The sequence below is a fragment of the Oncorhynchus kisutch genome, linkage group LG6, assembly GCF_002021735.2.
Source record: "Oncorhynchus kisutch isolate 150728-3 linkage group LG6, Okis_V2, whole genome shotgun sequence".
NCBI lineage: Eukaryota > Metazoa > Chordata > Actinopteri > Salmoniformes > Salmonidae > Oncorhynchus > Oncorhynchus kisutch.
The window spans coordinates 25,163,525-25,235,613 of NC_034179.2; the positions used below are offsets into that span (position 1 = coordinate 25,163,525).

Below are 72,089 nucleotides of genomic sequence, written 5' to 3' on the forward strand. Positions count from 1 at the left end.
GCAGGCTGGGTTCGGAGTCAGGACAGGCAATGGTTGAAACCAGGAGGACTAGAAACAAACAGAGACGGGGAAAAATAGGCGCAAGGAAAACCGCTGGTTGACTTGGCAAACAAGACGAACTGGCACAGAGAGACAGGAAACACAGTGATATATACACCGGGGATAATAAGCGACACCTGGAGGGAGTGGAGACAATCACAAGTACAGGTGAACCAGATCAGGGTGTAACACCATTCAGCCACAAGAGCGTTTGTGAGGTCAGGCACTGATGTTGGGCGATTAGACCTGGCTCGCAGTCGGCGTTCCAATTCATCCCAAAGGTGTTTGATGGGGTCAGGGCTATGTGCAGGCCAGTCAAGTTCTTCCACGCCGACCTCGACAAACCACTTCTATATGGACCTTGGTTTGTGCACGGGAGCATTGTCATGCTGAAACAGGAAAGGTCCTTCCCCAAACTGGGGGGAAACTGGGGTCCTTCCCCAACTTTGCCACAAAGTTGGAAGCACAGAATCATTTAGAATGCCATTGTATGCTGTAACGTTAAGATTTCCCTTCACTGGAACTAAGGGGCCTAGCCCGAACCATGACAAACAGCCCCAGACCATTAATTATCCTCCACCAAACTTTACAGTGAGCACTAGGCATTTGGGCAGGTAGCGTTCTCCTGGCACCTGCCAAACCCATATTAGTCCTTCAGACTGCCAGATGGTGAAGCGTGATTCATCACTCCAGAGAACGCGTTTCCCTTGCTCCAGTGTCCAATGGTGGTGAGCTTTAGACCACTCCAGCCGACATTGCAGCATCCGGGTGTCCACTACAGAGGACATTTCTTGATAATCTCTTATTTAGCTCTTATTTAATGTGAAAAACATATTACACTGTCCCGGCAACTCACTTAACTATTCCTGAGATATTCACTTACTGGAAACAATTTGAATACCAAACACAAAAATTATAAATAATAATTGCACACTTATTTTCAACTTTCCATAACATTTTCTAAAGTTGTCAGGGTCACACCCCCACACTTATTATCACAGAAAAGACAAAAATGTCATCTCAAAGGGACAAAAGTGGCTTGTATGGCCTCAGAGATATGACCAAGAACTGATGGACAAAAATGTATTGCTGGGTCTCAGGAGGAGCTCTTAATTGCCAAGAAACATTCAAATCAAATCAAATCAAATCAAATTTCATTTGTCACATACACATGGTTAGCAGATGTTAATGCAAGTGTAGCGAAATGCTTGTGCTTCTAGTTCTGACAATGCAGTAATAACCAACAAGTAATCTAGCTAACAATTCCAAAACTACTACCTTATAGACACAAGTGTAAGGGGATAAAGAATATGTACATAAAGATATATGAATGAGTGATGGTACAGAGCGGCATAGGCAAGATACAGTAGATGGTATTGAGTACAGTATATACATATGAGATGAGTATGTAAACAAAGTGGCATAGTTAAAGTGGCTAGTGATACATGTATTACATAAAGATGCAGTAGATGATATAGAGTACAGTATATACGTATACATATGAGATGAATAATGTAGGGTATGTAAACATTATATTAGGTAGCATTGTTTAAAGTGGCTAGTGATATATTTTACATAATTTCCCATCAATTCCCATTATTAAAGTGGCTGATGATGCAGTCTCAATTACCATTGGGTCTTCAATGCCACTTGCTCCTTCCACTCTTCTCACTGCCTCCAAATAGGAGACCCACTGGACAACCCTTTTTCTCACCACCTCTGTCTCCTTCACCCTAACAAGGCAATTTGGGGATTTGGGCGCATGTTCGTCAACACAGTTGCAGCATATAACCTCAGCTGGCATACACTCAAAACATTTGGAAGAATCTTAGTGTTCTTGGCACTGAAAATGGCCCCCAAAAGGTTGTTTAAAGAACCCCATAGGAGGTGGGGTTCATTGAGGAACCTCCTCAGTTGGTGGGGGTTCTTGCAGGAGCCTAACTGCCCAACTGAACCATTTTGATTTGAATTTGAAAGGATTGCAGGTTAAGGCACTTAACTGAAACATGTAAAGATCTCCTTAATAATTTAAGTTATGGTTGTCCCTTGTATGGTCTAAATGTATATTGTTTTATGATGATACCATCTTTTCATATTTGTGCAAATCTTTCTAAAACAGACAATGGACACAATTCAATGGATATGAATCAACAAAGAGGTAAGAATATGTAGGCTATATGTAGGCTATATACAGGCTGTATCACAACCGGCCGTGATTGGGCAGCACACGATTGAAGAAGAGTCCCATAGGGCGGCACACAATTGGCACGCCAGCATAGTCCAGGTTTGGCCGGTCGGTGTAGGCCGTCATTGTAAATAAGAATATGTTGAAGGCTAGCTGTACTGGGTGCAGATGACTGAACTGCTCACTTTTCTGTCTGTGTCTGCAGGTATACAGACAAGGAGGCATACAAAGGTATGTCAATTGGTATTGGTATGTTATGCATATCACATTTACCATCCTTCTCCTTTACCTCTTCAATGAATATCCCATAGGCCTCTACATTATGGACAATGTGTGTATATGAAAACTATTATCAAAACAGTTTTTTTCATTCACATTCACCATGAATACTGTTGTGTGTTGTGTTAAGCATCTGTATAATTATATTTATGGGATTCCCAGACTTCACCCTCTCTACACCTCTGATTAATATAACAGGAAACCTGTTACTGCAAAATCATTGTGGCTATGGATACGGAGAACATCAAGACATTAACATCAACATGCAAGAGGATATATCCATTGGACTTGGGGCTCTGTTGGGAGTTTACCTCATATTTGGATTTTTAAATGCTGCTTTGCCACTAAAATCATAATAAACACTGAGAACTAAAATATTGTGTTATTGTTGTTATTGTTATACATATTATTATAATTAATAATAATAATAATTAATTAATTAATTATTATAATTAATAATAACAGAGGAGGGGTAGTTTAAAAATTTACCCCAAAAGGTTCTTCAAAAGGTTCTTCGAGGATCCATTAAAAGGGGTTCTTTGAAGAACTTATAGGGGTTCCACCACAGTTTCAATTTGAAGAACCCCTGAAGGATACTCCAGGAGCCTTTTCTTTTTAGGGTGTACATTATTCTTCCCTATCTACCTCCCCAAAACCTTAAACACGGGCACCCTCATAGATATCATCCTAACCAACTTCCCCTCTAAATACACCTCTGCTGTCTTCAACCAAGATCTCAGCGATCACTGCCTCATTGCCTGCATCCGTAATGGGTCAGCGGTCAAACGACCTCCACTCATCACTGTAAAACGCTCCCTGAAACACTTCTGCGAGCAGGCCTTTCTAATCGACCTGGCCAGGGTATCCTGGAAGGATATTGATCTCATCCCGTCAGTAGAGGATGCCTGGATATTTTTTTTAAAAATGCCTTCCTAACCATCTTAAATAAACATGCCCCATTCAAGAAATTTAGAACCAGGAACAGATATAGCCCTTGGTTCTCCCCAGACCTGACTGCCCTTAACCAACACAAAAACATCCTATGGCGTTCTGCATTAGCATCGAACAGCCCCCGTGATATGCAGCTGTTCAGGGAAGCTAGAAATCATTATACACAGGCAGTTAGAAAAGCCAAGGCTAGCTTTTTCAAGCAGAAATTTGCTTCCTGCAAAACTAACTCAAAAAAGTTCTGGGACACTGTAAAGTCCATGGAGAATAAGAACACCTCCTCCCAGCTGCCCACTGCACTGAAGATAGGAAACACTGTCACCACTGATAAATCCACCATAATTGAGAATTTCAATAAGCATTTTTCTACGGCTGGCCATGCTTTCCACCTGGCTACTCCTACCCCGGACAACAGCACTGCACCCCCAACAGCAACTCGCCCAAGCCTTCCCCATTTCTCCTTCTCCCAAATCCATTCAGCTGATGTTCTGAAAGAGCTGCAAAATCTGGACCCCTACAAATCAGCCGGGCTAGACAATCTGGACCCTTTCTTTCTAAAATTATCTGCCGAAATTGTTGCCACCCCTATTACTAGCCTGTTCAACCTCTCTTTCGTGTCGTCTGAGATTCCCAAAGATTGGAAAGCAGCTGCGGTCATCCCCCTCTTCAAAGGGGGGGACACTCTTGACCCAAACTGCTACAGACCTATATCTATCCTACCGTGCCTTTCTAAGGTCTTCGAAAGCCAAGTCAACAAACAGATTACCGACCATTTCGAATCTCACCATACCTTCTCTGCTATGCAATCTGGTTTCAGAGCTGGTCATGGGTGCACCTCAGCCACGCTCAAGGTCCTAAACGATATCTTAACCGCCATCGATAAGAAACATTACTGTGCAGCCGTATTCATTGATCTGGCCAAGGCTTTCGACTCTGTCAATCACCATATCCTCATCGGCAGACTCGACAGCCTTGGTTTCTCAAATGATTGCCTCGCCTGGTTCACCAACTACTTCTCTGATAGAGTTCAGTGTGTCAAATCGGAGGGTCTGCTGTCCGGACCTCTGGCAGTCTCTATGGGGGTGCCACAGGGTTCAATTCTTGGACCGACTCTCTTCTCTGTATACATCAATGAGGTTGCTCTTGCTGCTGGTGAGTCCCTGATCCACCTCTACGCAGACGACACCATTCTGTATACTTCCGGCCCTTCTTTGGACACTGTGTTAACAACCCTCCAGGCAAGCTTCAATGCCATACAACTCTCCTTCCGTGGCCTCCAATTGCTCTTAAATACAAGTAAAACTAAATGCATGCTCTTCAACCGATCGCTACCTGCACCTACCCGCCTGTCCAACATCACTACTCTGGACGGCTCTGACTTAGAATACGTGGACAACTACAAATACTTAGGTGTCTGGTTAGACTGTAAACTCTCCTTCCAGACCCATATCAAACATCTCCAATCCAAAGTTAAATCTAGAATTGGCTTCCTATTTCGCAACAAAGCATCCTTCACTCATGCTGCCAAACATACCCTTGTAAAACTGACCATCCTACCAATCCTCGACTTTGGCGATGTCATTTACAAAATAGCCTCCAATACCCTACTCAACAAATTGGATGCAGTCTATCACAGTGCAATCCGTTTTATCACCAAAGCCCCATATACTACCCACCATTGCGACCTGTACGCTCTCGTTGGCTGGCCCTCGCTTCATACTCGTCGCCAAACCCACTGGCTCCATGTCATCTACAAGACCCTGCTAGGTAAAGTCCCCCCTTATCTCAGCTCGCTGGTCACCATAGCATCTCCCACCTGTAGCACACGCTCCAGCAGGTATATCTCTCTAGTCACCCCCAAAACCAATTCTTTCTTTGGCCGCCTCTCCTTCCAGTTGTCTGCTGCCAATGACTGGAACGAACTACAAAAATCTCTGAAACTGGAAACACTTATCTCCCTCACTAGCTTTAAGCACCAACTGTCAGAGCAGCTCACAGATTACTGCACCTGTACATAGCCCACCTATAATTTAGCCCAAACAACTACCTCTTTCCCAACTGTATTTAATTTTAATTTATTTATTTATTTTGCTCCTTTGCACCCCATTATTTTTTATTTCTACTTTGCACATTCTTCCATTGCAAAACTACCATTCCAGTATTTTACTTGCTATATTGTATTTACTTTGCCATCATGGCCTTTTTTGCCTTTACCTCCCTTCTCACCTCATTTGCTCACATTGTATATAGACTTGTTTATACTGCATTGTTGACTGTATGTTTGTTTTTACTCCATGTGTAACTCTGTGTCGTTTTATCTGTCGAACTGCTTTGCTTTATCTTGGCCAGGTCGCAATTGTAAATGAGAACTTGTTCTCAACTTGCCTACCTGGTTAAATAAAGGTAAAATAAATAAATAAAATAAATCTGCATACACTGGATACATGCCCAAATGTTTTGCATTTATAACACTGGAGCGGCTTGTGCACAAAAGCTCTTGCAAGGTATCTCATAAAGCCTAGCTTTACATGAGAAAACAGTAATATGGACAAAATGGGTTTCCTTACTCCATCCACCATACAGTCGATGTGCACCAATCACTTCATCTACTTCTTCTGCATAAACTTCATTCAAAATAGCCCCCTTGAGAGGGGCTTTGCTTCGGAAATCCATATACAAAATATTCCAATCACAAAGCATGGTACTTCTGTTCTGCGGACACGCAAAAAATCTGAACAAGATCACCTCTTGTGACTCTCACCCAAGCCACCTTACCCAACGCCTCCATGATACTCTTTGAGACTTCAAACATTTACCAATATCTGAACAAGAGAGCCTCATCGAAATTGCAACGTGGTTCTGTGAAAATGTAATTTAATCAGAAGCCACTGCCAGATTTCTGGATAGGGCTGCACTCAGAGTTTCTTGCCTTGGCAAATCACGCTGTTAAGACACTGATGCCCTTTGCAACCTCGTACCTATGTGAACTCGGCCCTCACTAGCATGCAAACTAAATGCAGGCACAGACTGTGTGTGGAACATGATTTAAGACTGAGACTCTCTCCAATACAATCCAACATTGCAGAGTTATGTGCATCCTTTCAAGCACACCCTTCTCATTAACCTGTGGTGAGTAATTCACCATTTTTGATGAACAATACGGTTTTATATGTAAGATGGCTAAATAAAGAGAAAAATTATTGATTATTATTATATTATTTGTGCCCTGGTCCTATAAGAGCTCTTTGTCACTTCCCACCAGCCGGGATGTGACAAAAACTCACACTCATTCTTATTTGTAATAAATGTATCATATAGTGTGTGTGTCTTGCAGGCTTACAATGATGGCTAAAACAACATTTGAGAGTGCACTGACCCTGGTGCAGCTGGAGGTTGAATGATTACGGGGGTACGGGACTATAAAACGTTTAGGAACCACTGTATTAAGGTATCTATACTTTTACTGATGTATGACAATTGGGTACTTTTGACACATTGATTCGACTACGTAGTATACCACCCCAGGCCATACTGGACCAAACACGTGGGACAGGACAAAGGTTTTCTCATTGGGCACACCTCCTCCCAGTCAGTTCCAGTTATGGCTCTTTCTGCCCTCCTCCTGAAATCGTCGCGCAATCCGATTGGTCCTCCGCTGCAGCGTGAGGCCAAAAGTAACCCATCTTCGCATCACACCATTCGCTGCTGTCAAAAACGTCTCTTGTAGTTGCGTTAGGTCATCATAGTGTGATTTTTGTTTGGAAATGCATGTCTGAACCAGAGTGAATAAGTAATCACCCATCCTTTGGGATAAAAATATCCAGGATTGCTTGTCGGTTTATTTCACACGGTGAGTACACTGACTGTCTGTGTACAGTATAACGCTAAGTAGCTAGCTGCCTGTATATAACTACACCTTGCATGCCATTGTGCTAGCTAGTAAGATGCCGGTCTGACTAGCTAGCTAGCTGCAAATGTCAGTAACCCACACTTTCTTATATGATACGCATTCACATCCACCAGATTTGTATTGCGACGAAGGCGTTTTGATTGATTTGATTATCGTAGTTAAACCATAACGCGACACAAAATTAGTAGTTACTAGCATGATTTGATGTAGCTACTGTAGCTAGCTAGCTAACGTGTGTTACTTTGCTCGACAGGATTCCCATCCATAAGATTCACCAGTTTTGGGCCGGTGCGGGGTAGACATTTATTTCCCCATCATTAGTCAACATGGACTCGAGGGTAGACGTAACATAGTAAACGTAAATCCGGAGTACTCTTATTTAGTTTGCTATGTTTCGTTTAGTTCATATGGTATGTATTATGTGGGTAATCATCCAATTCGTATGCTATGCTGCAAATGTCAATTCTTTGTGGCTAATGTTTATTAGGCTATGATTTAGGGTTGGGCAGTGGTTCCTACTAGTTATGGGTACTTTTCAGCCGTGTACTTTGTCTACTTAAATTAACTATGCTACTTTATTACAATTCGCTAGGCCGAAAAAAGTCAGCAAAGCCCTCTCCCGCTTGAATGAATGATGGGAATTAACTCGGCTACTTTTCAATTCGCAAGTCAGAAAGTCGTCAGCTGAGCCATCTCTCTTTAGGATGAACGATATGCATCTTCTAGCGATCTATTGATGCATATCACGAAGTACACTACTGGTTTGACAGTCTGCTGTCTGTCACGCTTCACTATACCTCGGTGTGTTGTGGATGCAGTCAAATTTCTTTACATGGATGGAGAGGGCATGATGTTCTTTCAATGTCTATGTGAGTCCTGTATAATGTAGTAACAATTAGTCCAAATCCACTTAGCCTGTTTTTTTGGCACATTGATTTTATTTTGCGTGTTTCATATGCAGCCAAGAAATGCTGGTGCGTAGGCTTACTGTGATTTGATTTATGAACTGCAAACTTGACTAGTTTATAAATGGGCTCAACTGACTAAATACAATATCATATCCTTGCCATTCATACATTATATAATGTAGTTATGTCTATGGTATCGTAACAGGACAAGTAAATAAAATATCTTGTTAGTGTTTTTGATATGAAGTCCATCTTGACTTTCCTGACAGACGTTAAAGTGAGTGTCAGTAGCCTACCAAATCGCATTGGTAAGAGCCATTAATTTGACACTATAATTTGTAGCCTTTTTGGTGGTTATCTCCAGATAAATTATGAAAACATTAAATGAAGATGATGAGTCCTCCTCACTGCAGGAACAAAAGGTAGGTTAGTGGAGCAATAGCCTCACTCTGGTCCAAAATATGGTAAAATGGATTGAATTGTTTTTAAAGCTAATGACACTTATGGTATTTTCAGAGATTGATATAGGTATACTGATTTAATCAAAGTGTTGACAATGGACTGCTGTTTTCAGTGTAGGAAGGCCCATGATTAACACCTGCTTCATTCTTCAGTCATACCTGTATTGCAGATAGCTGAGAATTCCTCTTAAAAGGACGTTTAAAGCCTGTGGAAGTCAGCAGACTCTTAATTATTTAATAAGAAATCTGTGGGTCAGTTGTTAAACAAGTACTTTTTTTTAAATAAATGACATACAGCAGTTCACTTTCTGAAATTCTTTCAATAATTTAACTGATGTTCAATCTTTTCTCAACATTTATGGATCCAGAACTTAATTGAGGATCTCTTGTTTATTTTAGAGACCAATTTTTCTGTTGGTGAAAAATCAGGTCCTATTAAAAACATACTTTATGTAAAGTTGTTGGTGCTATAGCTTGCAAAATAAACAAATGTGACTTTTGGTGACAAAATACTGTTTGTTTCTAACGTTATAACTGTTTTCCTCAAGAAATTCAAATCTGCTTCATGTTTTATTTCCTTGCCACGATACTTCAGAGTATCGTGACACTGGTATCGTGACAACACTGCAAGAGTGTTCAATAATTTCACTGTGTATTTAGGATGGAATCAAGCTAAAACACTGAAGTTGTCCGGGATGAGATTTGAACATGCAACTTCCTATCCACCCAGAACAATCGCCCTACTTTAGGTTTTGTCTTAAGTAAACTTCTTTCTTATGCAACCATATCAAACGTTAGATATCATACTAATTTGAGTGTCCCGGATTTACATGTACTATGTTATGTCTTGTATATGATACCAGGCTGTTAGAGCCCTGTTAAACATAATGTATTATCATGCTGGGTAGCTATGTCTTTGATCAGTGCTATTCACTCACCTTCACTTAAATTATGTCTCCGGTGCTGGGCTTGTTTTTCAGGTCCAGCAGCTTAAACTGCTGCTGATAAGGTGTGTCTGTCTTCTGGTTGCTCTGGTCATGCGCAGTTGCAGTTTCGAGAAATTATACCCCCTCAAAGACTAATATCAAGGCAGACCATGCCTCTCAAAACAGTCAACTAGCACTAGTTGACTGCGTGGTTTTGGATTGGAGTTTGTTGTAGCTATGAGATATATTACAGTAAGCACTTTATTTAAGAAGGATTGGGAGGTATTGCAATCTACCATTCTTTTTGCAATATGAATGCAGCGTCAGCATAATTGTTGTGCAACTCTACTCACTGATGAAGTCTGACTAGCAACAGCCCATGACAGGATGACCCTGTCATCACGCTGTGGCCTGACTTGAGTACTCCATCTATCTCCTGCTTTATAAATACATGTGGTTTTGATTCCCCTCCTCTCTCCAGTGCTCACAGCCTGCCAGGGTGGTGACAGTCCAGCCATGACACAGCAGGATGCGCCTGCCAATAAGCCTGCTGCCCCGAACCTGGCCGTGCTGCACTCCAATTTTATCATCGGCTCTGTGTCAGAGGAGAACTCTGAGGATGAGTTTTTGGGGAAGCCAGACATGACGCTGGGCCTGGAGGAGAAGGAGCGCTCCATATCCCCCACCTCTAGCCTCAGTTCAGAGAACAGCAGCTACGAGATGGGCTTTGACAACATTGACGGACCCCACATGAGGTCAGAACCCGGGCTTTTCTTTCTTGTTTGTTTTACCTGAGTCTCTCTGTTTGGTTTGTATTGTGTATCCAGGCATGGCATCCACACAAGTGTTTAATCATAGCATGGTCCTTACGGAGGTTACTGTTCTCAATAGATTATACAAGCTGATACTGCACTAGCTTTAATTGCAGCAACAATCTTCCCCCAGTCATATGGGAGGAAGAAACCTCCAATACAGACCTGTCTCCATCAGATGAGTCTGGAGGGGAGTATTCTGAAATGGCAGCAGGAGGAGAACACTGGCTTCAGTTCAGTGCTAACCCCCTGGCTGGCTCCCTCTTCTCTGCTGTGTGTGTTTAAAAACATGGCCAGGCCAGCTTCACACCCTGCCTGCTATAGAGGAGCTGTGTGTTCTGGGAGGACTGGCCTCCCTGCTGCTGCTGTCCTTCTGCCAGCAGCCTCAGCCCAGAGCTCTCCCTGGAGCCTGGTTTCACCAGCTCTCCTTTGTATTCAGCGGCTCTTTTTACAGCTACTGGGACTAGGCTGTAGAGAATGGAAGTTGTGAATGAGTGTGGTATACATCAGACTTGATTTGTATGGTTAAGTGGCAAATATGGTGCTGGCAGGAAGAATATGGCTACATTTGTACATATAGTAAGCTTTGGCTGTTTTGTTTCTCACTGTTTTTCTTGTTGCAAACTCTTTGTGTAGGTTATTTGGTCTAGTGAGGTTAAGCTAGAGTATATGCCTGCCTTGGCCCTGGCTTGTTGTTGGAATTGAAGCATTGTAATAGAGACTCAGGCTGTGACAGTCATGGAATTTTGGATGTTATTGGTCAGCCAAATGATCGCTGTCACCGTTATAACCCTTTGAATAAAAACAATGATATATATACATTTCTATATTACACATTTTCTTATATCATCTGCGCCTGACTGCATGTGCTCCTGCTGCAGGGAGGGGTGTGTTGCCTAGGCAACCGAAAACGTGTCAACCACAACACCTTGCTTGTTTCAATAAGGAGCAACACAGTTTCATCACATTGTAGAGCAGAGATCATCAACTAGATTCAGCTGTGGGTGGACTTATTTCTTCTTTTGAGTGGATTGTCAGGGGGCAGGAACATCGTTGCAAGTCATTTGTATACTGCAAATTGACCGCAAGAAGCCCAAATATATTAATGTATTTATTTAGGCTTCTTGCAGCCAATTTGCAGTATATAAGTTATTTGCAACGACGTTCCTGCCCCCTGACAATCCACTAAAGAAAACAAATCGGCCTGTGGCTAAATCTAGTTGATCCCTGCTCTACAATGTGATGAAATATTCTATTTGACTAGAACATATTCATTTCAAACCTTGCAAATGTTTGTGTACGGTCACATACACTGAGTGTACAAAACATTAGAACATGCTCTTTCTGTGACAGCTTTCACCTGGTCAGTCTATGATCCCTTATTGATGCCACTTGTTCAATTCACTTCAATCAGTGTTGAAGGGGAGGAGACAAGTTAAAGAAGGCTTTTTAAGCTTTGAGACAATCAAGGCGTGGATTGTGTATGTGTGCCATTCAGAGGGTGAATGGGCAAGACAAAGATTTAAGTGCCTTTGAACAGGGTATGGTAGTAGGTGCCTTTGAACAGGGTATGGTAGTAGGTGCCAGACGCACTGGTTTGTGTCAAGAACTGTAACGCTGCTGGTTTCTTTTTACGCTCAAGTTTCCTGTGTAAAATCACTGAATTTGGCCACCAGTTGGGGGGCCCTTTTTAGAGTCCATGTTAAAGCAGAAACGGACTCAACCACACAAATGCCCGGCTGTCCAGTCTTCAGTCAGCTTTTTTAGAATATGTAGATGGTGTCATGGTTATTTTATTTTAATGCTGGTTTTCATCCATAATCGGTTACAGTTATACGGTGATTGTGCCAGCCCTAATAGAGACTGGTTAGAGTCAGGCCTACAGTCACTCTAGCAGTAAGGTTTTAGTGGTCCAATACCCTGAGGAAATAAATATTCACACTGCTGTTCACCTGTCAGCTAGGCCTAACTCTTTCATTCACCTCGGGCTACATGCCATGGTTGGACAATAGCAGTGTACACACTCCTATATTAACCTATTGGCAATAATTTGGTGGTAGGATAGAAAGAAAACAATTCAAATGTACAGTGGGGGAAAAAAGTATTTAGTCAGCCACCAATTGTGCAAGTTCTCCCACTTAAAAATGAGAGGCCTGTAATTTTCATCATAGGTACACTTCAACTATGACAGACAAAATGGGAACAAAAAAATCCAGAAAATCACATTGTAGGATTTTTTATGAATTTATTTGCAAATGATGGTGGAAAATAAGTATTTGGTCAATAACAAAAGTTTATCTCAATACTTTGTTATATACCCTTTGTTGGCAATGACAGCGGTCAAACGTTTTCTGTAAGTCTTCAAGGTTTTCACACTGTTGCTGGTGTTTTGGCCCATTCCTCCATGCAGATCTCCTCTAGAGCAGTGATGTTTTGGGGCTGTTGCTGGGCAACACAGACTTTCAACTCCCTCCAAAGATTTTCTATGGGGTTGAGATCTGGAGACTGGCTAGGCCACTCCAGTACCTTGAAATGCTTCTTACGAAGCCCCTCCTTCGTTGCCCAGGCGGTGTGTTTGGGATCATTGTCATGCTGAAAGACCCAGCCACGTTTCATCTTCAATGCCCTTGCTGATGGAAAGAGATTTTCACTCAACTCACGATACATGGCCCCATTCATTCTTTCCTTTACACGGATCAGTCGTCCTGGTCCCTTTGCAGAAAAACAGCCCCAAAGCATGATGTTTCCACCCCCATGCGTCACAGTAGGTATGGTGTTCTTTGGATGCAACTCGTCGTGTTTTGAGGACAAAGAATGCTGAGTTGAGTTTTTACCAAAAAGTTATATTTTTGGTTTCATCTGACCATATGACATTCTCACAATCTTCTTCTGGATCATCCAAATGCTTTCTAGCAAACTTCAGACGGGCCTGGACATGTACTGGCTTAAGCAGGGGGACACGTCTGGCACTGCAAGATTTGAGTCCCTGGCGGCGTAGTGTGTTACTGATGGTAGGCTTTGTTACTTTGGTCCCAGCTCTCTGCAGGTCATTCACTAGGTCCCCCCCGTGTGGTTCTGGGATTTTTGCTCACCGTTCTTGTGATCATTCTGACCCCACAGGGTGAGATCTTGCGTGGAGCCCCAGATCGAGGGAGATTATCAGTGGTCTTGTATGTCTTCCATTTCCTAATAATTGCTCCCACAGTTGATTTCTGCAAACCAAGCTGCTTACCTATTGCAGAGTCAGTCTTCCCAGCCTGGTGCAGGTCTACAATTTTGTTTCTGGTGTCCTTTGACAGCTCTTTGGCCTTGGCCATAGTGGAGTTTGGAGTGTGACTTTTGTGGACAGGTGTCTTTTATACTGATAACAAGTTCAAACAGGTGCCATTAAAACAGGTAACGAGTGGAGGACAGAGGCGCCTCTTAAAGAGGAAGTTACAGGTCTGAGAGCCAGAAATCTTGCTTGTTTGTAGGTGACCAAATACTTATTTTCCACCATAATTTGCAAATAAATTCATAAAAAAATCCTACAATGTGATTTTCAGGATTTTTTTTTTTTCTTCTCATTTTGTCTGTCATAGTTAAAGTGTACCTAATGATGAAAATTACAGGCTTACTTTAATTTATTACTTTTTATGTGGGAGAACTTGCACAATTGGTGGCTGACTAAATACTTTTTTGCCCCACTGTACATCAGATATCAAGTTAGGTTTAACTAAACATCATGCCAAAGTATTTACCTACAGTGTCTTTGGTGTTGACTGAGCTTTCAGACTTATGATGTGCCAGTTTGACAAAGGAAGCATGTTTTTGTTCCTTTTTTAGTGATCAGTTGTAGTCTCACAGCTCTCCACAGCTGCCCTCATCTCTGGTTGGGCTTCAGGGGAGTATGTGATGAGGGAATGTGAGTGTTGATGGTGAAACTCGACAGTGGGAGGGGAGACTCTCCTCCCCCACCCCTCTCTCCTATAGGGCAAGGGGGAGCTCAGCTTAGCTCTGTAACGGGAAGTGCCATTCTCTGGGGGGTTTCATTCAGAAGCCTCTGTCTGAATGTAGCATGCCTGCTGAGGAGAGCACAGATCTCCCCAATATCCTCATGATGCAACAGTGCAGTGTCTGGCCACAGCAGCCAGCCAAACGCAGACTGGGGGCTCTGCCTCTGCCACACCCTCCTGGGTGAATAGATGCCTGCTCCTCCTCCCCATCCTCCCACTGGCTCTCTCTGTGGGTGGAGCCTAGTTTATTTTTCCCTCAGTGGAAATGCAAGAGTGTGCAAAGCTGTCATCAAGGCAAAGGGTGGCTGTTCTGAAGAATCTCAAATATATAAAATAGATATTTTTGATGTGTTTAACACTTTGGTTACTACATGATTCCATGTGTAATTTCATAATTTTGATGTCTTCACTGTTATTCTACAATGTAGAAAAACTTTAGACTGAGTAGGTGTGTCAACTTTTGATTGGTACTGTACATTTTTATGATTGTGTTTTATGTTTATGCTGGGAAATGGTGAACCTCATCAACTGTACACTCTTAATGCGGAAATAATGTTAGTTGTTCACACAGACCAAGCATGTCTGGGCTGCACCTGGTCAAGCAGGGACGAGACCGGCGTCGCATCGACCTGCAGAGAGATTTCACTGTGGCCTCCCCCGCCGAGTTCGTCACCCGCTTCGGAGGCAATAAGGTCATCGAGAAGGTAAGAACAGGGCTTCTTTAGCTTCTGTTGCCTAGTTTTACCACATTGACAGAGTATTTCAGAGACTAGTCCCCCACTCACATCTCTTCCTGTCTCAGGTCCTCATTGCCAACAATGGCATCGCGGCGGTTAAGTGCATGCGCTCCATCCGCCGCTGGGCTTACGAGATGTTCCGCAACGAGCGTGCCATCCGTTTTGTCGTCATGGTAACCCCCGAGGACCTGAAGGCCAATGCAGGTGTGCTTTACATTACGGAAGCATCACCACTAGTAACAGCAGAGTGACTAGTCTCTACCCATTCTCTCCTAACTCTGCTTAATAAACAAGCAGACCCACGAGGCTCCCAGGGATGGACCAGAGCAGGCTGTCTGTTGGTTTTGTCCTGCCATGCACTGAACAGCCAAGCATGACCTAGTTCAGAAGACTATGCTCTGTCTGATGGTGTAGAAAGGCAGTGCATTCTGAAAGTGCTGTCATGTGTAAATAGTTTGACACTGATGGTTTAGATGAGATGATATTGAGAGACAAAAGGTCAGATTAAATGTTGGACTGTTATACATGCTATCTTATGTGCAGAGCGAAATGGTTTTCACTCCACTATCTTCTACAGAGTACATAAAGATGGCCGACCACTATGTGCCTGTGCCAGGAGGGACCAATAACAACAACTATGCCAACGTGGAGCTCATTCTGGACATTGCCAAGCGAATACCTGTGCAGGTACTGCTAGACATTCATTTATTTAGGCCTTGAGTAGACCTTCTAAATAATGATTGAACTTTCTTGAAATCTGTATTTGAACTTGTTGTGTTTAATTCTTGTCTTGTGTCTCCAGGCTGTATGGGCTGGGTGGGGCCACGCCTCAGAGAATCCCAAACTCCCAGAGCTGCTCATGAAGAATGGCATTGCCTTCATGGGTAAGACTGTTTTCTACTGAGTCTAGATCTTTCTTCACACACAGAGCCATGGATACTGCTTTTAGCCCCCCTGTCCTGTGCATGAGTTGGCCTGTAAGATGTGTTCTGCTCCCACTTCCAGGTCCTCCTAGCCAGGCCATGTGGGCACTAGGGGACAAGATTGCCTCATCCATCGTGGCTCAGACAGCTGGCATCCCTACCCTGCCATGGAGTGGAGCAGGTATGTTCGTGCACTGTTTAAAAAAATATATATTTTTCATTAACCTTTTATTTAACCAGGCAAGTCAGTTAAGAATTAAGAACAAATTTGTATTTACAATGACTGCCTACCAAAAGGCCTCCTGTGGGGACGGGGGTCCGGGATTAAAAATCAATAATAAATATAGGACAAAACACACATCACAACAAGAGACAACCCAACACTACATAAAGAGAGACCTAAGACAACATAGCAAGGCAGCAACACATGACAACACAGCATGGTATCAACATAACAACAACATGGTAGCAGCATAAAACATGTTACAAACATTATTGGGCACAGACAACGGCACAAAGGGCAAGAAGGTAGAGACAACATTACACAAAGCTGCCACAACTGTCAGATTGTCCATGACTGAGTCTTTGAATGAAGAGATTGAGATAAAACTGTCTAGTTTGTTATAGCTTCTCCCAGTCGCTAGCTGCAGCGAACTGAAAAGAGGAGCGACCCAGGGATGTGTGTGCTTTGGGGACCTTTAACACAATGTGACTGGCAGAACGGGTGTTGGGTTGGAGGATGAGGGCTGCAGTAGATATCTCAGATAGGGGGGAGTGAGGCCTAAGAGGGTTTTATAAATAAGCATGAATATTTCTGATGTCTTAAGTAAGTGTGTTGTCAGACGGCTCCCATAGAGTGTGTGTGTGTTAGACTTGGGCGGTATACCGGGGTATTTTGAAATGCACACAGTGCATATATTTTTGTTTAATAATTATTTTCACAAATCTAATTGAGCCAGTCACATGGTGTTTGTCTCAAAGAGCACACAGAGCAAACAGAAGTTTTGTGATGAACCAGTGTGAGAAAGGTGATCAAGTTATATTTGAAATTCACTAGCTACTAATGTTTGGCAGCTGAATGTCTTATAACTATAAGTTAACTATCTAAGATGTGCCAAATAAATGTTTTCCAGCTCAGGGCTTCAGCTATGCATTTGGTTTGCTAACTTTGCTAGCTATATGTGGCTAACTTGCAAGATCAACCTTCTTGGTTACAGCAGAGACGGTCAATCCCCTCCTGGATGAAGTGCGAGTAGCCCTTTGAGTTAGTTGTATAACTTCATGAGCTGGGTTTTCTGTGCTTGCAATTAGTTTATGTTCGCTTGCATTTGTTAGCATTTAGCTAGCGTCCGCTATGGGAATTCGCTAGTACTTTGTTTGCATTTCTTTGCATTTGTGAGGGGTGAAAGAAATGGAGCTCCTTGTGTGCGCGGTCGGTAATACCAAACACACTGGTATGGTACAGGAATGGTATGGAAATCTGGATACCGCCCAACCCATGTGTGTGTGTGTGTGTGTGTCTCAGGACTCACAGTGGATTGGACAGAGAGTGACCAGAAGAAGAGGATCATCAATGTTCCGCCTGATCTGTATGAGCTGGGCTGCATCCATGATGTGGAGGCAGGACTGAAGGCTGCGGAGGTGGTGGGCTACCCTGTGATGGTGAAGGCCTCCGAGGGAGGTGGAGGAAAGGGCATCCGCAAAGTCAACTGTGCTGATGACTTCCCCAACCTCTTCAGACAGGTGAGAAGTCCAGTCTAATTCCAGTATCACTAGAAGGTTAAGAGCTGAAATACATGATCAGTATGTGTATAATAATCTAAACTACGTGATCAGTATGATTATGATGCCTTCTCTCCTTGGCTCCTCAGGTCCAGACCGAGGTTCCAGGCTCACCCATCTTCGTGATGCAGCTGGCCAAACACGCTCGTCACCTGGAGGTCCAGCTCCTGGCTGACCAGTACGGCAACGCCATCTCCCTGTTCGGCAGGGACTGCTCCGTACAGCGGCGACACCAGAAGATCATAGAGGAGGCTCCCGCCACCATCTCCACCTCAGCCGTTTTTGAGGACATGGAGAGGGTATGGCACAATTTGTGCTATTGGATGGGAAGAGCTATGCCAATATGTTTCATTTGAGAGAGACTATGACCAGAGGGACTTGTTGACCTGTGGTTAAGTTGCCAGGTTGTGACTGAGTGTCTATTCCTCACTCCTCAGTGTGCAGTGAAGCTGGCTAAGATGGTGGGCTACGTCAGTGCTGGCACAGTGGAGTATCTCTACAGCCAAGATGGCAGCTTCTACTTCCTAGAACTCAACCCTCGTCTGCAGGTGGAACACCCCTGTACTGAGATGGTGGCCGACGTCAACCTGCCTGCTGCACAGCTACAGGTCTGTGTCTTTTTGGTTTTACTATCCTTATCGGTACCAGAAGTCTTCACAAAGATATTAAAACAAGGACAGTTCGGGTATTTTAGGCTTAGGTGTTAGGTTTAGGTTTAGGGAAGCTAGGATTGTGAATGGGAATCAATTGTTTGGTCCCTACAAGGATAGTAAAAGAAACGCGTGTGTGGTGCCCTGCTCATGTTCAGTCTGACACACTTCACTGTTCTCAAAGGTGTTTTATCCCAGGCCTCTGTCTCCATGGTAACTGGCTAGATTAGAGCGAGCTAAACTAAGCTACTCCGCAGCATCTAGACAGAGCTGTTGCTGAAGAAGGCATTCGTCTGTCTGTGCTGTGGTGGAGGGATCTGCTGTCTGTCAACCTCTCTGCAGCATAGACACGATCTAATCTCACTAGGCAGGAAGGTACAGACCACAATGGGATACAACAGTGCTTTGACTCCTGAGTTACACAAAAGTCCAGGCAGGAAGAGTCCATAGGAGAAAGTTCATAACCGTGTTCTAAGTGAGAGAAAAATATCTGTTTCATTCAAGATACAATGTTCCTCTTGTCAGCCAAATAAAACCCTAGCTACCATTTAGGAAATAAAAGGGACATTTTCCTTTGATAAAATTGTTAATAATGATCATGTCATTTCTAAACATTGGACTTTTCAATTAATTTGGCAGAATATTCTTAGTTCTACAGACTAATGGTCTTCCTCCTCAGATTGCCATGGGGATCCCCCTGCACCGTATTAAGGACATCAGAATGATGTATGGGGTCCAGCCCTGGGGAGACTCTATGATTGACTTTGAGGGTCTGTCCACGGCCCCCTCCCCACGTGGACATGTCATCGCTGCCCGCATCACCAGTGAGAACCCGGATGAGGGTTTCAAGCCGAGCTCGGGCACGGTGCAGGAGCTGAACTTCCGCAGTAACAAGAATGTGTGGGGATACTTCAGTGTGGCCGCGGCCGGAGGCCTGCATGAGTTTGCAGACTCCCAGTTTGGCCACTGCTTCTCCTGGGGAGAGAACCGAGAGGAGGCCATCTCGTGAGTACACACACATTAGAAATACTCATGTAAAGTTTGTTGTGTTGTCAGTAACACCCAATGATGTATGGTAACACCTCCTGTGTGTGTAGTAACATGGTGGTGGCCCTGAAGGAGCTGTCTATCAGAGGAGACTTTAGGACCACAGTGGAGTACCTCATCAAGCTGCTGGAGACTGAGAGCTTCCAGCACAACACCATCGACACAGGCTGGCTGGACAGGCTCATCTCAGAGAAGATGCAGGCGGAGCGTCCTGACACCATGCTGGGCATAGTGAGCGGGGCTCTCCACGTGGCTGACGTCAACCTGAGGAACAGTGTCTCCAACTTCCTGCACTCTCTAGAAAGGTCAACACTATTTTAAGCATTGAAGAATGTTATTACTTTAGTCCAGAGAGAAGCTGCAGTGCTCCGGTCACTTTGGGATTGCTATTGATTATGACCCTACACATCTCTATATACACACACACACACACACCATCTCTCCCTCCTCTCTCCCCCTCTGCAGAGGCCAGGTGCTGCCCGCACACACCCTTCTCAACACCGTGGATGTGGAGTTGATCTATGAGGGTACTAAGTATTGTCTGAAGGTGACGCGTCAGTCCCCCAACTCCTATGTGGTCATCATGAACAGCACCGCTGCCGAGGTGGACGTCCATCGCCTCAGCGACGGGGGCCTGTTGCTCTCCTACGACGGCAGCAGCTACACCACCTACATGAAGGAGGAGGTGGACCGGTAGGCTGGATGGAAAGAAAGAATAAATGCGTTCTTTTATTAAAAGGAATATTGAGGCGTTTGCTTGGGGTTGATTTTAGAATTGGGCAATAGACTGAAAGAGAATTTCTCCCAGGTACCGTATCACCATTGGGAACAAGACGTGTGTGTTTGAGAAGGAGAACGACCCGTCCCTGCTTCGCTCGCCCTCAGCAGGGAAACTCATCCAGTACACCGTGGAGGACGGGGGGCACGTGTTCTCTGGCCAGTGTTACGCTGAGATAGAGGTGTGTGTGTGTGACATATGGTTGAGGTTTGGTTATATAGGCGAGATGTGGTTTGGCCATGGTCACACACTCCATTAATGGAGTGAACAGGCATGTAAACCATGTGTCTGTTTCAGGTGATGAAGATGGTGATGACTCTGACGGCGCTGGTGTCCGGCTGTATCCACTATGTGAAGAGACCCGGTGCCGTGCTGGAGCCTGGCTGCGTCATCGCCAAGCTACAGTTGGATGATCCTGGCAGGGTACAACAGGTCAGTGTGGTAGGGTGTGTCTGACACTGGGGGGATTTAGAAATATTTGACTAAATATGCTCCTTTTGTATTTTGTACCTGAAATATGGAGAAGGTGTACAGAACGTTCCATGTGAGACTTTAGAAGTATTTTGTAACGTGCCTCTCAGGCGGAGCTGCACCACGGGGCCCTGCCCGTCATCCAGGCGGCGGCGTTGAGAGGAGAGAAGCTCCACAGGGTCTTCCACAGCACCCTGGACCACCTGGTGCACATCATGAGTGGCTTCTGCCTGCCTGAACCATTTTTCAGTGGAAAGGTATGTTGTGCACTACTACTGTACACACACACACACTAGTAAGACGCCAATATTCTGTTTTCATACATGAATCTGTTTAAATGTGTAATATTGTGTGTTTCCCCAGCTAAAGGAATGGGTGGAAAGGCTGATGAAGACTTTCCGGGACCCCTCCCTGCCACTGTTGGAGCTGCAGGACATTATGACCAGTGTGTCAGGACGGATACCCCTCGCTGTAGAGAAATGCATCAAGAAGGAGATGGCCCAGTACGCCAGCAACATTACATCTGTGCTCTGCCAGTTCCCCAGTCAGCAGGTACACACACACACACACACACACACACACACACACACACACACACACACACACGTTGTATTATTCAGGCTGGTTATTACATTATTTCTGATTTATATGGAGAGTGCATTGGGAACACACCAGACTGATTGTACATGTTCTTTGGTCCAGATTGCCAACATCCTGGACAGTCATGCTGCCACTCTGAACAGGAAGTCGGAGAGAGAGGTGTTCTTCATGAACACTCAGAGCATTGTACAGCTGGTGCAGAAGTGAGTCCTGCTCTTAGCTTCAGGGATTTAAATTGTTGATGATAAATACACATACTGTGTTCACACTGATTCTCTCTGTGCCAGACCATGTCCATGTCGTCTCTGTGTCCAGGTACCGCAGTGGCATCCGTGGTCACATGAAGGCTGTGGTGATGGACCTGCTCAGACAGTACCTCAAAGTAGAGGTCCAGTTCCAGCATGGTGAGGAACATTACACTCTATTGCAAACATCTGCAGCCTGTTAAGTAATGGGTATCCTGGGTTGGTATAGGGGGGAAAGGAAAGGATGAGCCTTGTTTTTTTTGTCCTTTTTAGTCTTCTCTCAGGACTGCAGTTGCTCTATTTGTCCATGTGAGGGCACTGTTAGACAACACACATTTCAGTTGCGCCTTACTTTGAGCTCCGGTTGATTTTCATTTTCCTCTGAATCCTGTATTGTGTGTGTGATTCCAGGACACTACGACAAGTGTGTGTTCACACTGCGTGAGGAGAACAAGAGCGACATGGCCAACGTGTTAAACTACATCTTCTCACACGCCCAGGTCACCAAGAAGAACCTCCTGGTCACCATGCTTATTGTAAGTCCTTCCCTCCTTTAGAAATACATTGGTCATGATTAATTCCTAAGTGTTTGTGTCACAGTTGACTGTGTTTTCCTGTTTGTCTAAGACCAGAGTTTGTGTGTGTTGTAGGACCAGCTGTGTGGTCGTGACCCCACCCTGACTGACGAGCTGATGGCCATTTTGACAGAGCTCACCCAGCTCAGCAAGACAACCAACGCCAAGGTGGCACTGCGTGCCCGCCAGGTCAGCACTCATCACTTCCTGTCTCTCTGAAGGGTCTCTTCCTGTTATTGTGATTGACCAGGGTATGAGTTGTCATCTTCTCACTCCCCTCCGTCTCCTCCTCAGGTGCTGATTGCCTCCCACCTCCCGTCCTACGAGCTCCGCCACAACCAGGTGGAGTCAATCTTCCTCTCTGCCATAGACATGTATGGACACCAGTTCTGCATCGAGAACCTGCAGGTAGGGACCATGGCCATTGACTTTTTATTGGCATTGCTGAAGGCAGTATATTGAGGATCTTTGTTACTTTTTCACAGCCTTTTCAAGATTCTGAATTCTCTCTCGTTCTTTGTAGAAACTGATCTTGTCTGAGACGTCCATCTTTGATGTGCTGCCCAACTTCTTCTACCACAGTAACCAGGTGGTCCGGATGGCTGCCCTGGAGGTGAGAGGAAGCAGATCGTGGTTTTTGGATTCAAAGCCACCGTAGCTGGTTGCCCAGAGAATTTAACCGTATTTGCCAATTAACTAAGACGGACATTTCAGGGGATTAAAGGAGACAATCCTCCACTGTAGCCAGATCTCTACTGTTAACTCTCGTGTCTGTGTTCCCCACCCCAGGTGTATGTACGTAGAGCTTACATCGCCTATGAGCTCAACAGCGTTCAGCACAGACAGCTGAAGGACAACACCTGCATTGTAGAGTTCCAGTTCATGCTGCCTACCTCCCACCCCAACCGGTACGTACACACACACACGCACAGGAGATGGTTCTATATGGTAGGTGGTTCTACGGTGCTTTCGGAAAGTATTCAGACCCCTTCACTTTTTTACATTCGACTTTTTCAAAAATTGATTAAGTGAACTGTTTACCTCATCAATCTACTACACACAATACCCCATAATGACAAAGCGAAAACAGGTTTTTAGACTTGTGCAGATTTATTAAAAACAGAAACCTTATTTACATACGTTTTCCGACACTTTGCTATGATATTTGAAATTAAGCTCCGGTACATCCTGTTTCCATTGACCATCCTTGATGTTTCTACAACTTGATTGGAGTTCACCTGTGGTAAATTCAATTGATTGGACATTGATTGGACATTGATTGGATTTGGAAAGTCACAGGCCTGAATGCCAAGCGTCAAGTCTGGAGGAAACCTATGGTGGCAGCATCGTGCTGTTGGGATGTTTTTCGGCAGGCACTGGGAGTCATGATCGAGGGAAAGATAAACAGAACAAAGTACTTGGTGAAAACCTGCTCCAGAGCTCTCAGGACCTCAGGCTGGGGTGAAGGTTCACCTTCACCTTCCAAAAGGACCCTAAGCACACAGCCAAGAAAACACAGGAGTGGATTCGGGACAAGTCTCTGAATATCCTAATTAAGTGGCCCAGCCAGAGCCCAGACTTGAATCCAATCAAACATCTCTGGAGAGACCTGAAAATATCTGTGCAGCAACGCTCCCAATTCAACCTGACAGGGCGTGAGAGGATCTGCAGAGAAGAATGGGAGAAACTCTTCAAATACAGGTGTGCCAAGCTTGTAGCACAATACCCAAGAAGACTTGAGGCTGTAATTACTGCCAAAGGTGCTTCAACAAAGTACTGAATAAATGGTCTGAATACTTATGTAAATGTGATATTTCAGTTTTTGTAGTTTTTATAAATCTGCAAAAATGTCAACCTTATTGTGTGTGGATTGATGAGGTAAGAAAACAATTTAAATCATTTAGACTAAGGCTGTAACGTAACAAAATGTGAAAATGGTGAAAGGGTCTGAATACTTTCCCAATGCCCTTTATATGGGAGGTGGTTCTACATGGGAGATGAGCACTAACAGAGACCAGAGTTTTCAGGAGAGTACTGTCTTTCACCATCTCCAGAAGGGTCCAGTTCTCATCCATGGTGCCATGCTTCCTTTACCCACATTCCACTGTGTTCAACCCCTGAAAAACGCTCCTCATGTGCAAAAGCAGGTGTTCTGTGAGAGCTCAAATACTTTCTCTGGTTTTCAAAAAAAATGTGTGAGTGGAAACTAATTAGTCTCCTGTCAGCCTAAGAGTCCACTTTTGTCGATCTGTCCACTGGATGACTACAAGATTGATGTATTCTGAAGATCTGTTTCAGTAACACACAACCAGAGAGTGACTCAGGACTTGTACTGTACATGTTCAGCGTTTGTGTCGACTGCACGTTACTGATCCCAGATACATAGATGTTCTGTGTGTAATGTTGTGGATGATCATGTCTTTGCTTCTTGCTGTTGTGTCCATGTACAATTTTGATATGGCTGATAAATAACTGTGATCCAGTGTGTTGACCCCCTCAGACATGAGGGGTCGTCTCCCATTGACTGCTATGCTCAGATTGTTGCAGGCACATGCTTTAACCCATTTTAAAATGTTTAACCCAGTTGCATTAACCAACCATGATTGGCTTCCTCGTTGGAACTAAGCTAGCTGCGTGCATGTCTCCCACCTCGGGAATAAACCAATACCCTGACCAAAGAATAGGCTTCTAGGGAGGTTTAGGACTATTGTTGCATTTCTGGAGGATCAATCCTAGAGTACAATGTTTATGAGACAATACATTTGTTGTAATCCTTAATCTGACACCACTGAGCATCCAGCCCATGTGCTGCCTGCCATTTGTAATGCATTGTTAGTTCATGAAGCCCTTGAAGTCAACCATAAGGCCTATGTCATGTGTTACTTCTGACAACCTAACAAATTGTAAGTGTTCAAAATGTACCATATGAGATGCCAACCATATCCATAATAGTCTCACACGTGTATGATTCACACACTTTTCTGAGCCCTGACTGCTTCCTTAAACTGATGCCTGCCTAACTAACCAATCAGTGTTGTTTGATTGCAGAGGGAACATCCCAACTCTAAACAGGTATAGTACACATTCTTCTTGCAACCAATATGTAGACTTCAGTGGAGGCTGGTGGGAGGAGCTCTAGGAGGACGGGCTCGTTGTAATTTCTGGAATGGGTGGAACGGTATCAAACATATGGAAACCACGTTTGACTCCGTTCCATTTATTATATTCCAGCCATTACGATGAGCCTGTCCTCCTATAGCGCCTCCTCTGGTAGACCTGAGCCGCTCTAGACTAGAAAGCAGCATGGTCGACAATCTGCAGAGAAACGTGTTACAAGTTATTCCAAAAATGAATCCGATTTTTACAATTGGCGCTGAATGTTTGATCACGGATCATTTACTAAATCAATGGTAACAGCATGGCATGATGCAGCATACTGAGATTCTGTCTTTCTGTGGGTGTATTGTCGGTGTATGTACGCTACATTGTGTGTATGCAAATCATGGATCTTGTGCCGTTTTCCGGTGAGAAATGGGGAGTCAAAAGATGTTGACTACATGTACATTAACTTTAATATTCTGGGGCAAAATGTTATCAAATAGTGCTCTGTGAGATCGGATGTTTTGCTTTGTTAGCTGTGTTCTGAATGTGCTGCCTGCTACTGTCCTGTCCTCTCAGGAGACTGTCTGCCCTGCCTCTTCTACTTAAGCCTGTGTCTGTGGACAGTAAAATACAGGACACTAAAGCACAGGATGATAAAACAAAGGATGACTCTAAAACGGAGGAGGATAAACCTCCAGATACGGATGACTCTGTGGACAGGTTGGGCCCTATAGCAGCCTCTAGGCTATATATCATTCTGTGGGCTAACAGACTTCTGGGTTTAACCTCTCTAAAAGGGGACTTGGCCTCTGTGTGGAGGGGAGAGGAGGACCTCTGAATACTAAACACCTGGGGGAACTTTTGGGTCTTCTGTTTGGCTGAGGGGAAAATCTACAATGCTTCCATGTCCACTAACATTATACAGATGTGCTCCTCCACATAATCTACAGTACCACTTAGCGTTTGAACACTGCTGCTGGGCTGCTCCATGAGTATTACATCCAGATCTATGAGGCACATTTAGTTCTTATATTCCGATCGTCATTCACTGATCTCTGTGAGAACATGGTGCTATATTACTGTTGGTTTGGAAGTGAATGAGGATTCAATGTTCCTTCTGTCCCAGCAGCTTATCACAGAGATGGTAAATACTGGTGTGTGTGTGATTTAAGCGGCTGGTGGGGGGCTCTTGGGCCAGAAATAGGCTTTGTCCTACTCTGGGTGGGTGAGTGAATGTGTTTGCTGCAGGACCCCCTGTCTAATGGCTGTCTGTATTGTGATCCCAGGATGTCGTTCTCGTCCAACCTGAACCACTACGGCATGGTGCACATGGGCAGTGTGAGTGACGTCCTCCTGGACACCTCTTTCACCCCACCCTGCCAGCGCATGGGAGCCATGGTCTCCTTCCGCTCCTTCCAGGAGTTCACCAGGTGAGTGCTCTTTTGACCTTTTCAAAATCATTACATTCTAACTTTATTATTATCCCACATTGGGAAATGGCATTATTGAATTAGAGCTGTAATACTTAGATTTTACCTTGAGTGACTGTGTGGTGTCTAACCGTGGTCCTTTCCACTCCCTCAGGGACATTAAAGACGTGATGAGCTGTTTCTCTGACTCCCCTCCTCACAGCCCCTCCTTCCCAGAGGGAGGGAACCCTGTGCTCTATGGAGAGGAGGACACCAAGGTCAGAACGTTCTGCTAGTACTGATTCTGAGGTGTATTGCAACACTAGAGTATTGTGACTGAGAGCCCTTTGTTCACTGCTTCAAAGTAGAATGACCTTGCTTTTCTTCACATAGTTGCAATATTCACGACTGAAATGATTGGCACCCTTGATAAAGATGTGCAACAAAGACTGTGTTAAATAAATAATAGAAATACTGAGCTATGTTGGATGCAATTTATTTTAAAGAGATTAATACAATTGCTCAGAAAGAGTTTGCAGAACAAGTCATATTTTATCTTCTCAAAGGTAGCGGTCAAAATGATTGGCACCTCTAATTCAAACCACAGGTACTGAAAACAAAGGGGGGAAAGAGGGATGCATAATGAGTTGTCCAACTGAATGTATTCAACTGAAATGTGTTTTCCGCATTTAACCCAACCCCTCCGAATCAGCGAGGTGCGGGGCCTGCAACCTTTCAGTTACTGGCCCAACGCTCCTAAACGCCAGACTACCTGCCGGGCAGTCCATAAGTGCAGACTAAGGATATGGAAAGATTATGTATGGAGGAATGGTCTAAGATCCCTCCCAATGTGTTCTCCAATCTCATAAAACATTTTAGAAAAAGTCTGTCCCGTTATCCTTGCAAGGGGAAGGTGCTGGAGTATTGAAAACAGGGGTGCCAAAAATGATGACCCCTATCTTTTTGGGAGAAAAAAAGTATTACTTGTTAAACAAAATCTATTTCTCTGAGCAATTGTATTAGTATAAAATAATACATTTTTCTAAACAAATTTGAGCTTACAATATAGCTCAGTGTACGTATTGTTTATTTCATGTATTTTTTTTTTTAGCTCCTCTTTGGTTGCGTTCCCGTGCTCAGGTGTGGCATGGATCAACCATTGATTGCGTGCCACGTCATCGACAGTGTCATCAGCTGATGGATTGCTGTAACATATATGTGGTTAGCTGATACATAAAATACCTATCCAGGCTTTGTAAATCTGGCAGGTGTCTACAACACCCAGGCAGAGGAACGTGCCCAATATCAAGGGTCCCAATAATTTTGGTTGTGACTACTTTCTCTTTGAATTGTATGACTGAGGTTTGCCTGCATGTGTTTGTCCCAGAGTATCCAAGATGAGCCCGTTCACATCCTCAACGTGGCCATTAAGACTGACAGTGACATCGATGATGACGGCCTGGCCGCCATGTTCCGGGAGTTCACCCAGTCAGAGGTCAGATGAGCCTTTCAGGAAACTGGACACATTGGCATTTTAGTCATTTAGCAGACACTCTTACCCGGAGTGACTTACAGGAACAATTGGGGTTAAGTTCCTTGCTCAACGGCACATCAACAAAAAAGAATTGCCTGGTCTGCTTGGTGACTAAAACCAGCAACTTTTTGGTTACTGGCCCAACGCTCTTAACCGCTATGCTACCTGCCTCCCAGTTGCTCACACTTTCTCTTCCTCTGTCTTCGTTCCCCAGAAATCCCTGCTGTTTGAACATGGCATCCGCAGGCTGACCTTCCTGGTAGCTCAGAAGGTGAGGACTAAGATTCCCACTCCCCTACTCTACCCTCGGTTTTCTAAGCAACTCTCTGCCAATCACCGTCAACTATCTTATCTTAATCACAGTGATACTGGTTGAATATCCAGACAGCATGAGAGTCACATTTTTAATTTGGAATGGCCTATAATTTGACTAATTTGTATCTCAAATTTGGCTGTTTTGTTTGCTTGCCATCTTTTCCCTCTGTATCCATGTCTTGCCTTTGCTGTGGTGTTTGTGCTGACAGGATTTCAGGAAGGCAGTCAACTATGAGGTGGACCAGAGGTTTCATGTGAGTAGCCTGGGAGGATGTGGATGATGACTGAAACAGTACAGTTTGTCTTCCTGTATTGTCAACTCTTTCCTTTAAACACTCAAAGTAGCTTTTAGATTCTGGGATAAAATGAAAGCATTTGAGACTAAAGACATTTGGGTAAATGCCAGGTTCCCTTCTCTCTCTCTCTCCCGCATCGTGACTTCAGCCCTTTGACTCTGTCGTCACTAGTTAAAACAGCCACAAAGTCATCATAATGGCTAAACCCTGCTCATTTATACATTTTATTTTCTTAAAATCTTATTTTAAACCTAACCTTAACCTTATGCCTAACCTTAAATTAAGACCAAAAAGCCAATTTGGACTGTCGCTGTGGAATCTGACCTTGTGGCTGTGGTATCTACTGGAAACACTTTAAGAGAAGAACCGGTCCCGATGAGAGCTAATTACTGCCATTGGTGTGGCCGCCCTCGTTATGTGGGTCGGAACAAATTCTTATTTACGACAACCTATACCAGCAAAACCCAGACGACGCTGGGCCAATTGTGCGCCGCCCTATGGGACTCCCAATGACTACTGGTTGTGATACAGCTTGGATTCGAACCAGGGTGTCTGTAGTGAAGCCTCTAGCACTGAGATGAAGTGCCTTAGACCACTGCGCCACTCGGGAGCCTGAGTATCCAACCCTCTTCAGACTACACTGACCAGTGTACACTCATATTAAATTGTGTATTCTGTTATAGAGAGAATAGGGGATGTGATAACACCATTGTGTTGACAGCTCTCTTGTGATCATGTACACATCCAGTTGATGAGTGTTTGCAATTAGGGGCCAAGTGGGGTACGATCATCAGACAAACCTGCCAACCAGGCTTCTAGCTTGAGCATTCAGAAATACAAAGCACTCCCTGTTGGAAAGATAATGTTTTATTCATTGGTTCAGATGTGACTGCTGCATGTTGCGGTCTGTCATTATGTAAAAAGGCAGTTTTGGGAAAATACACTAATTTCACCCTCGGACACCAGGCCAAATAGGAGGAGATCAGGGATGTTGAATGTTAAACAGGCTGTTGCTGATCAGACTGATGCCATAGTGTTCCTCTTCAAGCTCACAGCAATTCACATGATCGCACTCATCACAGCTTATTGAGGGAGAAATGTAGACCCTTAGAAGGAAATGTAGCCGCTTAGTCTTGTTAGAATGTCGCTGTCATTTTCACCTGCAGTCATTGGGTTCTCTAGATGTCATGTCTATTTTTAGTCTAGATGGTTCTGTAACTTTAGGTTATTTTCACACTTGGTCCCTTTCAGACAACATTTTTAACCCAGTGCGGTCGGCTTAATGTTTTGGAGTGTACAATCCAAAGTAACTCTGACGCCTCAAGAAAGCCCCCATAGCGAACCGAACTGAGTGAGGTTTTTTTTCACATATAGTCCTCTTTAAAGTGAACTCTGGGGCAAAATAACTTATCTTTGTATTCACACTGCCTTTGCCTTTTTGCCTGTTCACTTGACCTACTTTGTGGTCCGAGTCCTCTTTACATTCACATTGCTGTCTCGAAAGGAACCAATATCTTTTCCCAACATTGACTCAATGCACTCTGGGTTTTTACAATGTGCAGGAAAAACCATTCCTTCAGAATGTGTTATCAGACAGTTAGATATACCTACTTACATTTTGGAAGCTTTTAACTGCGTTTAGTTAGATGAGACTAAATACTTTTAATCAGAAGATGCTATTAACAGGTTTGAATAGTGTGAACATATTTTCTAAAATCAATTCTAGCTCTTAAAGGGAGAATAGCCCAAATTGGGTGTACAATTGTCAATTAGAGCATTATGAAGCGCTCTTAGCCTATAGATCACATATTGCAAACAAATAATCTGAACCTGCACGTTATCTCTTGTGGCACCAATGTGAGGTGTTATGTCAGGGGAAGTGGTGTCTCAGTAGTCTAGTGTGAGGGGTTATGGCAGGGGAAGTGGTGTCTCAGTAGTCTAGTGTGAGGGGTTATGGCAGGGGAAGTGGTGTCTCAGTAGTCTAGTGTGAGGGGTTATGGCAGGGGAAGTGGTGTCTCAGTAGTCTAGTGTGAGGGGTTATGTCAGGGGAAGTGGTGTCTCAGTAGTCTAGTGTGAGGGGTTATGTCAGGGGAAGTGGTGTCTCAGTAGTCTAGTGTGAGGGGTTATGTCAGGGGAAGCGGTGTCTCAGTAGTCTAGTGTGAGGGGTTATGGCAGGGGAAGCGGTGTCTCAGTAGTCTAGTGTGAGGGGTTATGGCAGGGGAAGCGGTGTCTCAGTAGTCTAGTGTGTGGCACAGGAATGACAAGTGAACCTGGGGAGCTTTGTGTTCACATTGCCCTAAAAAAGTGAGCTGGACAGAGGATTTCAAGCAAACCAAACTCAGACCACCTCTCAATGGGTTTGCTTTGGGGGCTCTTTCGAGGGGTCTGAGTTCCATTGGAGTGTTCATACTGGATAAAAAACTAAGCGAACCACACGAGTTCACAAATTGTCTGAAAGAAACCAAGTGTGAAGAGAACTATATGTGAAAACACACTTAGTTGCAGCATAGCAGGGATCCTTGAATTCCTGCACTCAAAGCCCTAACTGTCATTCTTAGCCGGTCTTAACCAGTAGAACTGGTAGGTTGGCAACGTGTGTTCTTTGTAGCATGAGAATCTGTTTAAATCTCTCCTCACCTGTCTGTCTCCCACACAGAGAGAGTTCCCCAAGTTCTTCACCTTCCGGTCCAGAGACAAGGTTAGTGTCCTCACACTGTCTTTGTGTCAATATGAACACTGGCTTTATGGGCTACCATCAAATAATAGGGAATGGTCTGCTCAGTGGTAGTGGTCAATAAATGGGTTGAATCCATCCCAGAAAGATAAGGGAATTCATATTTGAAGTGCAAACACCGACTGAATATATTACTGAGATGAAAGATGAGCCCAAATGACCATGTTTCTCAATGTGTCGACTAGAGTTACAGTGGAAGAGGTAAGCCAGTTTCAACTAGGCAAGTGTCAATTTCACATAATGACTACAATTGAGGTGAGGCAATTTGAATAAGATGGTTGCAGAAGTACCTTTCTGCTGTCCTTGCTCACCCCTTCGTTGGCACTGAAAGTCTCTCTAACATGATCAATGACGGCTCATCCCCTGCCTAGGCCCCTGATAGTCTCACTACAATGGCACCACAAACTCATTACCGTAATTATCTATTTAATGACGTCTCCATTTAAGAGAAATTACACCCATTAGCAGGCTGAGATTGCCTTTGATTTAATTTACTTAATGCAGTGTATGGCTGGTGGGCACCCTCTACTCTTATACAAACCAAATGCTCCTGAAACAGCCAAGTTCCATGAGTTCTGCAGCTATTAATATTGGGGATGATGGTAGAACAGCCTTAACTGGTTGTCATTTCTAAGCCTTGAGGAAAGATCATTCCCATGTCTTGAACCCTCATTGGTTGGTGTGACCGTATCTTGCTGTGTCCTGCTGTCTGTGACGGTGTCTTGTGCGACTGCCTTGCTATGTAACGGACTGTCACCATGCGTCTCCAGTTTGAGGAGGACAGGATCTACCGTCACTTGGAGCCAGCGCTGGCCTTCCAGCTGGAGCTGAACCGCATGCGTAACTTTGCCCTGACCGCCATTCCCTGTGCCAACCACAAGATGCACCTTTACCTGGGCGCTGCCCGTGTGGAGGTGGGCACAGAGGTCACAGACTACCGCTTCTTTGTCCGGGCCATCATCCGTCACTCAGACCTGGTCACCAAGGTGAGAGCAATATTTACACACTGCTTTGTGTGAGTGTGTTTTTATTGTTACACCTGTTCAGTTTGTATATGAAAACGTGCCCCTCTGACCTCTGCTTCCGTCCTGTGTCTTATCTCCAGGAGGCATCTTTTGAGTACCTCCACAACGAGGCAGAGCGTCTGCTGCTGGAGGCCATGGACGAGCTGGAGGTGGCCTTCAACAACACCACCGTACGCACCGACTGCAACCACATCTTCCTCAACTTTGTCCCCACCGTCATCATGGACCCCTCCAAGGTCAGTGGTAGCACACCCAAGACTTGTACCTGCACTGTGTACATTGGTTTTGTACATGTTTGTACATGTAGTGATGTGTTTTGGTATTGTATATGTTTATAATGAACTTCTCTGTGTAACCATGTCCAGATTGAGGAGTCGGTGCGCTCTATGGTGATGCGTTATGGCAGTAGGCTGTGGAAGCTCCGGGTCCTGCAGGCTGAGCTGAAGATCAACATCCGGCTGACGCCCACAGGCAAACAGATCCCCATCCGCCTTTTCCTCACCAACGAGTCAGGCTACTACCTGGACATCAGCCTGTACAAGGAGGTCACCGATTCCCGTACGGGACAGTTGGGGCCTAAAGACCGACAGGTGGGGCACTCTCATGTCCCTCATGCCCCACACTCCCATCCAATCACAGGCCGGGGAAGCAGCTTCATACATAATGGGCCACTCTTGGTTCTTGACATGCCAACTGTGGATCAGTCAGTCCACTGTGTAAAGTGGAGCTGAGTGTTCTATAAGTGGTCTGGCCAGCCTGTTGGACAAGACTAGCAGTGATCATGATATTTTCCTTTTATATAGAACAGCCATCAATATGTCATCCCATTCCAGGGTAAATGATTCATAAATCAAATGGTCATTGGCAGAGAGCATATGCAGATGCTAAGAGTGTAGTAGTGGGGGTATTGTTTTTCTTAACCTGTCTGTGGACCATAGTTGAGAGAGAAATACTGAAATGTAACTCTTCCATTTGTATTTCAGGGCAGGTACCTTTATTCGTTTAATGACTCTGGGTTCTATTTTGGAGGTGGTAGATGGTGCGAAGTGAGGATCCGGTGCATTGAGCTTAGCCTGATTCGTTAACACTTAAGCACCGGTGACGCCAGACCTATTCTTACCTTATGCTACTGTAGGTCCATGAGAACGTCTCAATAGCCAGATGTGTTAGATTAACGCTTTTCTTAAAAAATGACTTCTATTGTGTTCTCACTCTGAGGAGTCGATATGCTCCTGTCTCTAAAGTGAAATGACCGCTCAGGTTACCAGGTCTAGTCAAAGAACCTAATCAGATGATGTGCACAGCTGATTGGGATTTGAAAGAACATGTTCTATGTAGATATAACTGATTCCACAACTCTAAACACCTTGCTCACCATTTCATGTTTATCTTGGAATACAGTCCATGCCTGACGTCTGTCATTACATTACAATTTGGGTTCTGTGTTGTTTTTGTAGATGTATGTGTGCTGCAAAGGGCAGCTAGTGTCTATGTGTGGGGAGTGACTGTCTCTTCTCCTCCAGATCATGTTCCAGGCATATGGGGACACGCAGGGTCCTCTACATGGCATGCTCATCAACACCCCATATGTGACTAAGGACCTGCTGCAGTCCAAACGCTTCCAGGCCCAGTCCCTGGGAACCACCTATGTCTATGACTTCCCTGAGATGGTCAGACAGGTACGGGCTGTGACACAACGGCCCACAGTGGTCTCCGTTGATGGTGTACATAAAAACATACAACCATGTGTTTTTGTTTCATTTAACTAGGTAAGTCAGTTAAGAACACATTCTTATTTACAATGATGGCCTACCCCGGCTAAACCTTAACCTGGACAACGCTGGGCCAATTGTGCACTGCCCTATGGGACTCTCAATCACGGCCGGTTGTGATGCAGCCTGGAATCAAACTAGGGTCTGTAGTGACACCTCTAGCACTGAGATTCAGTGCCTTAGACTGCTGCACCACTCGGGAGCATTGTTTGGGGTCAACTTCATTTCAACTCGGTCAATTCAGGAAGTTAGTTGAAATCCAATGCATGAAATTAAGATTTCACATTGTAAAATAATGGGAAATGTCCAATTCATTAATTAAAATGTCTAACCTGAATTGAAATGTAATTGACCTCAACCCTGCATGTTATCACTTTCCAGTAAGTTTGTTATATTAAGAGTGAGCAGCAGTCCCTCGTGTCTCTGGCTCCTCTTTCCTCCAGGCTCTAAAGAAGCTGTGGCAGTCCACCAAAGCCTTCGCCCACCTGCCCAAATGCCCTCTGCCCTCTGAGCTGCTCACTTTCACTGAGCTGGTCCTGGATCCACAGGGACAGCTGGTGCAGATGAACCGTCTACCAGGAGGGAACGAGGTGAGAAGTAACTCCTTTTTAAAGTTGCAGTACCATTTCTGATCTGTAGGTGTCTCTGTGTTTCTTTGGCAGGATTGTTCAATATCTGTTTGCCAGGTTATTGTATTTTCTTTGTGAAAATGCATACAACAGTAATGTCTCGACTACATAAATTAATGTGTACGTGTGTGTCCCTCTAGATTGGCATGGTGGCCTGGCGGATGACCATCAGGACCCCGGAGTACCCGGCAGGGCGTGAGATCATTGTGATCAGTAATGACATCACACACAAGATTGGTTCGTTTGGGCCGCAGGAGGACCTGCTGTTCCTGCAGGCCTCAGAGATGTCCAGGGAGAGTGGCATCCCTCGTATCTACATCTCTGCCAACAGCGGTGCCCGCATCGGCCTGGCAGAGGAGATCAGACACATGTTCCATGTAGCCTGGCAGGACACTGCAGACCCCTACAAGGTCAGCTGGCAGAAGGGGGCATGGCGGTGTAGAACTTCCATTGAAGAATTTAAACTATTTTGATTTGGAGATTAGTGTTGTAGCTGTCTGTTAGCAGATGGTTAAATTGTGATGCTGTTTTGTACTATAGGGATTTACTGTTGTGTTGTCTGTATTGGTGTATTCCATTGGGGACCACGTTGGAAACAAGTGATGTTGGCTTTAATGTGGAATCCCCTGGGTTGTACTCTGCATCTTTTTTTCCCAATAAATTAATCAATCTACGTACGTACGTCCCTCGCAGTCTGCTGATGCAAAGTCTGTTTCTCTCCCCAGGGCTTCAAGTACTTGTACCTGACCCCTCAGGACTACAAGAAGGTGTCAGCCCTGAATTCTGTTCACTGTGAACACATAGAGGATGAGGGAGAGTCCAGGTGAGTCCAGACGTTAACCCTCAGCCATATTACTACTCACTGTCACCCTATTCAATACAGATAATACATCCAGCTCACTGGATTAGGCCAATGGAGAAACTGTAAATCTACAAATTAAGAGAATCAATGGACTGTGCATGAATACACATGAAAAGCACCTTGTACAATGGGAGAAGTGGAATAAGGATGAAGTGGTGATTTCCACTGAGAAAGGCAGGATGTCTGACTGAGCCTTTCCTTGTTCAGGTACAAGATCACTGACATCATCGGGAAGGAGGAGGGTCTGGGGGTGGAGAACCTGAAGGGCTCTGGGATGATTGCTGGAGAGTCCTCTTTGGCCTATGATCAGGTCATCACCATGAACCTGGTACGCACCGACACACTGGATGTACCGACACACACAGGCCTAGCACAGCACTTATAGGAATGGTGGACTTAACACCAATTTCATTCGAAACTGTTTTTCATGTCTAAGTTAATACTTAAAGACCAGCTCTGGAACTATGGCGACTACTAAGTATATTTTTAGACATGGATTCAGACGTGATGGATGTGTCAATGTGTAGTTCATACATGTAGAATATATGAGCAGAATTACTGTCTTGCATCAATTAGCAAAGAAATCCCTATATTGATAGCGGATGTTTTTCTGGAAGCTGTGACGTGCCATTTTCCGCCACGCGGGCCAGCCCCTTAACATTTTGAGTTCTAGCCAATGGGCTTCAGTCCCTCGCGGTTTGAGTAACAGCTAGCAAGATGCACACACAGCAGAGAGAGGGTGCAATGACATGGTGCACGTATATCTGCAGATATGCACTTTGGCTATTTTTAGATCTACTGGCTGAAAAGTATACAGAAGTACTGGGGAATCTGAGGCAGAGGATGGCAAATCTAAGGATCGGTTTACCCTGATCACTGACATGCACTTGACCAGTGGTTTCCTAACCAGGCTGTGTGTACTTCTCTCTCCAGGTGACTTGTCGAGCAATCGGGATCGGAGCCTACCTGGTTAGGCTGGGTCAGAGGACCATCCAGGTGGAAAACTCCCACATCATCCTCACTGGGGCTGGAGCACTCAACAAGGTAAGGACCAGTATCACTCCCCCTGTCCTAGCTGTACCTCATGGCACACACAACTGAAATACTGATAGATTCTGCTTTGATGCAGTGTTCAAATCAAACTTTATTTGTCACATGCGCCAAATACAAAAAGTGTAGACCTTACCGTGAAATGCTTACTTACAAGCCCTTAACCAACAGTGCATTTCAGGAAGAGTTATGAAAATATTTACCAAATAAACTAAAGTAACACAATAACATAACAACCAGGCTATATTCAGGGGGTACCGGTAATGAGTTAATGTGCGGGGGTACAGCTTAGTTGAGGTAATTTGTACATGTAGGTAGGGGTGAAGTGACTATGCATAGATAATAAACAGTGAGTAACAGCAGTGTACAAGACAATTTTGTGGGGGGGGGGGGGGTCAATGTAATTGGCCATTTGATTAATTGTTCAGCAGTCTTATGGTTTTGGGGTAGAAGCTGTTAAGGAGCATTTTGGTCTGAGACTTGGCGTCCTGGTACTGCTTGCCGTTCAGTAGCAGAGAAAACAGTCTACGACTTGGGCGACTCTGACACCGCCTAGTATATAGGTCCTGGATGGCAGGAAGCTTGGCCCCAGTGATGTACTGGGCCGTTCACACTACCCTCTAGCGTTTTACGGTCATATGCTGACCAGTTGCCATACCAGTGGATGAAACTTAAAGTTGTTTCAGAGATGAGATGGGCCTTGTGGTTACTTCCCTACCTGATAGCAGTGGTATTTGATAGCTGTGGTTTGAGGTGATGAGAGGATTGTGTTCGGTTTTTACATCTTTATTTACCAATTTGCAATTGGTCAGGATGCTCTCAATGGTGCAGCTGTAGAACTTTTTGAGTATCTGGGAACCCATGCCAAATCTTTTCAGTCTCCTGAGGGGGAAAGGTGTTGTACCCTGTTCACGACTGTCTTGGTGTGTTTGGACCATGATAGTTCGTTGGTGACGTGGACACCAAGGAACAGGAAACTATTGACCTTCTCCACTACAGCCCCGTCTGTTAATGGGGGCCTATTCGCCCCTCCTTTTCCAGTAGTCCACGATCAGCTCCTTTGTATTGCTCACATTGAGGGAGAGGTTGTTGCCCTGGCACAACACTGCCAGTACTCTGACCTCCCTATAAGCCGTCTCATCGTTGTTAGGCATCAGGCCTACCACTTGTTTCGTCAGCAAACTTAATGACTGTGTTGGAGTCGTGTTTGGCCACGCAGTCGTGGGTGAACAGGGAGTACAGGAGGGGACTAAGTACACACCCCTGAGTTTGAGGATCAGTGTGGCAGATGTGTTGCATACCCTTACCACCTGGGGATGGCCTGTCAAAGTCCAGGATCCAGTTGCAGAGGGAGGTGTTTAGTCCCAGGGTCCTTAGCTTAGTGATGAGTTTTGTGGGCACTATGGTATTGAATGCTGAGCTGTAGTCAATGAACAGCATTTTCACAGGTGTTCCTTTTGTCCAGGTGGGAAAGGGCAGTGTGGAGTGAGATTGAGATTGCGTCATCTGTGGATCTGTTGGGGTGGTATGCAATTTGGAGTGGGTCTAGGGAGGATTCTGTTCAAATCAAAATCAAATCAAATTTATTTATATAGCCCTTCGTACATCAGCTGATATCTCAAAGTGCTGTACAGAAACCCAGCCTAAAACCCCAAACAGCAAGCAATGCAGGTGTAGAAGCACGGGATCATTCTGTTGATGTGAGCCATGACCAGCCTTTCAAAGCACTTCATGGCTACCGACATGAGTGCTACAGGGCGGTAGTCATTTAGGCAGATTACCTTCGCTTCCTTTGGCACAGGGACTATGATGGTTTGCTTGAAACATGTAGATATTACAGACTCCATCAGGGAGAGGTTGATGATGTCAGTGAAGACACTTGCCAGTTGGTCTGTGCATGCTTTGAGTACATGTCCTGGTAATCCATCTGGCCCCGCTGCTTTGTGAATGTTGACCTGTTTAAAGGTCTTGCTCACATCGGCTAACACAAGCATCATATCAAAGTCATCCAGAACAGCTGGTGCTCTCGTGCATGCTTCAGTGTTGCTTGCCTCAAAGCGAGCATAAAAAGCATTTAGCTCGTCTGGTAGACTCGTGTCTCTGGGCAGCTCACTTCTGGGTTTCCCTTTGTTGTCCGTAATAGTTTTCAAGCCCTGCCACATCCGACGAGCGCCAGAGCCGGTGTAGTAGGATCCAATCTTAATCCTGTATTGACTCTTTGCTTGTTTGTTGGTTAGTCTGAGGGCATAGTGGGATTTCTTATAAGCGTCCGGATTAGTGTACCGCTCCTTGAAAGCGGCAGCTCTAGCCTTTAGCTCAATGCGGATGTTGCCTGTAATCCATGGCTTCTGGTTGGGATATGTACGTACGGTCACTGTGGGGGGGACGTTGTCGATGCACTTATTGATGAAGCCATGACTGAAGTGGTATACTATTCAATGCCGTTGGATGAATCCTGGAATATATTCAAGTCTGTGCTATCAAAACAGTCCTGTGGTGTAGCAGTCACATCTGACCATTTCTGTATTGAGTGAGTCACAGGTACTTTGATTTAGTTTTTGCTTGGAATCAGGTGGATAGAATTATGGTCAGATTTGCCAAATGAAGGGCAGGGAGATCTTTGTAGTCTAGAGTTATTATTATTTTTCTTCTGGTTGCAGTGCAGCGTCTGCAAAGGGACATTGGTTCTTTGTCTGACGAATAAAAGGTATATTCAGCTGTAGCACTCCACCATGCATCACTAACAACAAGACCACACATAATTAAATGAATCATTTTTAAAACGGATACTGTGAAGGGCATTTTATACTCTTTTAATTGTCCTGTTTTATTAAAGAATAGGCGATGTTCATGTGTGCTTTATGCACTGTGCTGTGACGCACACAGATTGTTCCTTAGTTGATGCAATTAACACATCTTCATTTTAATTTGGAATTTCACTATTAATATGTATTACTCTGTCATGCCATTTATTTTGCAGTTAATTTGAGGAAGAGGACAAAGTGTGTAGTTTTGTTACTGTATACTGTAAGAACAGAGCGTTGGCCATTGGATAGATATCCTGTAAGAGACCTCCCTCTGAAATAGTATAGAGGCAGAAGGACTGCATCATGTCTGAATCCAACAATACAAATTATAATGGTGTTTTGTGATCCCATATTATTCTCTCACTCAGTGTGCAGTTTTCCACCTCAGTGATCAGGCCTTTTTCGCCCTTGTTCTGTGGTTGAACCCCCCCCCCCTCGTCTCCCCAGTCATACTGCTGCAGCTCCTGGTGGAATAATAGAAAGAAGTGTCAAGTTGTTGTTTGCATAGAAATAGCAGCGTGATGCCTGAGGCTGCTGCTGGGACGAAGGACACCCATATCATTTGTCTCCAATCAAAATGAAAAGTTTTCCTGAAGCAGATTGTTTTCTCTCCCTCTCAGGGATCCACTGACTACCCACTGCTTTCCCCATCTCTCTGCCTCTGTCTCTCTTCCCATTATCCCTCCTCAGTCTCAGCATTAACATGACTTTATAATAAAATTACATGACAAAACACAACATGATCGTTTCCATTTGCAGGTTTTGCTGCAAGTGTAGGTTGTTCGGATGCTTGAGAAACATCAGAAGATTATGTAATATCACAATTTTACAAATGTGTTGTGTTACAGTAAATGTTTAAATGGGAAACTATAGATTTACTGAGAAATGTATACATCTACCAGTGCAGCGGTAAATCTAAAGTTTTTCCCAAATGGATGTCACAATGATGGACCGTCCATTCAACAATAATATGGCAGAAAAAGGGACCTAGACATTCACTATAACCTTCATATTATATCCCCATAGACTCCCTGGTTCACCAAAGCCGTAGATAGTCTGTCATCTAAAGACACTCATTTCATTCACTGATGGATATCTTTCTCCTATTTGTATGGTGACTGGATAGTAACTACTGGTACAAATATCCCAGTGGGCCACTAAAAGGGCCTGCGTCCCTCTCGTGCCTCCACCATACCTCTTTTCTCCCTCTGCTGTGGAATGTTAATGAACCAAGGCCCAGCCTGTTGGCACAGTGGCCCTGTGTCTGCCTGTCAAGGTGACTGCAATGCTTCCCGGGGCCACGGGCTGGCCTGACAGCTTTAGGAGGGCACCCAGGATTTGTAGCCAGGGACATATCCATTAATGGGAACAGAGAAAGTAAATGATGGTGAAGAGGTGAGAGCTGAGTGATCAACGAGCACCTCTGTGTTTTACGGGACTGTGTCCCCTGCACGGCCGTGTGTGTGGGGAGGTTAATGGGTCCATGCCATCCTTCATTAGCCTCGCACACCAAGAGACGCACAATAAACCAATATACACGCACACATACAGGCAGTCTCATACACATGCTAGTCACTGTGTGTGAGCATGTGTGTGTTTTTGTATGTGTGTGCGTGCTCATAAACTGGCTGTGAGGCAGTGTGCGGTGCGGGCGGGCAGCTCTTTGTCACAGCTCCTGTCGATTGTGTCGGGGAGGAGAAACCTCGGGTATTAATTCACTCTGGAGGTTACAAATAACCCCTGGGAGGGAGAGCGCTGGATGCTAGCGGCCCCCCGTGACCGCCGTGATGCAGTGATCCCTAGCCACCGATCGACAGTATTGATGAGGCGGTGCCACGGTGGGGAGCAGGGGGGGTCCCTGTCCCCTTTCAGATGTGTGTGTCATCTTATTGATCCAGAGCCCCGGTGACACCACCCTTTATCCTTGGCCCTAAGCCTCAAAGGGCTTGGTTCACTATGCCCTGTAGGGAGAAGAATGGGGGTCTCAACATAAAAATATCTAATATTGTATATCTAGTGTCTACATATGGTTGGAGGTCTCTCGGTTTGTAGGGAAATTGGATTACATGGTTTGACACTACCAAGGAATAATTAGCGATTGTTATACAGAATGACATCACCCCCATCTTCTTTCCTGTAGGTGCTGGGTAGAGAGGTATACACCTCCAACAACCAGCTGGGTGGGATTCAGATCATGCACAACAACGGTGTGACACACAGCACTGTGTGTGATGACTTTGAGGGAGTCCACATGCTGCTGCACTGGCTCTCCTACATGCCCAAGGTAACCATCCGCTCTTACTGTCAACATGTATTCCACTGTCCATTAATTTAGGCTTAACCAATGCAAATGTACCATTATGCTGTTAGCTACTCACAGTGATGCTGTGTTAAATTCAGAGGCAATGTTTACATTTTTTCTACGAGTTCTTGACCGTTTGTCCCCCATAGGACCGCTCTAGTCCTGTGCCCATCATCAATGCCAAGGACCCCATAGACCGGCTGGTGGAGTTTATGCCCACTAAGGCTCCCTATGACCCCCGCTGGATGCTGGCAGGACGCCCCGGCCAAAGTTAGTAACCCCCATTTTTATAGATTTTTTTTTTTTTTTTTTTCCTCAGATTAATATTTCAACATTTTACAGTACCCCACAAATGAGAAATAACTGCTTTTCATTTACAACATATTGTAAACTTTGTACCCCACTCATCACCAACTCTATCTAATCTTTCCATCGCTGTGCAATAAAGGATCTTATTATTCTCTCATTGTTATAATAATAAGTCACGTGTACAGTAGTCATTCATCCTCATCCAGTCTCACGCGTGCTGCCTCAGCAGGTGTGGAACAACAGCTGATTGTCATTTAAAGGTTGACATGTGATATGCGCTGCTAATCTTTTGGGCGGATCTCCCTGAGGTCAGGGGTTAAACTAATTCCTGACTGTTAGAGGGTTATAGGCTTGATGTAGGGGGGATATTCCTCATTCAGACACTGTGAGACACTGAATCCTGGGTTCGCTGGGTGGATGAAGAGGTGGAGATGGATGGCTTAGGTTTTACATGCATGGTCCGGACTGAGCAGATTCCATATCAGTGTAATTACAACTTTGGGCAGAGGAAGCGACTGAGTTGCGGTGCACGAGGCCATGTCTTCAGCAGTCCATGTCTAAAGCTGTGATGAGCGGGGAGGCTTAATTGAATGGTAACCTCTTGGACTAGCCCTGTCCTCTGTCTGCCAGGAACAGCAGAGCTGAGCAAGGCTCTTTACAGCCTCATCCGTCTGAAGATTAGAGATCCCTGTTCAAAATATAAAACAAACTCTGCTTTTGGCCGCATGGATATGACATGAGTGTATGGTCAGCATCTGGAGGGAAAAATATATTATTCTGCCAAATATGGGCAAATTGTATTTCTCATTTACAGATGTTTACTTTGTAATAATCAATTATTAAAACTCTCTTGCTCTCCTCTCTCTTTCTGCAGCTCCAAAGGCCCTGTGGCAAAGTGGGTTCTTTGACCATGGCTCATTCATGGAGATCATGCAGCCTTGGGCTCAGAGTGTGGTGGTAGGCAGAGCCAGGTAAGGAACCACACCACTCCACTATTTCTAAGCAATATAGACACTATTAGTCCTTTGTCAAACATACCAGAGCATTAAGACCAAGTCATTCTCGAGTGTCCGCAGAGCTTCAATGGTCATCTTGGTCACAACATAATTTGTTGAGAATGTATGTAGATATAGAACATAATCTTGTTTGAGCCATGCAGGAAATGTATTAAGTGGCCTGAGATCTTTCCTCTGAAGGTCATGCAAGTCGATCTACATTCTCTAGTACTGAAACCCTTCTAGCCTTTTTTCACATGAACCCGTGGATACCATTTTTATGCATCTGTGTCCAGCATGAGGGAAGTTGAAGTTAGTTTTGCTAATTAGCTTCGCACAAAGGCTAGAAGGTTTTGGGTACAGCTAGCATGTGCTAGTTAACATTGGCTCGCGAAACTACTTCTAACTTCACACTGGATGCAGATACATACAAATGGTATCCATGAGTTCATCTGACTCGGGGAAGTAAAGGGATTCCTTGCTAAAATCCCCAACTATCTGTTTAAAAGGCACTTACTATAGTGATTTTATTTATTTAAGCTCTAGAGATGGGAAAACATGTGCTCTTTATGACAATGTTCCCCAAAAAATTTTTACAAAGTTACACTACCAAAAGGTACTCGTTTGGTGGAGCGACCCTCCCATCAGCCTTCGGTTTCATAGTTGTGTGTCTTGTCCTGATATGACCCTCTTCTCTCTCACAGGCTAGGTGGCATACCTACTGGAGTGGTTGCTGTGGAAACTAGATCTGTGGAGCTGTCAATCCCAGCCGATCCAGCAAACCTGGACTCTGAAGCCAAGGTAACATCCTTTCAATACCTACAATATGTTGTGTCCTAATTCAGGTTGTTTTACATGAACACAGAGAAATACACACACACACACTTACTGTAACCCTCTGTTGTCCTATCCTCAGATCATCCAGCAGGCAGGCCAAGTGTGGTTCCCTGACTCTGCGTTTAAGACGTCACAGGCCATCAAGGATCTGAACCGCGAGGGCCTCCCTCTCATGGTGTTCGCCAACTGGAGGGGCTTCTCTGGGGGCATGAAAGGTACCAGATAACAGATGTTTTGTAAATATCTTAGTTATACCTGTGTCTGTGGGTTTTCAGTCTGATATATAAAATCCCACTCCTGTCCCTCCCTCAGACATGTATGACCAGGTGCTGAAATTTGGAGCCTACATCGTGGATGGGCTGAGAGAGTACCGCCAGCCTGTTCTGGTGTACATCCCTCCACAGGCAGAGCTCAGAGGAGGGTCCTGGGTGGTCATAGACCCCACCATCAACCCCCGCCACATGGAGATGTATGCTGACAAGGACAGTCGGTGAGTTTCTCTGAACACAACCCAGGTGGTAAGGGAAAGCAACAACACATCTGCCAAGCTGATCCTCAACACTGGGGCCCATTCTCTCTACTATTATTCTGACATTTCACAATCTTAAAATAAACTGGTGATCCTAACTGACCTAAAACAGGGGAATATTTACTAGGATTAAATGTCAGGAATTGTGTTTAAATGTCGTTGGCTAAGGTGTATGTAAACTTCCGACTTCAACTGTATATACTAGGCGGTGTCAGAGGAAGGCCCAAAAAAATGGTCAGACTCCAGTCACCCAAGCCATATAATGTTGTCTGCTACCGCAAGGCAAGCAGTACCTGGAGCGCCAAGTCTAGGACCAAAAGGCTCCTTAAAAGCTTCTACCCCCAAGCCATAAGACTGCTGAACAATTAATCAAATGGTCATCCAGACTATTTACATTATCTATGCATAGTCACTTTACAAATTACCTTGACTAACCTGTTCCCCCTGTATATAGCCTCATTATTGTTTTGTCATTTTCATTTGTTACTTTTTGTTTTTAATTGTATTTTTATTATTTGTAAATCTCTTAACTCTATTTCTTGAACTGCATTGTTGGTTAACGGCTTGTAAGTAAGCATTTCATGTTGTATTCGGCGCATGTGACAAATAAAATGTGATTTAGCAAAGCACTTTCCAGACCGATTTCTGCTTCTACTGTAATACTGTTTAGTCAGTGATGTTTGGGTGCTGTGTTGAAGATGTTCTCTGTTTGTTCTACAGTGGTGGGGTGTTGGAGCCAGAGGGAACGGTAGAGATCAAGTTCAGGAAGAAGGACCTGGTGAAGACTATGAGGAGGGTGGACCCGGTCTACATGGGCCTGGCAGAGAGACTGGGTGAGTAAGATACTCTCGTTTTATTCCTATTTTCTCTAAATCACACTGCCGTTCTCTTTTGCAAATAATCAACTCTTTCACAACTGCTCTTCTCCCTTTCTCATTCACTCTTTCGGTTTCTCCTTTGCGTTCTCTCTCTCAATCTCTCTCTGAGGGAGGGATGGTAATATCTAGCGGAGTATGTGTGCTGTAATTCCCTGTCACTCTTGTTCTTTATCTGAGGGTGATCGTATCGTCCCTGCTCTGTTCCCTGGGGAGATGTGTCAATCACGGCAGGGCCAGATCAATCAGCAGGGCCTGCCCCCCCACCCACCCAACCCGGGCTTATTGATTTTCCTCTGGGCTCACGGGAGCACCATGGAGCAATGGGCCAGCGCCGGGCCTCTAGGGGCTGTGGTGGGGATGCTGACCGATTGGCTCTGACAGAAATCAATCTCTGCTGAAAGGTAGCACAGCAGCCAGAGGTTCTGGAGAACAGTGTAGCAAAACAGACAGTGAAACAGAGAGCTGAGCCTGCACTCAGTCATAAAGAACCAACCAACTCCGGGATAATGAGTGGCGCTTACACACTATAGCATAAAACCAACACCATGCTAATGGAGTGTAGCTTCTTACCTAAACACTCCTGTTGTCATGCGGTCATCACTGTTAACTCGGACATCAGCCAGCCTCAGCCCGGTCAATTCCTTCCAGTCTGCACAGCGCGATATCAACCCAGAGCATATCGGACTGCTTTTTCTCTACCATATCTCCGGATTCCTACCGCAAGCTCTGAACCTTCACACCGGATAATCGCAGCTAGCTAGCTACTATCCGAGTAGCTACTCCTGGCTAACGTCTCTGTCCCGATGCACGCACCAGTTAGCCTGGAGCTAGCCTCGAACTAGGCGCATCTCCCGGCTAGCTGAAGAGGTCCATCAGCCAATTCTTGGGCTACAATACCTATTTTGCCAATTGGCCTGGATCCTTTTACTGCTGACACGGAGCACCGCCAATCCATCACGACTGCTCTGCCGACGTAACCGTCTTAGGGGGTTTCAACAGCCTCTTCCGCTGAGAAGTCCCCCTGAGGCCCATCTGCTAGCCCCAGCCCGCTAGCTGTCTGAATCGCCTTGACTCTAGCTCGCCTAGCTACTCACTGGACCCTATGATCACTTGGCTACACATGCCTCTCCCTAATGTCAATATTCCTTGTCTATTGCTGTTTTGGTTAGTGTTATTGTCTTATTTCACTGTAGAGACTCCAGCCCTGCTCAATATGCCTTAGCCGAGTGTATCCCTTTTGTTCCACCCCCCACACATGCGGTGACCTCACCTGGCTTAAATGGTGCCTCTAGAGACAACCTCATCACTCAATTCCTAGGTTTACCTCCACTGTATTCACATCCTACCATACCCTTGTCTGTACATTATGTCTTGAATCTATTCTTCCGCGCCCAGAAACCTGCTCCTTTTATTCTCTGTTCCGAATGCACTAGATGACCAGTTCTTATAGCCTTTAGCCGTACCCTTATCCTACTCCTCTGTTCCTCTGGTGATGTAGAGGTTAACGCAAGCCCTGCAGCCCCTAGTTCCACTCCCATTCCCCAGGCGCTCTCATTTATTGACTTCTGTAACCGTAAAAGCCTTGGTTTCATGCATGTTAACATTAGAAGCCTCCTCTCTAAGTTTGTTTATTTCTCTGCTTTAGCACACTCCACCAACTGGCTTAGGAAGGCCACCAAAAATCCTGAAATTTCCATCCCTAACTATAACATTTTCCGACAAGAGAACTGCCAAAGGGGGTGGAGTTGCGATCTACTGCTGAGCGAGCCTGTAGAGTTCTGTCTTACTATCCAGGTCTTTGCCCCCCCCATCCATCTTCAGAGTTCGTACTGTTAGGTGACCTAAGTGGGATATGCTTAACACCCCGGCCGACCTACAATCTAAGCTAGATGCCCTCAATCTCACACAAATTATCAAGGAACCTACCAGGTACAACCCTACACCTGTAACCATGGGCACCCTCTTAGATATCATCCTGACCAACTTGCACTCTAAATAGACCTCTGCTGTCTCAACCAGGATCTCAATGATCATTGCCTCATTGCCTGCATCCGTAATGGGTACGCGGTCAAACGACCACCCCTCATCACTGTCAAACGCTCCCTAAAACACTTCTGCGAGCAGGCAATTCTAATCGACCTTGCCCGGGTATCCTGGAAGTATATTGACATCATTCCGTCTGTAGAGGATGCCTTGTTGCTCTTTAAACGACTTTCCTCACATCTTAAAAAATGTAGTACTAAGAAGCCCTTGGTTCAACCCAGAATTGACCCAGACCTGACTGCCCTCGACCAGCACAAAAACATCCTGTGGCGTTCTGCATTAGCATCGAATAGCCCCCACGATATGCAACTTTTCAGGGAAGTCAGGAACCAATATACGGAGTCAGCTAGGAAAGCTACGGCTAGCTTTTTCAAACTGAAATTTGCATCCTGTAGCACTAATTTCAAAACGTTTCGGGACACTAATGTCCATGGAGAATAAGAGCACCTCCTCCCAGCTGCCCACTGCACTGAGGCTAGGAAACACTGTCACCACAGATAAATCTACGATAATTGAGAATTTCAATAAGCATTTTTCTACGGCCGGCCATGCTGTCCACCTGGCTACCCCTACCCCGGCCAACAGCTCTGCCCCCCCCCCCCCCCCCCCCCACTACTCCTTTTCCCAAATCCAGACAGCTGATGTTCTGGAAGAGCTGCATAATCTGGATCCCTACAAATCAGCTGGGCTAGACAATCTGGACCCTCTCTTTCTAAAATTATCTGCTGAAATTGTTGCTACCCATATTACTAGCCTGTTCAACCTCTCTTTTGTATCGTCTGAGATCCCCAAAGATTGGAAAGCTGACGCAGTCATCCTCCTCCTCAAAGGGGGAGACACTCTAGACCAAAACTGTTATAGACCTATATCCATCCTGCCCTGCCTTTCTAAAATATACGAAAGCCAAGTTAACAGATCACTGACCATTTCGAATCCCACCGTACCTTCTCCACTATGCAGTCTGGTTTCCGAGCTGGTCATGGGTGCACCTCAGCCATGCTGAAGGTCCTAAACAATATCATAACTGCCATTGATAAAAGACGGTACTGTGCAACCGTCTTCATCGACCTGGCCAGGGCTTTCGACTCTGTGATTGACCGACTCCATAGCCTTGGCTTCTCAAATGACTGCCTCACCTGGTTCACCAACTACTTCTCAGAGTTCAGTGTGTTAAATCGGAGGGCCTGTTGTCCGGACCTCTGGCAGTCTCTATGGGTGTGCCACAGGGTTCAATTCTCGGGCTGACTCTTTTCTCTATATATATATCAATGATGTCGCTCTTGCTGCTGGTGATTCTCTGATCCACCTCTACGCAGACAACACCATTCTGTATACTTCTGTCCCTTCTTTGGACACTGTGTTAACTAACCTCCAAACGAGCTTCAATGCCATACAACACTCCTTCCGAGGCCTCCAACTGCTTTTAAGTGCAAGGAAAACTAAGTGCATGCTCATCCACCGATTGCTGCCCGCACCCTCCCGTTCTCATTGTAAATGAGAACTTGTTCTCAACTGGCCTACCTGGTTAAATAAAGGTGAAATAAATAACAAAATACCAATTCAGTGAATAAGGAAGTGTAGCTCATCCCAAATGTTCAGCATCACATTGACACAATGTCCTTGGCATGTTAGTTTCTAATGTTACATAAATGTTCTCAGCATGCAGCTGGCTTGAATCATACCTCTGTGAATAATCCCGGTCTCACCATAACCTGCTCAGTATGGTTTGTTGTAACCCTCCTGCTCATTTTGGTCCCCCTCCCCAGGTACCCCAGAACTGGGCCTGCCAGAGAGGAAGGAACTGGAGACCAAACTGAAGGAGCGGGAGGAGTTCCTGTTACCCATCTACCACCAGGTAGCCGTGCAGTTCGCTGACCTCCATGACACCCCGGGACGCATGCAGGAGAAGGGTGTCATCACGGTGAGATGACACTGTCACAAAGTCACGCTGAAGCAAAAGTGATCACAACAGAGATTATGTCAGAACACTATGAAAATGAAGGGTGTAATAGGGTCCCCCATAGCTATATGAGAAAATTGAGTTTTTCTTTCAAATCTAACTCATACACACAACTGTGTCTATGCAGTGTGTGAGTAACCAAGCCTGTATTACCCAGAATGCAGTAGCCTGGTACAGTTGATGAGATGCCTAGGGAATGGTGTGTTCCAATCTCTCTCTCAGGCTGTGAGATGTGTCATTATAATTATCTGCTGATGACCCAGCCCATCACCTCAGCAAGCACAGAACAGCCCCAGGCAGTATTCCGGGCTCTCTATCACACACATGCGCTCACACACTCGAAACACACACTCATGTACGCACAATGGGTTACTTTATGAGAGAAGACTGCTGGGGCATTTCTGTATAAGAGATGACGATCTCTGACGCTCTCAAGATGCCTGCAAATGCAACCGCACAATAATTTGTGACAGACACACAGATTCCCATTAGAATACGAAGGACCAATGGATGTCTCTGGGGGTCTCTCTTGCACTGTGGCAATTTTAGTATGTAAATCTTGGTGAGCCAATCATGGTGCAATGCTCCTAATTTATGCTGGCCTGCCCCACCACCACAAAGTATTGAGTTAGACTGGAACACCTGCATTTTGGAGCAAGAAAACAAGAGACCATGTGTGTATGCAGCTTTATTAACTCTTATATATTTTTTTTTCACATTTCTTTCAAACTAATATGTGACGCGTATTAATAACAAAATATGTACCTCAAAGCAGGTGTTGCCCAAATAAATGACAGGATGCCACTGCTTGCACTCAAGTTCTCATCATGATGAACAAATATTGTATTCAGTTCAAAATAATAAAACTTGTATGGAAACGAAGTATTGTCAGATATTAGACAATGTTTTGGTGAGAACTACACATTATACGACTCTTTAAATGTTAAAAGTACAGTGTCAGCCAGTATGGCTTGTCTGTGAGATATCCTCTCTGAATCTCTGGTGTGGTTTGATGGTTTCCCAGGACATCCTGGAGTGGCGGACGTCACGTCACTTCTTCTACTGGCGTCTGAGGCGTCTGCTGCTGGAGGACACGGTCAAGATGAAGATCCAGGTGGCCAACAGCGATCTGACTGATGGACAGATTCAGGCCATGCTGAGACGCTGGTTCGTAGAGGCTGAGGGGACTGTCAAGGTGACTGGCCACTACCTGCTCCTCTACTTTCCTTAAACCAGCCCACCACAGCACTGACACACTGACGGTCACTGTCGGCTTAGAGGCTGCAGAGTAGATCTATACCTTCCTTTACGGTCTCATTAAAGTATGGTTTTAGTCATTTTCAAAAACCAATACATTCTGATCAGTTAAATTTCAAACCAGGAGTTGTTGTGGTCTTGGATATGGCTAGGTAGAAATAACCTGATGTGATAGAAGAGATGTCCCTCAGCCCAGACTTCTGCCTTCAGGGGTGACTAGAAAAAGCCCAGCTCCTGAGGTACACTGAGAGTATATCTTTAGAAGCGGCCGTCTTGTTAGCTTAATACATTACTCCAATCAGGACCGGCTATCTTAAGCTACAATTAATCCGAGCCCTGGCACGTGCAGATAGGAGTGCGACACGCTGTTTCTTAATTAAAATCAAAGGGATAAAAAATGATTAATAAGGGCATTAAATGTTCTTGCGGGCTACAAGCAGGAGCGCTCTTAAAACGGCGTGAGGTCACACCCTCCCAATCTGCCTAAGCCCCCGTCTGCCTTTGTTTGGGATCAGAGACTGGCTGTGCTCATGAATAGGGATCTCTCTATCAGGTCCAGTCAAAAAGGCATCGGTGGTCTGCTTTGTAGCTCTTTCACTTCTGATATAATTTATTTTTTATTTTTATTTTTTCACTTTCTTGGTTTGCTAGTTCAAACAAGCAAGGCTATGAAATAATTATTGTAGTACTCTCCTGCTCGAAAATGGGTAAATTTAAGGCCAAAAAAAGTAATCTTCCCCTCTTCTCTCTGTATGTGTGCAGGCGTATCTATGGGACAGCAATGAGGAGGTAGTGGAGTGGCTGGAGAAGCAGCTGAAGGAGGAGGAGGGAGCCAGGTCTATCGTCGACGAGAACATTAAGTACATCCGCAGGGACCACATCCTCAAGCAGATCCGCAGGTGAGACAGACGGCCTGTTTAACAGGCTGATCACTGGGAACTTACCGGCCTTTAGATGTCCGGTAGCAGTCAACTCAAAGCCTTGTATAATACCATCTGTTTATACAGGGGAATATTTCCTGGTGTCAGGAAAGTGCAATGTCACTGATTCCCACAGAATCCATTTATTCCATGTAAATCCTTTGTTTTGCTGTGCATTGCCTTAATTTTACACAATCTAATCTCTTTTCTTAGCCTGGTCCAAGCCAATCCTGAGGTTGCCATGGATTCCATCGTGCATATGACCCAACACATCTCCCCAACACAGCGTGCTGAGGTGGTGCGCATCCTGTCTACCATGGATGCTGCACCGGCTGCCACCTAAGCCTCATTTATACCTGGTTCTAACTTGTGTCCTTTGTCTTGATCTTGTCCACATTCTGATCTTGTTCACATTTTTAGAAAGGTATAGATTTTTGTGATCATATCTTCCTGACCACCTCCGGAGTTAGTCAGGGACCCATTGTAAACAGATCAGGATGGTCAATCCATTTAAATCATTATACCGGTCACTAAAACCATTGACGGGTAGCTCCATTGACTAATGGCATCAATTGTCTTACAAAAAATATATATATTTTGAAAGAATATCTATCACATGATTTGCATACAGGGAGGCACTAGGAAATCTGGTCACAATGGTTGGCGGATAAGAGACATTTTACTACCATGTGTGGATCAAATTATGTCACATGCTCTGAATACAACAGGTGTAGACTTTACTGTGAAATGCTTACTTACGAGCCTTTTCCCAGCAATGCAGAATTAAAAAGTAAGAAATTAGATAAATAAAAAAAGGTATTAATAACACAATCAATTAAAAATATTGAGGCTAAATACAAGTATTACCGAGTCTATGTGCAGGGATATGAGGGAGTTGAAGCAATCAGGAAAGATAAGCGTATCACCAGTGTGTGAGTATGCAAGAGTCAGTAGATTTAAATAAAATACAAGGGTATTAATCAGAGGCAATGTGGGCACAATCAGAATGTGAATATGATCTGGACAAAGGACTCATGTTAGCACCAGTTATAAACCTAGAGTGCCTCTCTTCCTGGCCCCACTGTCTCCAGTGCACTGCACCCTGGAACTGTGATGGAAACTGGGGTTGGAGGAGCCAATGAGTTTGTGCTGTTAATGATCAAACTGTTGGCAATGATTCTGGAGGGAGGGGGGGACTGATGTGTAAATTCATTACCCTGGACAAGTCTTACAGAATGTGTGTTCGTGTTGATAAACTCCTTCCTAATATTGAGTTGCAACCCTTTTTGCCCTGAGAATAGCCTTAATTTGTTGGGGCATGGACTCTACAAGGTGTTGAAAGCATGCCACAGGGATGCTGGGCCATATTGATTCCAATGCTTGCAACAGTTGTCAAGTTGGCTGGATGTCCTTTGGGTGGTGGACCATTCTTGATACACACGGGAAACTGTTGAGCATGGAAAAACCCAGCAGCGTTGCAGTTCTTGACACACTCAAACCGGTGCACTTGACACCTACGATAGCCCGTTCAAAGGCACTTAAATATTTTGTCTTGCCCATTCACCTTCTGAATGGCACTCACACAGTCCATGTCTCAATTTTCTCAAGGCTTAAATCCTTCTTTAACCTGTCTCCTCCCCTCTATCTACACTGATTGAAGTGGATTTAACAAGTGACATCAATAACTCATCATACTGTAGCTTTCACCTGGTCAGTCTGTCATGGATAGAGCAGGTGTTCATGTTTTGTACACTCAGTGTATCTAATATATGTGTATATGTAAGTGCAATTTGAAAAATTATCAACAAAGCAGAGACTAGAAATTATATACTTATATAGCTAACATGAATGAGGCCAAGCTTGGGGACTACACAATTGACCAAAGTGGAAGCAGCTCTTCATCCATTTGCAATCATAAAGCCTCTGTCCTATAGGACAGGAAAACATGCATTGGGTTTTGGGGTGTTTTGATGGTTATCTTGAAAATAAAATGCCAGCAGATTGGAACATTTGGAGGGAGCACTTATTTACTGATAAAACCCAGGGTAGTGAGTGTTGCATGGCGCTACCGGGGCATTGTGATTGGGGAAAGTGGGCCGATCTGCCCTGGGCCTGGAGAGAAGAGTCCAGCAGGAGGAGAGGCCAATTCAGACCAACCACACTGGCCCTGGGGTGAGACCAGGGCAGGCAGACACGCTGAAGCAGATAGACGAGCGGCTGTCGCCTTACACACGTTGCTTTGAATACACCTTACGGTTCTATTCCTTACATCAGGCTTTAGTGCAGCACAGCTTGCTCTGTAGTATACTAAAAGTCTGACACAAGCAAACACTATCAATGGTAATTGTTGCCATAATGGTTAAGAATGAATAGTTTTCTACCGTGGGGTATATTTTTGGCAATTATTGTAGCTTATTCCAACCAAAAAGAAACATGTTCAAAATGTGTTTTTCTGTATTTGTTTTTGTTGAAAATGTGAAACATTTAGGTGACTAATGTATTAAATGGCAATCATGTTAAAGAGAACTAGGTACTGTACACTGGAGTTATACAGTCAGTATTTACAAGTGTGTTTTAAAATGTTCACTGTAATTTTGAGTTAATTATTGATCCGCAGTTCTTTCTCTCCATGAAGTCATTGGGATCAGTGTTTGCTATTAAAAAAATGTTTGCTTGCTCACTCAACCTCTAGGCCTAGGTCCTATTACTACAACATTCAAATGTACAAAGTATCTGAAATGGAGCATACACAACAACTGTCATTTTATATAGTTAATAACCAGTGGTGTAAAAATACTTTAAAGTACTACTTAAGTAGTGTTTTGGGGTATCTGTACTTTTATATTTTTGACAACTAATGTATTTTCTACTCCATACATGTTCCCTGACACCCAAAAGTACTCAGGACAGGAAAATGGTCTAGTTCACATACTTCAAGAGAACATCCCTTACCATCTACTGCCTCTGATCTCTGGCAGACTCACTAAACACACATGCTTTGTTTGTATATTATGTCTGAGTGTTGTAGTGTGCCCCTGGCTATCCGTAAATACAAAATAAACTGCTGTTTGGTTTGCTTAATATAAGTCATTTTAAATTATTTATATTTTTACTTTTGATACTTTAAGTATAAACCAGACTTTTATTCAAGTAATATTTTACTGGGCGACTCACTTTTCCTTGAGTAATTTTCAATTATGGTTTCTTTACTTTTACTCAAGTATAACAATTGGGTACTTTTTCCACCACTGTTAATAAAAGATATATATTGATCTCCACTAGGCTGATGACATACAAGTGTATACTAAGGTCAAACTTTAGTCCAATTGTGGCCTGGGGTGGTCAAGCTGCTAGGGCCACTGGCTTCAGCACGCACATATAGGCCTACCATGTTGGCGTGGGTTCGATTCTGGCACAAATGCCGTGCATTCAGGAAGTATTCAGACCCTTGACTTTTTCCACATTTTTGTTACGTTACACCCATTTAGAAAAATATTTTTTTGTGTATAAAAAAACAAAACATTTGAATTACATATTCACATACTGTACCAGTAAAAACTTTGGACACACCTACTCATTCAAAGATTTTTACTATTTTATACATTGTAGAATAATAGTGAAGACATGAACTATAAAATAACACACATGGAATCAAGTAGTAACCAAAAAACTGTTAATTCAAAATTGATTTTATATTTGAGATTCTTCAAAGTAGGCACCCTTTGCCTTGATGACAGCTTTGCACACGCTTGGCATTCTCTCAACCAGCTTCATGAGGTAGTCACCTGGAATGAATTTCAATTAACAGGTGTGCCTTAAGTTAATTTGTGGAATTTCTTTCCTTCTTAACCTCTGGGAAATGTGGGACGGTAGCGTCCCACCCCGCCAACAGCCAGTGAAAGTGCAGGGCGCCAAATTCAAAACAACAAAAATTAAAATTCCTCAAGCATACAAGTATTTTACACAATTTTAAAGATAAAATTCTCATTAATCCAGCCACAGTGTCTGATTTCAAAAAGGCTTTACAGCAAAAGCACCAGAAACGATTATGTTAGGTCACCATCAAGTCACAGAAAAACAGCCATTTTTCCAGCCAAAGAGAGGAGTCACAAAAAGCAGAAATAGAATAGATCAAATTAATCACTAACCTTTGATGATCTTCATCAGATGACACTCATAGGACTTCATGTTACACAATACATGTATGTTTTGTTCGATAAAGTGCATATTTATACCCAAAATCTCATTTTACATTGGCGTGTTTTGTTCAGTAGTTCCAAAACATGCGGTGATTTTGCAGAGAGCCACATCAATTCACAGAAATACTCATAATAAACATTGATAAGAGATGCAACTATTATACATGGAACTTTAGATAAACTTCTCCTTCATGCAACCGCTGTGTAAGAATTTCAAAAAACTTTACAGAAAAAGCATACCATGCAATAGTCTGAGTACAGCGCTCAGAGCCCAAACAAGCCAAAAAGATATCCGCCATATTGTGCAGTCAACATTAGTCAGAAATAGTATTATAACTATTCACTTACCTTTGATGATCTTCATCAGAATGCACTCCCAGGAATCACAGTTCCACCATAAATGTTTGGTTTGTTCGATAAAGTTCATCATTTATGTCCAAACACCACCTTTTGTTAGCACGTTTAGTAAACAAATCTAAACTCAAGAGGCGCGGGCAAGTCCAGCGGAAAGGTCGGACGAAATGTCCAAAAAGTTCCGCTACAGTCCGTAGAAACATGTCAAACGATTTATACAATCAATCTTTAGGATGTTTTTATCATAAATCTTCGATAATGTTCCAACCGGAAAATTCCTTTGTCTGTACAAAAGCAATGGAACGCGAGGTCGCTCTCACATGACCGCGCGTCACGAGCCCGTGGCACTCTGCCAGACACCTGACTCATTCCCCTCTCATTCAGCCCCCCTTCACAGTAGAAGCCTGAAACAACGTTCTAAAGACTGTTGACATCTAGTGGAAGCCATAGGAAGTGCAACATGACCAATATCTCACTGTATCTTCAATAGGGGCTGAGTTGAAAAACGACCAACCTCAGATTTCCCACTTCCTGGTTGGATTTTTTCTCAGGTTTTTGCCTGCCATAGGAGTTCTATTATACTCACAGACATCATTCAAACAGTTTTAGAAACTTCAGAGTGTTTTCTATCCAAATGTACTAGTAATATGCATATATTAGCATCTGGGACTTAGTAGCAGGCAGTTTACTCTGGGCACCAAATCAGCTGTTTTGTGACAAGGTAGGGGTGGTACACAGAAGATAGCCCTATTTGGTAAAAGACGAAGTCCATAATATGGCAAGAACAGCTCAAATAAGCAAAGAGAAACGACAGTCCATCTTTACTTTGAGACAGGAAGGGCAGTCAATCTGGAACATTATAAGAACTTTGAAAGTTTCTTCAAATGCTGTCGCAAAAACCATCAAGCGCTATGATGAAACTGGCTCTCATGAGGACCGCCACAGGAAAGGAAGACCCAGAGTTACCTCTGCTGGAGAGTTCATTACAGTTACCAGCCTCAGAAATTGCAGCCCAAATAAATGTTTCACACAGTTCAAGTAACAAACACATCTCAACATCAACTGTTCAGAGAAGACTGTGTGAATCAGGCCTTCATGGTCAAATGTCAGCAAAGAAACCACTATTAAAGGACACTAATACGAAGAGACGTGCTTGGACCAAGAAACACAAGCAATGGACTTTAGACCAGTGGAAATCTGTCCTTTGGTCTTAGTCCAAATATGACATTTTTGGTTCCAACTGCCGTGTCTTTGTGAGATGCAGAGCAGGTGAATGGATGATCTCCGCATGTGTGGTTCCCACCATGAAGCATGGCGGTGATGTGATGGTGCTTTGCTGGTGATACTGTCTGTGATTTATTTAGAATTCAAGGCACACTTAACCAGTATGTCTACCACAGCATTCTGCAGCGATACGGCATCTCATCTAGTTTGCGCTATCATTTGGTTACCATTTGTTTTTCAACAGGATAATGACCCAACACACCTCCAGGCTGTGTAAGGGCTATTTGACCAAGAAGGAGAGTGATGGAGTGCTGCATCAGATGACCTGACCTCCACAATCACCCGACCTCAACCCAATTGAGATGGTTTGGGATGAGTTGGACAGCAGAGTGAAGGAAAAGCAGCCAACAAGTGCTCAGCATGTGGGAAGTCCTTCAAGACTGTTGGAAAAGCATTCCAGGTCAAGCTGGTTGAGAGAATGCCAAGAGCATCAAGGCAAAATGTGGCTACTTTGAAGAATCTCAAAATATTTGGATTTGTTTAATACTTTTTTGGTTACTACATGATTCCATGTGTTATTTCAAGGTTTTGAAGTCTTCACTATTATTCTACAATGTAGAAAATAGTACAAATAAAGAAAAACCCTTGAATGACTAGGTGTGTTCAAACTTTTGACTGGTACTGTAAGTATTCAGACCCTTTACTATGAGTCTTGAAATTGAGGTCAGGTGCATTTTTTTTCCATTGTTCATCCTTAAAATGTTTCTACAACTTGATCTGGGTCCACTTGTGGTAAAATCCATTGATTAGACATGATTTGGAAAGACACACACCTGTATATATAAGGTCCCACAGTTGACATTGCATGTCAAAGCAAAAACCAAGCCATGAGGTCGAAGGAATTGTACATAGAGCTCCGAAACAGGATTGTGTCGAGGCACAGATTTGTTTTAGATATGGAAATCATATGGTTGTTCTCATAATTTCACAAAAAGTTGGGGTGGAAATATCTTATTTTTCATGATGTTTTCAGCTGTGACCAAGGCAAGTTTATACATTCAGGGATGGGGTTGAATTATTAATAGTAGGAAAACCTTAAAAATGACTTAAAACAATATTCCATACAAGGTCATGTACAAATGAGTTAAATAAATTGTATGATATTTCATTTTCAACTAAAATGGATGTTTAATGACGATGGAAATTACCTTTGTCTCTGGCTGTCTGGGGAAAATGACAAATATATAAATTCCTAAATTGTAAGATCGCAGACATTATCAGATATTGTTTCTGGACAAATATAATATAATTATAATACCGGTAAAATGGTGTTTCAATAAGTTTTATTTCTGAAAGCTTGCAGGGCCAAAGTGCCCGAAGTTACAGAATCACCCAAATAGGACATGAATAAAATAATAATAGGTTACACAAACATTATTTTCCATTTATACAAAGTGTCGGGTGAATTGTCACAGTAGATTTGACAATGTAAATAAGGAAATACTGTACTTTTGTATATTGTACGTAATGCTTGTACAATGAATAAATCCCCCTTGGGGCTCTATTCAAACTAAAGAGTTACAGATTCCGTGATAAAAATGTAAAGGTAATTTCCGTTTGAGGCGACATATGCGGCGTTTACCATGAATACAGTCTCTGTTAAAGCGGGAACACTACCCTTTAAATTTGTGTCATGCTGTTAAACTGAATTTATGCGATGCGGATTGAATAGATGTTCAAAAAGGACACTACATTGTTCCGATTACAATACCAACCAGAGGGCGAACATATCTTGAAAGACGTTGGTTGCAAGCAGGACTAACTTTAAGGTAACACACACATTTTAGGGAGCGGTAATGAGGTGACCAATAATGGTTGCAACTGGAGATCAGCTGTGCGGGTGAATTTAGCATGTAGGCCTATTCATGTTTGAATGACATCAACTGGCGATAATCTAGTGTTATTTGATTATATTCCAATAGGCTACCCGTTAGCCTATCCATTGTCACATCATGGAAAACCGATAATAGGTTAGTCCAGGGCTTCCCAAACTCGGTCCTTTGCTGAACTAACGCCACTGGACTGGTCACTAGATCGCCCAGCACTCATGAGTCTTGGAGCCGGAGCGCACTGCTTAGATCACTGCGCTATGGCAATTCACAATGCTCTCTAGCAAGCACTAAAATAATACTGATACGTAGGCACGTCGTTTTTTATAATTTTGTTTTAAACTTCCCGAACCATAGCACTAACCTTAAGGACTCACTAACCTTAAGGACGCACTAACCTTAAGGACGCACTAACCTTAAGGACTCACTAACCTTAAGGACGCACTAACCTTAAGGACGCACTAACCTTAAGGACTCACTAACCTTAAGGACGCACTAACCTTAAGGACTCACTAACCTTAAGGACTCACTAACCTTAAGGACTCACTAACCTTAAGGACTCACTAACCTTAAGGACTCACTAACCTTAAGGACTCACTAACCTTAAGGACGCACTAACCTTAAGGACGCACTAACCTTAAGGACTCACTAACCTTAAGGACTCACTAACCTTAAGGACTCACTAACCTTAAGGACTCACTAACCTTAAGGACTCACTAACCTTAAGGACTCACTAACCTTAAGGACGCACTAACCTTAAGGACTCACTAACCTTAAGGACGCACTAACCTTAACTGTAACTGTAAGTCCACACAGGCACTGAGGTAACCGAAAACATTTATTCTACCTATTGCTTGCCTTCAACATATAAAACCATTGATTAAAAATAAATCCCTAACGAAAAATACATCTACCCCTTAAAAATGTCAATTTACAGTTAACAAAAATATAAAACACAGGATGCAGCAATTTCTAAGGTTTTACTGAGTAACAGTTCATTCAAGGCAATCAGTCAAATGAAATACATTAATTAGGCCCTAATCTATAGATTTCACATGACTGGTAATACAGATCACAGATATCTTTAAGAAAAAGGTAGGGGCGTGGATCAGAAAACCAGTTAGTATCTGGTGTGTCCACCATTTGCCTCGCAGCACAACACATCTTCTCATAGAGTTGATCAGGCTGTTGATTGTGGCCTGTGGAATGTTGTCCCACTCCTCTTCAATAGCTGTGTGAAGTTGCTGGATATTGGTGGAAACTGGAACATGCTGTCGTACATGTCGATCCAGAGCATCCCAAACATGCTCATTGTGTAACATGGCTGGTGAGTATGCAGGCCATGGAAGAACTGGAACATTTCCAGCTTCCAGGAATTGTGTACAGATCCTTGCGACATGGGGCGGTGCATTATCGTGCTGAAACATGTGGTGATGGCAGCAGATGAATGGCACGACAATGGGCCTCAGGATCTCGTCACGGTATCTCTGTGCATTCAAATTGCCATCGATAAAATGCAATTGTGTTCATTGTCTGTAGTTTATGCCTGCCCATATGCCACCATGGGGTACTTTGTTCACAATGTTGACACAGGAAACCGCTCACCCACACCACGCCATACACGTGGTCTGCGGTTGTGAGGCTGGTTGGACGTACTGCCAAATACTCTAAAACGATGTTGGAGGCTTATGGTAGATAAATGAACATTCAATTCTCTAGCAATAGCTCTGGTGGACAGTCCTGCAGTCAGTGGGCCAATTGCATGCTCCCTCTCAACTTGAGACATCTGTGGTATTGTGTTGTGTGACAAAACTGTACATTTTAGAGTGGTCTTTTATTGTCCCCAGCACAAGGTGCACCTGTGTAATGATCATGCTGTTTAATCCGCTTCTTGATATGCCACAACTGTCAGGTGGATTGATTATCTTGGCAAAGGACAAATGCTTACTAACAGGGATATAAACTAATTTGTTAAGAACATTTAGGAGAAATAAGCTTTTTGTGCGTATGGAACATTCCTGGAATCTTTCATTTCAGCTCATGAAACATTTAACCAACACTTTACATGTTGTGTTTACTGTATATTTTTGTTCAGTGTACTATAATCCACATAAAAATCTCTTCATGGCAAAGTGACGGTGGCCTAGCCCATGGACAAATAGATGATCCATGATAGATTATCACACCACCATCATACTTCAGCAATTCTGCCAAATGCAGTGAGAGAAGTATAATACTTGGGGAGAGACATTCTGATTACTCTGAAATTATATTCTCTTCTCATGCCTCAACCCACAGATGATCAGTGGCATTTTTAAAACATTTATGGGCTTTTAAACTTCAACCGTCTTAAGAGGGATGAGACGAATCAAACAAATAGTGAGGAATCCATCTCATCCCTTTAGTTGTTTTTCCTGTCTCACTTTCATATCGTCCCCTTGGCTCTGTCAACTCTATTACCATCCTACCAACAAATATGTAAGACAAATTGAGTTGCATACACCCAATACCCATCACAATTATAGGAGACCCAATAAGAAAATGAGTAATTTGGTGGTATAATTGGAAATGCGCCTTGCCTGGCCTCTCCGGTCTCCCAGAGGGCTTTGCTCATTTGTAGAGGCACGCTAGGCTGGCTAATTCCAGCGCTAATCACTGACAAACTGCAGCATCAGACCCTTCCTCCACTACTTCTACTGGAGCGGAGAGAACGGGATTGTTTGGAGAAAGTTACGAGGAATTGCTTTGTTAGGTTTGGCATGGCTGCTTGTTTGGTTTTTAAGTGGGGGTTTTTCCCCCATAATAAGTTTAAAAACAACAATATGTTTAATCACCAACTAACTCTGGGTTAAGTTCCCTCCATTGGTCAGCAGACAAATCACCTGACAGACATAAAATGGGGATAATAGAAACAACTTTTTATTGATTTATTTTTATTTAACCTTTATTTAACCAGTTAAAAACAAATTCTTATTGACAATGACGGCCTACCAAAAGACAAAAGGCTTCCTGCGGGGACGGGGATGGGGGCCTGGGATTAAAAATAAAATACAATGTAAATATAGGACAAAAACACACATCACAACAAGAGAGAGAGTTTGAGTGTGTGTTGCAACTTGGCAAAAAAAAATATTCTGATAGTATCAAAATCACATATTTAAACCTAATGAAGAAAACCGTATCTTCAATTCAATGAGGCAGATTCCAAATCAGTCAGGTCCATTCTGGGTTCTGCCTTCTGTTCTGCTGTGCATCTCTCCTACTAGCTCAGAGCATGTCACTCCCGCACTGCACCTTCCGCAAAAAAAAAATTCGTATTTAACATGGCAAGTCAGTTAAGAACACATACTTATTTACAATGGCAGCTTGGCATCACGGCCGGATGTGATACAGCCTGGATTCAAACCAGGGACTGTAGTGACACCTCTTGCACTAAGATGCAGTGCCTTAGACCGCTGTGCCACTCAGGAGCACAATGCGTTCTTCCCGAATAGTGAGTGATACAACTCAGTCCTACACCATCAAGGAGAAAAACGTTTTAAACATCACCTTTTTCAATAACAAGAAGCATGGCAAAATTATGATCAAACCTGGCTTCGCCACAGACTTAACATTTTAATGTGACAGAAGAGGAAATCAACTGATGACAGAGGGATGAGACAGAAAAGAAGGAGAGGTCTCAATCATGCATTGGGAGCAGGAATAATTCCACATTCATGCGTCTCAATGACTTGACGGTACTTGAGAGATAATGCCAGTGACCCAGTTGCAGGATTCCAATTAGGGAGGTATATGCAATAGGCCAGATGAGACAGAGAAGGGTCTTTACGGAGCCCAGTGCCGTCTGATTACGGCCTGAACACAAGTGTCTGTCACTGTCTTTGACAGGCCTGTCCATGACAAAAAGCAGACCAACACAGGCAGGCAGGGAGGGAATCAGGGAAAGGCCCCAGCTGCTCTCAATCTACATCTTGCTGAGCTGCCTCCTCCTTCCCTGACCAGCTCAGTCATTTCAATCAGTCAAATGTTCCAGCCAAAGTGGCTCTACCCAGATAGATAGGCCAATAGATCCTAATTTTGAGACGGGGCTAGTTTTGTTTGTGTACGACGACTGTCTGCACATAGATCACAACTGTTTTCTACATCCATAAAACAATGTTCAGCGTTTACATACAAATGTACATCCTGTGAAGTCTGTGTGCGTCTGTCTGCATATGGAATAGACACTAGATGGCAGTATGTGATGCCCCCAGAAGTGGCATGTCTCTGTTAATTGTGTTGAGATTATTAGAGAATCAAGGGAGCCAGTTGACCTGTGCTGCTCTGGTGCAGCCAGTTGACCTGTGCTGCTCCGGTGCAGCCAGTTGACCTGTGCTCTCCATTCTGAACTAACATCTAGACTGGTGCTGTTCATAAGCCTTTAGAGGAGAGGGCCAGACCACAGGAAGAGGCATGTGTTTATCTCCTGGGTTCTGCCTTCTGTTCTGCTGTGCATCTCTCCTACGAGCTCAGAGCATGTCACTCCCGCACTGCACCTTCAGCAAAAACTGCAGTGGTGTCAAACAACCTATAGTTTGTGTTGGCCAGGGTAGAGAAGTAACCACTCATACAATAGCATGCTATACAGATTACAACCTAATACAGATCTGTGTCCACTACAGCATAACAGTCAGTGCAGGGTCACAGTATCTGTGTAATGTGTTGTGTTAAAGAGGAGCCTTGTGTTGTTCTCAGGGGGCAGGGAGCCAATGTGTCTGTCAGCCAGCCACAGGGGCTTAATCCCCAATCCTCATTTGAAATGCGCCACCAGGGTCAAGGATTACAATACATTCTGATCATCACCACATAATGCATAAATTCTCATTCCGCCTGAGCTCTGTAAATATCGGCTGGGGAATACTGAGGAGCGCCGGGAAGACAGGGGAGGAGGAGGCTCAGAACCCAGCCTAAAATAGGACTGACTGATTGTGTGTGTGTGTGTGTGTGTGTGTGTGTGTGTGTGTGTGTGTGTGTGTGTGTGTGTGTGTGTGTGTGTGTGTGTGTGTGTGTGTGTGTGTGTGTGTGTGTGTGTGTGTGTGTGTGTGTGTCTGTGCACGAGGGAGAGAAGACGGGAGACGAGGAACAGGGGAGCTGAAGTGTGGTTGGAGGTGCAGCCTGCCTCAAATTGCATCTCCTATATATTACATGCAGAAATGTGCCATGATGAATGTCTAAATACCTTCTATAGGTCTTAAATGTGCACAGGTGTGCAATGTGCATTGCACACCTGTGCAAGAGGGCGGCAGGGTAGCCTAGTGGTTAGAGCGTTGGACTAGTAACCGGAAGGTTACAAGTTCAAACCCCCGAGCTGACAAGGTACAAATCTGTCGTTCTGCCCCTGAACAGGCAGTTAACCCACTGTTCCCAGGCTGTCATTGAAAATAAGAATTTGTTCTTAACTGACTTGCCTGGTTAAATAAAGGTTAAAAAATAAATAATTTAAAGAGTAATCAAATGCACATCCTTTAGTGGGTGCAGGGCCGGAAAAAGTCAGTCTAAAATAAAAAGAGCCCACTCACTCAACTCCACCACAGACCTTTATTAATAAACAAACCGCGTTTAGATCCTGCATTGTATGTGGGACCTGTCTGTGACAGCCCCCCTCCCCCTCACATTAACATTCATGGAGCCAGTGGAGCATTGCGGACTGCGTCCGTGAAGCCAGCGCAGCATTGAGATACGGTGGTGGGGGAGAGAGATAAGAGGGTGATATAGAGGGTGAGGAGGGCTGTGCTGGGGCATTCATTCCAAAAGGTCACCCAGTGTGTCTCTCTGGGAAAGGTCAGTGACCAGCCTGATGCAACGGTCATACATCACCATTATTACTGTAGGCCATTGATTGCTATGGAAATGAGGTGGGCTGTAAACACGGCAGGGCAAGGTCACGCCATTGGTCAGTTATTACAGTGTTTAGAATACCTGTCATCTCACAGTAAACACAACCTCTGCCTGCACTACCCTACCTACCTACAGTACGTACTGGAGGACAGATAAGGACAGTTAAGGAGGACAGTCAGGGGACTAGCCATCTACTGTCCTCTCCGTCTCCAGTGTGTGCTTGGAATCAATATGGGCCCACTAGCAAATGGAAGAATACAACAGTCCTGCTATGGCATTTATAAACTCACATAATAGGACTATCAGCAGTCGATACATTACAGCTGAAGAACCTGTTCATCTCATTTAGAAATAACACTGACCAACTCCAGACGATGGCAACAAAAAGGCTAAAAGGGGAACAACGTATGTGTGTGAGTGCAGGAGAGCAGCCGAGCACAGCAGCATTCAGAGATTTATGGGAGGGTAGCCGTTATAGGGACAGTCATTTCAGGTTTGTGAGTGTGTCAGATGGCTGTGACAAGAGGACGGGACAGAGGAACACTGAGCTCTGTGATTTCCAGCCCCAAGATAGAGGAGGTGATAGGTTGAAGAACAGGTCAATATTGGCATGTCAGTGAAGAGTGCTGCCTTTACTCATGTAATGCGTGAACAATAAGAGACTCGCCGTGCATCAACATTCATGGAGCTGTGGTCGATGGGGGCCATGATGTTCACCAGCTTACTGTGGATGTGGAACCTAGACAGATACGCAAGAACAAACATCAAAAATAGGAAATACACACCATTTCAACTGTTGTAATTCACTCTGGATAAGAGTGTCTGCTAAATGACTAAAATGTTAATGCAATGTACATGTGTGTAACTGTGGTTTGTCCGTTAATAAATGTGAATATTTGAGTCCGTGTTAGTTCAGTGTGCCTGTGTGTATAAGATAAACACAGAGAAATACAATGGGCACAAAAGGCCCCAAATAAAAGGCTGACCACTTGCAATAAATGGAGAAAACAAATAGCGTAGTTGACTTTTTTTTTATATATAAATGGAATTTATGGAATAAAAGATCATTGAAATAACTGAAAGGACTATAGACAAACCAGCATTAGAGGAAGTGAAATCTATTTGTTTTTTCAAAAACGAACCAAGGGTAATACATGCGGTCATTGGGGCCTCCACGGACAGAGAAACACAGATTGTTCTGCAATGGATGCTAAAAACAGACCTACTACACCTAATACTGCTAACGGACATAAATGGAACAAGACGTACATGGAAACAAGGGCACTCAATTATTGTCAGAGTTTTAATGTGGAGAAAAGGAAATATTCTCGTGAATCAATATTTCCTCACTGTATACCTTCACTGTTCCCTCCACTCAACTGACTTTGCGGCTCTTGTTCGCCTTGGTGGCCACTTTCTTTTCGATCTTACTGCGAAGCTTCTGAATGGCTAGCCTTTGTCTGGAAGAGTAGGAGAGGAGAGGACGAGAGGACCCCTATCAGACAAAGCCTACAGGGGTAACCCCAGATCTCAGCACCACACACACACATCACTCACCTCCCCATAGCCACCTGGTCGTTGGGGTCTGCAGCACTTGTCTTGCGTTCAATAAGCACCCACAGAAGCTGTTTTAAACAGAATAAGGTGAGCGGAGGAAAAAGAGACCAAAAGGGGAGACTGAGTGAGAGTCAGTTATCTATCTATCTATCTATCTATCTATCTATCTATCTATCTATCTATCTATCTATCTATCTATCTATCTATCTATCTATCTATCTATCTATCTATCTATCTATCTATCTATCTATCTATCTATCTATCTATCTATCTATCTATCTATCTATCTATCTATCTATCTATCTATCTATCTATCTATCTATCTATCTATCTATCTATCTATCTATCTATCTATCTATCTATCTATCTATCTATCTATCTATCTATCTATCTATCTATCTATCTATCTGTCTGTCTGTCTGTCTGTCTGTCTGTCTGTCTGTCTGTCTGTCTGTCTGTCTGTCTGTCTGTCTGTCTGTCTGTCTGTCTGTCTGTCTGTCTGTCTGTCTGTCTGTCTGTCTGTCTGTCTGTCTGTCTGTCTGTCTGTCTGTCTGTCTGTCTGTCTGTCTGTCTGTCTGTCTGTCTGTCTGTCTGTCTGTCTGTCTGTCTGTCTGTCTGTCTGTCTGTCTGTCTGTCTGTCTGTCTGTCTGTCTGTCTGTCTGTCTGTCTGTCTGTCTGTCTGTCTGTCTGTCTGTCTGTCTGTCTGTCTGTCTGTCTGTCTGTCTGTCTGTCTGTCTGTCTGTCTGTCTGTCTGTCTGTCTGCCTGTCTGCCTGTCTGTCTGTCTGTCTGTCTGTCTGTCTGTCTGTCTGTCTGTCTGTCTGTCTGTCTGTCTGTCTAGATATATTCACCAGAGTACAGAGCTCCCTCTCTCCCCCTCCTCTCTGACCTAGCAGCAAATCCATTCACTTAACCTGGACCTCTTCAACACCGTCAGCCCAGCAGCCAACCACAGAACCTAGGCCCAGACCAGCCAGGCCCTGCCAGAATGAAGCACCACTGGGCATCAGCCTCAGTTAGAAGAGTAACACAGTGCCAGGACCCCAGAGGATCATCAGCACTGGACCTCACAGTACAACATTTTAATGAGGACAGTTCTCATTGATTCACACTCCATTCACACAACTGACTCTGACTACACATCACCCCACACAGCCCCACATTACAGGGAGTAGTTTCATTACTCAGCCCTATTCCTTTGTGTTCCCCCCAGAGATAATAACGTCTCGTCTTGACTGACTGGACCATTTCGTTTTAAAATCGGCCACCATGCAGCCCTCTCCCTGACCCCTATCAGGAGAGAGAGAATCTTCATTAATGTCCCCAATTAACCCCTCTGGCTCCCCCTCTATGGGGCTCTCTCTCTGTATGGCCAGCTTCCAGGCTCTGAGACAGGGAAACATAGCGAGAATGGGCACTACCAAGTCACCAGCAACACAACATGCACACTACAGTGTGCATGTCCCCATAGCTTTCCTCATCCTTGATCAGGACGTAGGTTAGGAATGTGCATATCTTGCAGTTCCTTGGTGAATGTAACTTAAAGCTCCATTGGTGCTACATAATGACTCTAATCCAGTGTGGGAGTGATCGCTCTGTTCACAGACATGGTTAATGACTACGCCTCAGCTGTACTGAGCGGTGTAGAGAGAGCCATTACAGTACTATAGGAGTCAGCATCACACACACAAATGCACAACAGTGATTTATGGCATGCACAGAGTTGCTGACTAAAAATGTTTTGGTGGATGCAAAGATCAGTCCAGCTCTGGCCTGCTGTGAGAGGTTAACCACATTAAAACCATGTATTACTGGAGTATTACTAGAGCAGGCTTAGTCCCACAGGGAACGGCTCTGAGCTGCACATCCGGAGCCCTCAGACTGGGGGAGACTGGAATGACAGGATGTTGCCCCCTGAAGGACCAACTATAATAACAAGGGCAGTCTTGGTACTTCACACGACACAATGTAGATCCAGGCACCATTCCCAAGAGCACAGCATCGCTTACTCCTGATATGCTGCCTGTAATACACGTCCACTTTTGTAACAAAATGGAAGTGTGGTATCAAACAATAGATATTTTTAGGAATGCTTCAGGCCTTGTGTGATGATTGTTTCATGCAGACGGGTTGATATTTACCTGGTGATAGAAATCATCATCATCGAAGATCTCCTCATCCAGGTCATTCAGACGTGTGTTAGTATTCAGCAGCTGCTTTGTCCCCTGAGAGAGAAGAGAGAGGAAGAGGAGGGGAGAGGGAGGGGTGAGAACGAGGTAGAGAGGGAGAGAGAAAGCTCTCTGTCATGTAGCGATGCAGGAGGTGAAGCCATAAACTCCAGATGTGGCACCCCAGATAAACAGGCTGCTCTCCAGATAAAGTGGCACCTCTGGAGGAGGAAGAGGGATGGCTGAGCTGCGCGGGTCCTAATCTAAAACTGCTGAAACAACCCCTCTATCTCCCGTAATGTATTTAACAACCTACAAATGCTCCTTGCTTGAAATCATTTTGGGCCGTGACATTGCCTACATTTCAGGTTAATGAAGTTCAGATGCTGCATTTGCTGACTAGATTAAGTTAAGATACAGAATTAATGTATCTCAGTCAGTTAATGCTGTAACAGATGAATGCTTAACAAACTAGAAGGAATCTGACTGAAGAGGGGTTTCATGGTGAAAGCTCCCACCAGAGATAGATTCTTCAACGGGCCAATGCAGCTGTTTTTATCTCAATATCAAATCATTTCTGGGTAACTTTGAAGTACCTTATGGCCTAAACTCACCAAAGGTGAATGTATGAGGCATGTGTGTGATTTATTTTAGAATGTATTGTAGGGCGGGCGGGTTGTCCACTTTGACATCGCGCTCAATTAGAACGTGTCTCTATTTTTGCATTTCATCGCTGGCGCTGCAGTCAAACATTTTTATTTTAATGTAGTCATTATTACATTTTTTTTTTAGCTCATTTGAATTGGAAGAGACAGCTAAGGGTTGAGGCTTTAGCATACATGCTAAATTAGGCCAATTCATCCACTTTTGGAAACACAACATTGCTCTCAGCAAAGATTATTGGCGATATGGACTATCCTGCTTGCATAGAGTCACTGCTCTGCCTGTCCCATTCTTTCCACCGCCTCGCTCTGCTTGCTCCACCAGGTCACTTCTGGTGAGTTTTTAGCAAATAGCAATTTCTCAAGCAAGATTTATGCTAGGACTGTCTGGGAATGGTCTGAGTGGGGAAGGGAAACTGAAAACTAGATGTTATTGGCAGAGTGGTCTGGAACGCTCTTTCTTATTGATCTATGAAATAATTTTACAGCCGGGTGATGTCACCAGGCAGGCCAAAACTCCATCCCACCAAAACAGGCTGAAATGTCAGGTGGTCTTTTCATACAGCTCTTACACTAAAATGAAATTATCATCATTTACTAAATGTCACAGTATTATTCTAATCTCATATTGTGGAAATATATATAAAACACAGGAAACTCCCATCTTTGACTGCACTGGGCCTTTAACTAAAGTGCTTCTTGTACAGTTAACTTTGGGGGGTGAGTTCTCACTAGTATGAGGGACATTAACAAGCAGGACAGATTTTTTACTTGTCTGAAAGTCACGTGTCCCCCGTCCCAAAAAAAGGTAACTGAAAATTGTGTTGTATGATCCAAGGAACCACTTTTCAAACTACAATTAATTATTAGGCCAATTACCATGAGACAAAAATGTAGGCTATCCTCTGTCTATTGGCTTCTTTGTATATTCAAGCCTGTCTCAAAATACAACATTGCCCCTTTAAGGCTCTTCTGGAGGATGGTTGGCCACCCTTCATAGCCTATAAAATATTGCAACATTAGATTACAAGTACAACTAAATACTTTTCATCTATATAAAAATAAATGTACTAATTGAATCAGGGATCAAATGGCTAAAGTAGGCTATTTCAAAGCAAGGTAACTAAGGCATGTTTATATATAAACTTGTAGGGCTAGAATATTCCGGTTTCAGGGTAGATCTATTGACAGCATGGGACCGTACAAACCCTGTTTGCTGACCAAAAAGTTGCTATAACTGTGGAAATAACTCACTAATTAGCAAGGAATATACATTCCTTGCTAATTAGTACATATGGTTATGTGCTTTGATCTCAAACACTCACAACCAGGGAAGATTGACAGGCTGCTCCTGCCTGTCAATGCAATAGTCCTACTTGATGCGCTCTGCAGAAATTGGGAGAACAGCAATACATCGCATCCAGAGGACAAATGATCCAATTCTGATCAGAGTAATTGTTTGATATTGTGATTTTACTTGCCGCGGACAAGAGTTAATGTTGTTTACAGTCAAAAGGTGGACACGTCAATACACACACTCTCAGGCTGCTTTCGCTACAAGTTCCCTATCCTATATCCCTCTGCAGTGGTGGTCTCAGGTAGGGGGGGCTGTGGCCTCTAGCTTGCCCAGGACTCTGTACTCTGAGCGTCTGGTCTGGGTGTGTCTAAGCAGGCTCTTCTTGTCCATCAGCACCTGTTCCACCTGGGTGAGGATGTTTCTGTCAAACGCCCCAAAACCATGAGAGAAGAGATAAAGAACAGTCAGAAACAATACCTTAACTCAGTTTGTATTATTTTTATTTCACCTTTATTAACCAGGTAGGCCAGTTTAACAAGTTCTCATTTACAACTGCGACCTGGCCAAGATAAAGCAAAGCAGTGCGACAAAAACAACACAGAGTTACACAAACAATCGTACAGTCAGTAACACAATAGAAATATCTATGTACAGCGTGTGCAAATGTAGAAGATAAGGGAGGTAAGGCAATAAATAGGCCATAGAGGCGAAATAATTACAATTTAGCATTAACACTGGAGTGATAGATGTGCAGATGATGATGTGCAAGTAGAGATACTGGGGTGCAGAAAATCTAAAAGATAAATAACAATATGTGGATGAGGTAGTTGGGTGGGCTATTTACAGACTGGCTGTGTATAGGTAAAGTGATCGGTAAGCTGCTCTGACAGCTGATGCTTAAAGTTAGAGAGGGAGCTATAAGTCTCCAGCTTCAGTGATTTTTGCAATTTGTTCCAGTCATTGGTAGCAGAGAACTGGAAGGAAGGGTGGCCAAAGGAGGTGTTGGCTTTGGGGATGACCAGTGAAAT

At 44.1% G+C, this 72,089-nt stretch overlaps 1 protein-coding gene and 1 pseudogene across 10 annotated transcripts; one reads left to right on the forward strand and one right to left on the reverse strand.

Annotated features, from left to right (window-relative positions):
• The first annotated feature begins 7,148 nt into the window (after window positions 1-7,148).
• On the forward strand, window positions 7,149-54,521 carry LOC109892560 (acetyl-CoA carboxylase). 10 transcript variants are annotated; one of them, XM_031826462.1, is made up of 52 exons: window positions 7,149-7,301; window positions 10,138-10,411; window positions 15,023-15,167; window positions 15,266-15,404; window positions 15,778-15,887; window positions 16,003-16,084; window positions 16,206-16,304; window positions 17,649-17,866; window positions 17,995-18,204; window positions 18,343-18,513; window positions 19,235-19,560; window positions 19,653-19,907; window positions 20,068-20,295; window positions 20,411-20,561; window positions 20,678-20,812; window positions 20,962-21,108; window positions 21,215-21,403; window positions 21,554-21,654; window positions 21,767-21,855; window positions 22,108-22,232; window positions 22,347-22,460; window positions 22,566-22,679; window positions 22,795-22,884; window positions 23,061-23,179; window positions 25,320-25,343; window positions 25,950-26,093; window positions 26,660-26,803; window positions 26,958-27,060; window positions 28,170-28,277; window positions 28,531-28,587; window positions 28,841-28,885; window positions 31,584-31,625; window positions 32,432-32,647; window positions 32,767-32,922; window positions 33,052-33,276; window positions 34,210-34,365; window positions 34,902-35,048; window positions 35,228-35,497; window positions 35,813-35,910; window positions 36,157-36,277; window positions 36,883-36,993; window positions 41,947-42,090; window positions 42,258-42,378; window positions 43,292-43,388; window positions 44,117-44,213; window positions 44,329-44,464; window positions 44,562-44,739; window positions 45,499-45,611; window positions 49,466-49,620; window positions 50,684-50,854; window positions 51,679-51,815; window positions 52,050-54,521. In XM_031826462.1, exons 2-52 carry the CDS (start codon window positions 10,173-10,175, stop codon window positions 52,177-52,179), a joined length of 7,242 nt encoding a protein of 2,413 aa, XP_031682322.1. In that variant the 5' UTR covers window positions 7,149-7,301; window positions 10,138-10,172; the 3' UTR covers window positions 52,180-54,521. The 10 variants fall into 10 exon arrangements, with proteins under 10 accessions (XP_031682322.1, XP_031682324.1, XP_020340762.1 ...); XM_031826463.1 differs by having other exon boundaries at window positions 7,151-7,301; window positions 15,035-15,167; XM_031826464.1 differs by lacking the exon at window positions 28,841-28,885.
• Window positions 54,522-62,966: 8,445 nt separating this feature from the next.
• LOC109891757 (protein AATF-like) overlaps window positions 62,967-72,089 on the reverse strand; it is a 14,782-nt pseudogene continuing 5,659 nt past the window's right edge.

What these genes read in the sequence shown, in the direction of transcription:
- LOC109892560 (XM_031826462.1), top strand. Translation starts at nt 10,173, where the DNA reads ATGACACAGCAGGATGCGCCTGCCAATAAGCCTGCTGCCCCGAACCTG. An exon ending in CCTTCCGGTCCAGAGACAAG is followed by an intron (nt 31,626 to 32,431) that starts GTTAGTGTCCTC and finishes ATGCGTCTCCAG; the next exon opens with TTTGAGGAGGACAGGATCTA. An exon ending in CTTCTCTGGGGGCATGAAAG is followed by an intron (nt 44,465 to 44,561) that starts GTACCAGATAAC and finishes TCCCTCCCTCAG; the next exon opens with ACATGTATGACCAGGTGCTG.